The sequence below is a fragment of the Vicia villosa genome, linkage group LG3, assembly GCF_029867415.1.
Source record: "Vicia villosa cultivar HV-30 ecotype Madison, WI linkage group LG3, Vvil1.0, whole genome shotgun sequence".
Lineage (NCBI taxonomy): Eukaryota > Viridiplantae > Streptophyta > Magnoliopsida > Fabales > Fabaceae > Vicia > Vicia villosa.
Window position 1 is genome coordinate 206,047,165 of NC_081182.1, and position 71,699 is coordinate 206,118,863.

The 71,699-nt window shown below is 35.7% G+C and overlaps 4 protein-coding genes, 1 long non-coding RNA gene and 1 pseudogene across 15 annotated transcripts; 3 read left to right on the top strand and 3 right to left on the bottom strand.

Annotated features, from left to right (window-relative positions):
* Positions 1-19,607: 19,607 nt before the first annotated feature.
* LOC131593376 (uncharacterized) lies at positions 19,608-26,848 on the bottom strand. Of its 11 annotated transcripts, none has more exons than XR_009280943.1 (10): positions 23,565-26,848; positions 22,344-22,476; positions 22,222-22,249; positions 22,004-22,084; positions 21,737-21,913; positions 21,509-21,591; positions 21,373-21,424; positions 21,217-21,285; positions 20,859-21,096; positions 19,608-20,747 (listed from the first exon to the last, which is right to left on the bottom strand). It is a non-coding gene; the product is annotated as an uncharacterized LOC131593376 (long non-coding RNA). The 11 variants fall into 11 exon arrangements; XR_009280939.1 differs by having other exon boundaries at positions 22,004-22,118; XR_009280938.1 differs by having other exon boundaries at positions 22,004-22,135.
* Positions 26,849-28,769: 1,921 nt separating this feature from the next.
* LOC131659795 (uncharacterized) lies at positions 28,770-30,607 on the top strand. Its single transcript, XM_058928930.1, has 9 exons — positions 28,770-28,923; positions 29,007-29,274; positions 29,354-29,444; positions 29,522-29,649; positions 29,736-29,826; positions 29,902-30,058; positions 30,149-30,306; positions 30,406-30,526; positions 30,596-30,607. The coding sequence occupies exons 1-9, from the start codon at positions 28,786-28,788 to the stop codon at positions 30,605-30,607; spliced, it is 1,164 nt and encodes a 387-aa protein (XP_058784913.1). The 5' UTR covers positions 28,770-28,785.
* A 4-nt stretch (positions 30,608-30,611) lies between these two features.
* On the top strand, positions 30,612-31,438 carry LOC131593375 (uncharacterized). The gene is made up of 4 exons (XM_058865852.1): positions 30,612-30,778; positions 30,875-30,916; positions 30,999-31,058; positions 31,174-31,438. The coding sequence occupies exons 1-4, from the start codon at positions 30,668-30,670 to the stop codon at positions 31,318-31,320; spliced, it is 360 nt and encodes a 119-aa protein (XP_058721835.1). The 5' UTR covers positions 30,612-30,667; the 3' UTR covers positions 31,321-31,438.
* Positions 31,439-33,709: 2,271 nt separating this feature from the next.
* LOC131659796 (uncharacterized) lies at positions 33,710-38,968 on the top strand (annotated as a pseudogene).
* Positions 38,969-38,982: 14 nt separating this feature from the next.
* LOC131659797 (uncharacterized) lies at positions 38,983-39,904 on the bottom strand. Its single transcript, XM_058928931.1, has 4 exons — positions 39,779-39,904; positions 39,554-39,671; positions 39,245-39,469; positions 38,983-39,009 (listed from the first exon to the last, which is right to left on the bottom strand). Exons 1-4 carry the CDS (start codon positions 39,814-39,816, stop codon positions 38,983-38,985), a joined length of 408 nt encoding a protein of 135 aa, XP_058784914.1. The 5' UTR covers positions 39,817-39,904.
* Positions 39,905-40,308: 404 nt separating this feature from the next.
* On the bottom strand, positions 40,309-41,863 carry LOC131659798 (uncharacterized). Its single transcript, XM_058928933.1, has 6 exons — positions 41,692-41,863; positions 41,419-41,601; positions 41,241-41,291; positions 41,055-41,142; positions 40,812-40,966; positions 40,309-40,435 (listed from the first exon to the last, which is right to left on the bottom strand). The coding sequence occupies exons 1-6, from the start codon at positions 41,706-41,708 to the stop codon at positions 40,309-40,311; spliced, it is 621 nt and encodes a 206-aa protein (XP_058784916.1). The 5' UTR covers positions 41,709-41,863.
* Positions 41,864-71,699: the final 29,836 nt, after the last annotated feature.

The following is a 71,699-nucleotide window of genomic DNA, read 5'->3' on the forward strand; positions in this document are numbered from 1 at the left end:
TTAGGAAATGCAAATCGGCATGAATGGTGTAAGTATGGATGTATGAATGTCATGCATATGCTGACAAACGAACAAAACTGATAAACTGGAGATCTTCAAAACATCATAGTATAATGGGATACTCGACTAATCTCAATTGGATGGCGACTTCTACATAGAGCCTGTCTTTTATAACATCTTCTAGAAGAAATAAATTTATGATGGAGATGAGAAAAATTCGATGGGAATAATATCCATTGGGGAAATAAACCCTAGAGGGAAACCACATTTGTCGGAGAAACTTACTAGCAGCAGAACCATGCCTACTGGGGTAACCCAAAGCAAAACTGCAAACATCAGTTGTTGGAGAACCTTCAGAACTGCTTGGGGAATCAGGACCATCACTTAGGAAAAGACAGAATCAGCTTACTCTATTGGGGAAATTAAAGATCAACTGGAAAACCCCCAAAACTCTTAAGGTTTCAAACAATCTCATTACTGCAACAAATAAACCAGTCGGAGGAGAACCACCATCAACTAAACAAATCATGATTCACAAATAATTGAGGAATCTTATGCACTATTGTAAATAAGGATCTTAGATCTTATGCCCCTATGCTTGGCACTTGGAAGAAGATTTCCCCTGAATGTTGAGCCCTTTAAGTGAGTGGCTTCACTATTTCCGTAATGTAACATGCCCCAGTGTGAGCCTTTGAGAGACTTTGTCTCGAGGTAACTGCCCCAGATCAACTGGATCTTGAATTAATTTTCCCCAAGCTGATTGTTCTTGGGAAGAATGTGCCCCTGATTGAATTACTTGCCAATAACTAATTTCACACAAATGCAATTCCTTTAACGCTAAGTGCTGACTTGCAAATAAAACAGTTAATTCAAAATGGTAATTTTAATGCAACGCATATGCAAAATTTTGAAAACAAACCATTTATTGGAATGTTACAAGATATTGAAAAAAAGGTGAATCCTTATGAGCATTTTTTTTGAAATTCAATCTGCGAAAGATGAATGTGACAGCATGATGTCAGCACAAATGATTAAGCAAACAAATTAGGAGTCAAGTTAACGCAACCTTGCAATAGTATGCTTTCAAAAGAAATCTTGCTTCAATTAGGTCTTTTTAGGGTTGTAACGTGGCCAGGTTCACGGTTTATGAAACAAAAGATATAGGCTCGAATTTTGATTTTGACCCACCCCATTCTTCGTGATATTCTCCAGTCCTATGTTCAGTTATTTGACACATAAATTCAACTTCCAAGAGGATTTGCAAATGCTGGTTTGAGAACCAATTTCCTTTGAGGCGACAATTATCTATTCTTATTTGGAAGTCACACAATCGTGTTGTTGCTTTTATTTTGACAATGATCTTTTATGATCTTTCAATCCAGCGGGATGCCCTAATTTTTGCCTAAGTCTCCTTTTTAGGTTTTGACTTAGCTGACCTTTCTATTTTTTCTTCTTTTTTAGTTCTATTTTTTTTGAACAACTTGTGTGACGTTTGTCCATTTGATTAGAGAGTTTATAGATTGTGTCTACCACATTGATGGTTCAAGAGAGTACAACCATTGTAAGCTTTGGATTTTCATTATTCTTCGACATTGTGTACGAAGAGAGGACACAGTTGAACCTCTTTTGGGATGGTTCTTTCATAAATGAATGATTCTCTTGGAGATTAAATTAATTAGTCATTGTAACTGAATAACTACCCTGCCCCAGGTTTATCATTAAGGTTTTTAATTTCTTGTAGAAATAAACTCCAACTCCTAGGCTCAAAGGGGTTAACGAGGGATTATCTTCCTTATAACTCCAGTGTTTGGGGATTTGAAACAATGCCTGTACATCATCAGCAAAGTTTTATTTAAAAGCATACTATTTCAATTCGGGTATTTTGTTTTCATCATTCTCCCTCCAATGCTTGCCTAAACAGAAGTACGATAAAGAAAATGAAATGGAAGAAACAAAGACATTTTTTGTTTTTTTTTGTAAAGAAGAAAGAGAAAAAAAAAGTGAAACGAATGGATTAATTCAAAACTTGCATTTATTTCATTAATATTACCATTAAGATTGACAATGTTCAAAAGCAAATAAACACTTAATAAACAAAAGAAAAACACAAATGCAAATGATAAAAAGTGGCCCAATGATCTGCTTTGATCCATTGGCTTTAGGGATGTTATTGGTGTCTCAGCACTGCTTATGGCATATGACCAATATCCTTGAAAGAGAGTATCTTTTTGTCAATCAGATCTTGAACTTTTTCCTTCAGGACATTGCAATCTTCAATTGAGTGACCTGATATCCCACTATGAAAAACACACTTGACGTTTGGATCGTATTCCTTGGGAAATGGAAACTTTGTAGGTTGGGTTGGTCTGGGAGCTACCAATGAGTTCTGAATCAACACAGGATACAACTCGTTATAAAGTATAGGAATAGTATCAAAGCGGCGAGGCCTCTTTTGTTGTTTCCTCAATGTTTTATTCAGCTTCTTGCCTTGCCACTGATTTCCTTGGCTTTGTTGAGGGATAGACAAAGATTGTTGATCGTGAAGTTTTGAGAAGGAAGGTTGAGGAAGATCCATAGGAGACGGGCCATAGGCTTCCACTTGAGCAACCACTGGATAATACTGCCCTTGGGCTATAGGAGCATGCACTTCTGGTGCAATGATCGGTGGAGAGATTTTTCCACCTTTCAGTAAGATTTCAAGAATTCCTATGATATGATTCATCTGCTCCCTCAACTGGCCAACTTCCACTCCCAAAAATCCTTTGGTCTTGTTGAAGTTCTTCCATAGTCTTCGAATACATTCTTCTAGTCTAATGTGTCGAGGAATCAGCTTGACGATTGATAGTGACTAAATGAAAGAGACAATTGGAATGAGGTACTTGCATGATGCAAATGATATGCAATGTCATACAATGTTGGATGCAAAGCATGATAATGAAATAACCTATTGAAGAAGTTTCCTTAAGTTAGGACAGTTCTAAGTTATTTACCCAAGAATCCTCTCACAAGGTTAGCTCTAGAGTTTTTAGATATAATGGTTCCTAGAGGCATCCGAGCATGATCAGAATTTCATCATGCGACAGGTGAACCATCTTATAACGAATTTCATGAATATGCAACCTCTAGGCGAGGTTATTGTACCAATCAGACAAGGAGTGCACCTTGGGGATCGATACATAACTTCTTTAGATGGAACGGGTTCTAAAGGTCCTTGGAGTTAGCGACGAAATCAGATTTCTGCCATGCGATGGGCGAACCATCTTATGACAAATTTCATGACTAAGTCTCCTCCAAGTGGGGTTCTCGTATTAGCCATTCAAGGTGTTCACCTTGGGGACTAGCACTACACAACCACCTCCTAACTTATGTTTTTCTCTTGTTTTTCAAAAGCTCGGGTTGAGAGCTTCACTCAAATATCATTCCCATACCCACAATTGAGTTTATACAGAATTAAAATAAAAGCGATAAAGCAAGAGTAAAGAAACATAAATAGCACAAGAGTAAACATAAAGAACATAAGCATAAAGAAAACAAGAAGGAACAAACAAAAACAAACACTCAAATATAAAACAAACTAAACTAGGGTTGACTCTCTTAGGATGTAATTCAGTCCCCAGCAGAGTCGCCATTTCTGTAGCGCTAAAAAATACTCTACACACTCGAAAAAGAACAGAGTCGCCACCGACCTTTATTTATTCCAAAGAGGAAAGGGAAAATGTCGAATAAAACCCATGAATAAAAACATATGGATAAGATGGTCGTCGCAACCAAATTAGGGTTCGGGAGTCGGTTAAGCAAGGGGAAGGTATTAGCACCCCTCACCTCCATCGTACTCGATGGGACCCATTTAGTTAGTTTTAAGAATGAGCGTTTGCGTGATGCTTGCGTTCTTTAGTTTATTAATCGATAAAAGAGAAAAGAGAAAGGATTTTTATTTTTTATTATTGTGAAAGGGACAGGGAAGATTTTTTATTATTATGCTCGCCAAGACATTTGTATCTTGTGCCTACGTATTCCCTCGTGCAATGGGAAAGTCAGAGCGACCGTAGTTCGGATAAAAAAAACTACGATTTTGTTGGTTAATTTTATGAAGGATGCTTATTGTTTTGGTTCAAAGGATCAAAGGTATTCAAGAGGTGTACACCCCTTGTCACTCGATCACTTCGATTTAATTAAGAAAGAATTTTTAAGTTTGATTCAAAGGATCAAAGGTATTCAAGAGGTGTGCACCCCTTGTCACTCGATCACTTCGATTTTATTAAGAAAGAATTTTTAAGTTTGATTCAAAGGATCAAAGGTATTCAAGAGGTGTGCACCCCTTGTCACTCGATCACTTTGATTTAATTAAAAAAAGAAGGTTAACAACTTGACGTTGGATCAAGCGTTTTAGGGTTTATGAAATGGGTCTAATCGCACTTGGGCGGAAAAGACAGTTTTTGAAATGAGATTCACACTTGGGTGAAATTTGCACTTGGGCAAAGAAAAGCTCTGTGCTTTGACGAAGAAAGAAATTGAGAATTTGAATTGATTTTGGATTTTTGTGAGAAGTTTTGAAATGAACTCGACATTGGATCGAGTGTTTATTAAAAGGAAATCATTTTGAATAGATTTGAAATTAGAAACAAACTCGACATTGAACCAAGGTTTGTTTATTGTTGAATTGAAATATTGATTAATTAATTAAAAGCATTCAACATAATTAATCAAAATAATTAAAAATTAACTTAATAAAATTAATTAATTAAATAAATTTAACTAATCAATTGAAATAGTTAATATTCAATTAATAGAATTAATTAACTAAATGGATTTTAACTAATTAACCATAAAAGATAAGAATTTTTGTTTTATTTTTCAATGGCACAGCGATTGGGCCTGATGAGAGTCCAAGGCACAGGGGGGTGAGGCCCAAAAATGAGGTCAAACAAAAAACAAAGGCCAAAAAAACACTGATGGTTCTGGGCCGGATTAAGATTAAACCCGATTGCCCACCCAATCAACACAAACGGGTTATGAAACCCTATGATCCAAGACATACGCTTCTGTAACAAACCAAAGGCACTCTTTGTCTCTCGCACGCGAATCACACTCACTCTACTCTGTTCATCTCTCTCGTTTTCGCACAGACAACAACAATAAACATCTCTTTGTCTCTCTCGTTTCGCTCTCGTCTCTATCGGTTTCTCTCTCGATCGCTACTGCTTCAGCTCTGCAAACGTGAATGAAAAAAGAGCAACAACCATAATCACGCCTCTCGGTTCTATCTCGCTTACGCTGATTCTCTCACCGATCGAAACAACAACAAAAACACTTTCGGACTCTTTCGGTAACTCTCTCAGCTCGTGATTCTACTCATCAATAATACTCAGCTCAACAACAGAAGATAATCATAAACCCTAAGACCCAAACATCCCAATATTCCCCAGTTCACTATGATTTTGAGAGATTAGAAGTTACATGAAGGAATTTAAACGCAGAAATTTAAACAACCAGATGAAAAGAAACGAAGATCCAGGTAAATCTGCGTTGCTTATCTTTCTTTGCCCTCGGATCCGTCTTTGTCTTCTGTGATTTGATTCTTGCGATCTAGGTTGCTGTAGGTTCTGCGCGCGTTTTGTGAGGTTGAGTGAAGATGGGTTGAGTTATTGATGAAGCAGATTGATGAACAAATCGGTGATGGTCTGGTGATTTTTGCAGTGAGTATTTTTTGTGGTTTAATGAGTATTTTGAGAGGAATGAGGCTAGGTTGTGGTATCCATGAAGGTGAGTTGATGTGGGTTAAGGTTTTGAGTTTTTTCTTGTGGCTGCCGATTCCCCCCTGTTGCTGAAGAATGAGGCCATTTATATAGGGAGGCGATTAGGGTTTTTGATGAGACTTTGAGGGGGAAAACTTGGTGAATTTGAACACTTTTTATGTACTCTGTTTGTTGCTTTTTGGATGCAGGGCTTGTATAGCTATTTTGGTGCAATGCTTTGGAATCCTATGTGCAGGTTTTGGACCATTGCTGCAGGTTAGGCAGCAGCATTTTTGGACTGTTTTGTAGGCTGGGCAGCAGCATTTTGGACTGCCTGTTTTGTACTCGAGACATCAACAAGTGTGGATGAAGACAAGGCATTAGCTAGGCAACAAGACATGCTTTTGGGCAATTCTTTGTAACAAGCATTTGGATTATTTTTAATCAAGCTATGAATAGGTCTTAGGCAACTTTGAATCAAATTTTATGGACATTTGCAATGGATGTAACTTTGTATGAAATTGGACTTTTGAATCTTGAAATAATGAATTTGAATTTGAAACTTAGAACTTGTATTTTGATATATGTTTTGAATACCCTTGAATACATGAACACACTGCCTTTGGTAATTTGGACTCGGAATAATCCATATGAATCCTTTCTTCAACTTGCACCTTTGAATTAATTATTGAGAATTTCGAATTTTTGCTTTGTATTTCTTGAATTGACCATAAAATATGCCTTGCTTCGAGGTAATTCACATGAATTTGGTCTTGAAAATAACCTTAAAATAGTTTCATCTTAGCAAAAGTGAACCTTGAAGTTTTGGATTTGCGTTGATGAATAAAGTTGAACTCTTGGCAATTCTTGAATGAAATTTGAAATCTCGAGGAAGGTCATGAACTCCAAGTAACTTTATTCCAAGACAATCATGTAAATGAATCTTCCTATTTTAACTTGAATCACACTCTTTAAATCTTCAATTCAATTCCAAAATGACTTGCAAACAAACAAGTAATTGAATAGACAACAAGATCTCGTCAAAGAAATCATAATCTTATCCTTTTTGTGCAATTTCATGATCAAAGAACCCTAAACTTTAATTGAATTGCAAAATTTAGTAGACAAACAAATCTCAAATCCATAGCTCAAGTAACAAGAAACACTTTGATTAAATGAAACTTCAAAATAAAACTCAACCAGCTAACAAGTATCATCACAAGATGAAAGTCTTGATTCAACGATCCTCAGTTGTCTTGGTGTAACCTTAAACACTCTAATTCAAAAATCTTGCACCCTGATGCTGAGAAGAAAAGAATAGCTTGTAGCTTGATGAGGAAGAAATCTATAATAACCATAACTCAAAACCCTAATTCACGTGGACCATTGCTCAAGAGAAGAACCAGATGAATCTGTCTTATTTGGTGAGAAAGTTTCAAAACCAGCGTGAAACCCTAAATTTCACAAATGTCGTTCATTTGAAATCATGCATTAGTGAATGACTAGATGAATGATATGTAAATGATCTAATGGGACAAAATGTATGGGTCAAAAATTGGGGTATGACAGATGCCTCTAGGGCAGCCTTGACCCCTTCTATCTCTTCGATGGATAGAGGAACAGGATCGGGAGAATCAGGCTTGTATGCGGGATCCACAACAAAAGGTAGCAAAATCTTTCCAACTCTTTCTTGAACCCATGTGGTGTAAGGTGCTTTTGCAATTGCATTCTTTGGCCCAAAATATTTTCTTTGAACCTGACTCCAAGTTTGAATTACTCTTTTCAATGTTCTTGGTGCACCTTTCCCATTATCATGCAAGATCAATTCTTCTATTTGTTGTTCGGAAGGTTCACTATCCATAGAATGTCCTAATTGACGCAATGCTAAAACGGGGTTATAATTAATACAACCAAGAGTCCCCATTAATGGCACATTGTCGAAATCTCCACATTTGTAAATGATCCTATCAGATTTTAATTTCTTTGCATACCATAGGATAGAATCTGCTTTAAGAGCCCTTAGCTTTTGAGACCACTCGTTCCTAGCAAGCTCTTTGATGAAGCAACTAGATTTGTAGAGATGAGAAGTCAACCAAGAATATAGCCAGTGGACACAACAAAATAGCATTCCTTTCTTCTTTTCGTACTTCATATGAATAGCATAGTAAATATTAGCGAGGATAGTTGGCGTAGGATCTTTTCCATAAACCTTAAAGGAGGAGAAAGCATGAATAGCGGCGGGATCAACATAATCAACATTTTTTGGCAATATAACAACTCCAAAAATCAAAAGAGCTAGTAAATGTCCACAAATGTCCCATTGTTTCTTTTGAGCATACATTAAAGCTTGATTTTCTAATTAAGATCTTTTGATCCCATGCACATCCCCATCAGTTTTGTAATTAGTCTTCAATTCCGTAGCAGATAACCCCAAAGCTTTTGCCAAATCTGAAAAGTCAACTTCTTTACCCACACCAGTATAGAATTCTTTTTTAATTTTTGAGAACCCCAACGTAGCATCTATCTCTTCCAAAGTTGGAGCCAACTGAAAGTCTTGAAAAGTGAAGCACCTAAGCGGAGGGTCATAAAATTGAACCAAAGCAGTAATTGCTTCTTCTTGTACTCTCACCCTTAGCAAGTCCAAAATGTTCCCATAGCGGATTACAAACCTATCCAAAGCACTTGATGGTAATTTTTCCTTGATTATTTTCAGCTTCTTGATATCCGGAGTGGAAACGGAAAAGTGAACAATGGTCTTCTTGGTACTCATCCTTCCTACACATTCACCAAATAGAATATATTTTTACATTTATATCATATTTTTTATTTACTATTTTTTTTTGTGGATAAAACATGATGAGAATGCAAATGAGAGATGATGCATGCAAACACACAACAAAGAAAAAAAAATCATAGCAACAAAAAAATATATAAAACAAACCAAACATATATAACACAATATTTCAAGAAACCCAGGTTCATAGGTTCGACGTAGGGGGCTCTAGGGAGCCAACCTTTTATGGGGGTTCTAGAAGGTCTCATGGGGTCATTCGTAGCCTCCGAGACTCTTTGTCTCTTCGGATTTTAAAACGACTCATTTTATCCATGAGGTTCGAATTTTTGGGGTAGGTTCTCGGAGAGATCAGCCAAGTATCCAGTCCAGCCCTCAACAAAGTCAAGCCTCGTTTTGGACATTTCCGAACACTCAACCCACTCCGAGTGGAGTTATCAGTGAGATTCGTAGGAGATTCGTACTCCCCTATTGATCTCAAAGTTAACTCCCACACTTAGGGTTTAACACAACATAAATTCAGCAATGCATATAATAATTAAACATTTTAAGGCAGATAAATAAACATTTAAAAAAACAAAAACAAATAAAAAAATAAATTAATTTTTATTAAAAGATGAACCTCTCACAAACCCTAAAAATGGCAAGTTTGCCAAACCCTAAAATGCGCCACAAACCCTAAACCATAAACCACGAGCCATAAACCTAAACCCACTCAAGCCTTAGGAGCATAATAATTCACTAAAAGTGTTGTCCCCAGCAGAGTCGCCAGCTGTAGCAACCTGCCTAAAAAATTTCAGCTTTCGAGTCGCCACCTATTCTGAAGGGCGAATAGGAAACCCTACGCAGATAAGAGATTGAGGGTAAGTTATTATAATCAGGCTGAGGGAAGGTGTTAGGCACCCTCAGCCCTTTCCTGAAGGCTAATGTTCAAAGATTAGGGTTGCATGGCAGGAATTAGGGAGAAATGTGGCAAATAGAATTTTAATGACATGATTGAGATTTTGAAGAGGGGGACTCGCCTTGTTGCCAAGTGCCTACGTACCTCCTTAGGGAGGATCAGAGTCTACGTAGTTCGGGAAGGGTTGTACGCCATTTAGAGTTTGAATTTGATTTGATATGGTTTTTTTAGAGGCTTTTTGGTTAGCCTATCGCAGTTTGTTTTGTCTTGCAATTTGAATGGATTTTAGAATTATTAGGGTTTGGGCGTACAACCCTGATTTGGCACAATTAACCGCAATGATCAATAGGTTTGATCATCATAGTTAAAATATTTGAAATTTGCATCATTACCAATTTTAATCGATTGATTCGACTATCACTAATAATGAATTAAGGTATATTTTAATAATTTTATGGAGTTTTATATGCATTGTTACCCCTCGTAATCGATTAGCACGACTACAAATAATAACAAATTAAAATTAAATAATAAGGCGAGACTAATCATCACAATCAATAAGATGATTGCAACCATTTAATCGAATTTAGTTTGATTCTTATTTTTTAATTAAATGGCATTTTAATTAAAATTATTGTTAACCACAGCGATTAATCGATTTAATCGGCGCAAATAACAAATTAAAAATTTTAATATAATTATCATGTATTTATTTTATTAAGAAAATAATTATAACATAATATATATATATATATATATATATTAAAATAATTATTTTAATTAAAAGAAAACAAAAAAAAATTAAAAGAAAATAAGTTTTATTGAGATAATGATTCAATGTGATATTCATGAAGGCTCATGTTATAGTGGTTCGATCTGGGGCGTTAGATTTCAAGTTAGTGGAGATCCAGTGGTGAGGATCTGAGGGTGTATGAAGGTACGCAGGGCTGTGGATGCATGGGATCTTATAGAAACAAATCCAGAAAAATATACGACGGAGGAGAGGCTCGAACCTGCGACCTCTCCCCTCACGAACGCACATTCCACCAACCCAACCAAACACGCTCTTTGTTTATTATACGCGCCCAGTAAATTAAATAAAACGAAATGCCCACCTGACCAAGAAACGCGCGCGAATTTCAAAATAACCACACAGGTAGGGACACGTTATCATCTCCTTCCCCAAAACATCAAACCTCTGCAGGTTTTGCTACCATTTAGCTACGAATTTTCCGTAGCCAACACAAGAACACAAAAACAGCGAATAGAGCATACGTTCATATAAATCAGGCGCGATCCCCTAACTCCACTCGTTTTCACCATACGAATCTAACCACGCTATTATCTTACCTTAATTTTACCTCTACAACGAATCCCCAATTTAAACCCTAAACCTTCATTCGGATACCAATGGTGAATCACGATATAATGCATGAAAACTCAATTAACCGGCCCAGAAACAATCACAGGAATGAAACATAGCCAAACATACAAACAAAACATCATGAATATGCAGGTATCATGTCAATCGATCCGTTTTTGAAAACTACATACCTCGGTCAATTGGAGGATTATCTGGGGGTACTGATGAAGCGTGATGATCCTAACAGCTTCAGAATCCTTCAGAGAACCTTGTGCGGCCTTTAAAACTCTCTGAGACGCCTTAAATCTCTCAAACCGATTTTGAGTTCTTGGAGAAATTTCTTGCTCGTGAATGTGCTCCTCTTGCAGATTTTTCCCCCCTAGTCTGTTGGCTGATGTCGTCTACTTATAGGAGAGTAGAATTAGGTTAAAACCTTGTCCAAAACTTCACTTGAATCCAATCTTACTACTTTGAGAAATTGGATTTTATTTCTTGAATTTTAACCTACCATATTTGGCCCAATTTGTATGAATCTTTTCCATTTAACTTATGCACGAAAATCAAATGTATTTGGTCATAAATATTGATTGAAAAATAATCCAAACAAATTTTCTACCAAATATTTGATTTTTCATTTAATTAAATCATTAAAAATTAATTTTAAATGAAATAAAATCATGTAAAATCAAATAATATTGATATAATTCATTGGCATATGTTTTGGATAGCTTGTGGGCCAAGTTTGGGTCATAAAATGTATGGGCCTTTTGTAAAAAATCCAATTTGAGCCTCCTTTTTTTCACATTTGGTCCTCCAAAATCACCCAACTTTGATTGATCATATCTCACTCAATATTTAAGCTATGAGGGATTTCTAAGACTTTTTGGAAACCTCAAGAGGTCCTCTACAAGCCACTTTGGAATATGTTTTTCATTTGGAGCTTTTATCTTGATCATATCCTCTTTGGGAAAAAACTGCTTTTGAAGGATGCCTGAAAATGACCTGTAATCTTTTGCCTTGTATCTCTTAAATGAAGCATTTTTGGCCTTGGCTTGTGAGACACAAAGTTGTAGAGAATCCAAGTTCCTTCAAAATAGGCTTTGAGTGGGGAATTTCTGATGTTCCATGTGAAAGTTATGCCCAGTCAAAGTTGGGTTGACTTTCTCCTAAGAAACCCTAATTTGAACCTTTTTATATTTGTTCATCTCTGAGTTTCTATTAATGGAATCATGATCAATTCTTGATCAAATGATGGTTATGCACCCCATACTTGATGTTTGCCCAATGATTATGGTTTGAATCATGCCTTGATTGTGATCGACCTTTAAGTTTGCATCAGCTGACTGGATCATTTGGGTGAGCAAGGTTTTGGAGTTTGTTCTTAAACCTTGTTATAAGAGAAGTGTGGAAGGTAAATTTTGGGGTATGACACCCGACCCTCGAGTCATGAATATTTGGCATGTTACTTTCTCCGACCCTCGAGTCGTGAGTCTCCAAACAGGTGAATCTCTTTCATGCAGCTACGCTTGTCAGAACCATGGCAGGCAATTCCTTTGACACAGGTAAATCTGCTAGAACTATAGCAAATGATCTCTTCTTATACATGTACGCTTGTCAGAACCATGGCAGGTAATTCGTTTCATGCAGGTAAGTTTGCTAGAACTATAGCAAATAATTCCTATTGGTGCAGGTAAGCTTGTCCGAAGCAGGGCAAGTGACTCCTATTGGTACAGGTAAGTTTGCTAGAACTATAGCAAATAATTCATATTATACAGGTACGCTTGTCAGAACCATGGCAAATAATTCCAAATGGTGCAGGAGAAATTTGTCCGAACCAGGGCAAATGATCCAAATGGTGTAGGTGAAATTTGTCCGAACCAGGGCAAATGATCGAAATGGTGCAGGTGAAATTTGTCCAAACCAGGCCAAATGATCCTATTGGTGCAGGTGAGTTTGCGATAACCCTCGCAAATGACCCTAATGGTGCAGGTGAGTTTGCGATAACCCTCGCAAATTATCCTAATGGTGCAGGTGAGTTTGCTATAACCCTAGCAAAGGATCCTATTGGTGCAGGTGAGTTTGCTATAACCCTAGCAGATAATCCTAATGGCGCAGGTAAGTTTGCTATAACCATAGCAAATAACTCTATTGGTGCAGGTGAGTTTGCTATAGCCAGGGCAAATGATCCTATCGGTGCAGGGATTTATTTTCCCATATCAGGATCTTCTATACGGAGTTATCAATACACTTCAATAACATAGTGGTCATTCTACAATCAAATGAATATTATCAATCCTTTCCAGGAGCCTTTCCAGGCAGTCTTCTTTAAGACATATTCCATCCTCTTCAGGAACCTTTCCAGGAGGTCTTCTTTAAGACGTATTCCATCCTTTCTAGGAGCTTTTCCAGGCACATAGGGTTTTACAAAGGGGTTCACAAAGGGTTTTACGGAAAGTTCTTGAATGGGGTTTATCACGTTAGTCCCTCGGCAGTGATATTCTTCAAGACTACAAAGGGGTTCACAAAGGGTTTTTCAACATGGTTTTACAAAGGGTTCTCAATTGGATTTATCACGTTAGTCCCTCGGCAGTGATCTTCTCCAAAACATCATCAACAACAATCAAAGGTGTTATCTTTCTTTTCCGAGTTACTAACATACTTTAACTGACAATTATACATCATTCAACTAACATACCTCATTCATACATTATGCATATACATACATGACTCTCATTTACTTTGAGAAGCTCACTGCATCATACATTGCATGCATCATAACATTGCATAAAATTCAGGTTGTCTTTTTAGGCCATGCTACAATCAAAATCACCTGGTTCCTTCCAAAAGGCATTTGCTCCACATTCTGGGATAAGGTATTCACCTTAGATGGCATCTGTAAGCCCAATCTCCCACGGAACTTTTCCTGACAAATGCAAATTTTGGGGCATTTCAGTGTTCAATCGTCTTCTACCTTTAGATCACTATAGGAAGACGTGCCTATCTGACTCTTCAGGTTTAATAAGATTGAACAGGGGCAGCTGTCATACCCCAAAATTTGCCCTCATCTGCTTATCTTCAATGGCTCAAGGTCTAATGTTTTATTCAAGCAACATGCTCCTAATCAAAGATCTCCAAAACTAGGGTTTTCATTTTATCAAAGGATTGTGAACATTTAAGGCTTCAAATGGATCTCAAGGTATCTCAAATGTCTAAAGGTATCTCTATGTTAAAATTCGAGCTTTTGTTCCAAAGATTGCTCACTTAATGGCTCAGACGACTAATAATCGACTGTGTTGACCTAAAAGTCAAAATACAGTCAAACTTCAAGATTTTCGGTCAACATCAAGTATGTGAGGTTATATCCATCATTTGATCAAAGGTTGATCATGATCCATCAATAAAAACTCATAAATAAACAAATGCAAAGGTTCAAATTAGGGTTTTTATAGGAGGGAGTCAACTCAACTTTGACTGGTCATAACTTTCACATGGAGTATCAAAAATTGTCCACTCAAAGCCTATTTGAAATGAAATTGGAACCTCTACAACTTTCCCTCTCACAAGCCAAGGCCGGAAATGCACCATTTGAGAGATATGGTACAAAAGATTACAGGTCCTTTTCAAAAGTCAATCGAAAGCAGTTTTTTGTCAAAGGTCATATCATCAAGATAAAATCTCCAAATGAAAAATTTGTTCCAAAGTGTCTTATAAAGGACATCTTGAGGTTTCCAAAAAGTCCTAGAACTCTTCCATATCATAAAAATTGAGGGAGATATGCCTTGTCCAAGTTGGTCGATTTTGAATGGAAAATATGAAACAAAAGTGGTTCAAAATGAATATTTTTGCAAATGGGCCTATCTTGTAATGACTCAAACTTGTTCCTCAAGTATTCAAGAAGCCCCAAGACCAATCCCACCATTTAGTTGATTTTATTATATTTTTGTGAATTTTTATTCATTTAAAACATAATAAAAATCAAATAAATCAAGGGAAAATAAAATATATGATTTAAAATATAAATTCCAATCATAATCAATTGCCATTTATACCTCATATATAGTACAAATTCGTGCAAAGGGGATTTGTAGTGAAAAAAGACTGGAATTGCCTTATTTTGGAAAGTTTCATAATCATGATTCAATCAAATTATAATCTCCAAAAATATGAAGATTTGATTGAATTTGTTTGACCTAATGTTGCTACTACATATATATAGGAATCCTAATGATCAAGGGGAGGAGGATAGTTGCCTCAAATGAAGAAACCCGAGCCAACTCTTAAAGAAAGAAATCAAGAAAAAACATGGAAATCGGTTTCACTATTACCGGGCGATTCACTTGGCTTTGAGGATTCAAACGCGTTCCAAGAGTATCCTTGAATCGATTCCAATGGCTAGCAAGGTTTGAGATACTCAGAATCGTCTCCTCTGAATCACATTTTATCACTTTTTATTTCAACCTCGTTTTCTCGCATTCGTCCATTGTTAATACGTTTTGATTGCGCATATATGCTTTTGATGATGTTCACATCGATTCTGGGTGTTTAATTTGAGGATTACTCACGTATATAACCATTCTCCATGTTAGGGTTTGCAAGTTCTTGAAAGGAGATTTTCTGGTTTAGTTCGAATTAGGCTTTATTTAAGGTGCTATCAGGTTCGTATGATCAAGACAAATCTGATTATGGTTTTAATTTTAAGTTTCGCGCATGTATGAGTGGTTTAGCGAAAGGCAGGTGTAATAGGTATGCATCTTTTATGGCTGGTATGAAATAAGAGCTGTAAAAGCATTTTTACAGGTTTTATTGGAGAAGATGATGTGTTGGCGAGACGCTATTGGAGGGTTTAAATGATGGCGCGCGTTTTCCCAGTAAAGGCTAGGGATCCTCAATATTATCAAGTGAGCGCATTTATATATCACCATGTATGCTTGGTTGAGTTGGCAAGGTTGGAGCGCGAGGTGAAGGTCCTTGAATCGATCCCTGGTGGCCACCATAATTTTTACCAAATAGTCTACTCACGAATCCGGTACACGTGCTTCATGATAACCCATCGTGCGCCCCAGATCTCTTCCGTTGGATCATCATCTCATGTGGATCTAAAGGCCCTGAGCATAGAACTCCATGGTACTCCTCTATGGAGTAGCATTACATGATTGAAGCCCAAGTTTCTCCTATTTTTATTATTATTATTATTATTATTATTATTATTATTATTTTATATATATATATATATATATATATATATATATATATATATATACATGTATATTATTTACCTATCATTTATATAATTTCTTCTTTAATTCTCTCAACATATTAATGTGAGTATAATTTAAATTATAAATTACGATTAGGAAAATAAAATTAGGATTGGGTTTAGTTTATATTACTTTCCCCGATTATTCGATCTAATTTATTCTAATTTTAATTATAAAAATCACAACAAAAAAAAAAACCTAGGAAGGTTCATGACTATTAGGGTTTGCCCAATCCCATTGCCATTTGGCGAAACATTAATCCTCAATTAATTCTCTCCTCAACCCGACTAAAGCTATTAGTCGCATTAGACGAGAGATAAAAATAACAAAACATTAACATTAATTCTCTTCTCGACCCGACTAAATCTATTAGTCGCATTAGGCAAGAGATAAAAATACAAATTAAAATACATTTAATTTGCTGCCCGCGACGATCGAATCTATCAATCTGAGTAACCAGCAATGCCCTATTAATCCGTTAGCTATACTAATCAAATCTATTGATCATCGCATCTAACGGTGACATATCAAATCAGGATTGTACGCCCAAATCTAAAACACACTAAACCACGATACTACGGATTTTCATCCTTTCCAATCAAGCAATTCAAAATGCCTTTCAAATTGCAAACTACGATAGGCCATTCAAAAAGCCTTCAAACTATTCAAACTCTAATTCTACGGCGTACAACCCTGTGCCTGAACTACGTTGACTCTGATTATCCATAAGGAGATACATAGGCACTTGGATAACCAAGGCGAGTCCCCCTCCCCAAAATCCCAATTCACTTAAAATCTCAATTTTTCCCCTATTCAATTCCTTAGCTATTAACCTTAACTTTTAGCCATAAAACTTGACCCTTAGATTCAAAGCCAATAGGAAATGATTGAGGGTGCCTAACACCTTCCCTCAACCTGATTATAATAACTTACCCCGAATCTCTTAACTGCGTAGGGTTTCCTATTTGCCCTTCAGAATAGGTGGCGACTCTAAAACTTTAAATTTTAGGGCAGGTTGCTACACACCTTTCATCAGATTCAGAACTTGGTTGTTTAATACTCAAAATAACAAACATTAGAGTACCAAAATTGTTCATACAAACATACTCATTGTCATCGTCTAACAAATTGTTATCTAACATCTATCTCGACAACAATCGTTTTAGTATCATCGGTCACCTCATCCGGCTTACCATTATCATTCATCTTGGCCAAAACAGCTTTGGAAAACATGTCGGGGTGCGCCGTATTTAAAACTGACAAAAATATAAAATCTGTTAAGAATTCTGTTTCTGTAGCATGCAGTTTAGGAAATGCACTTCAGCAATAATTTGGGTGACTTTTGAAAATGCATTTTCGAAGCGACAAGATATTTTGATCTAAAAAACTACTGCAATGCAAGGAAATGAGAGATGAAATGATGAAATTTTACCTAAAATTGTAGTTTTTTATGCTCTTTTTGACATGATAAAACACTTGAAACTTGGTTTGAAGACGAAAAATGGATTAAGAATGACTTATTTTATGGATCCTTCAAAAAATGTTGCATATGTCCAATGCTCATGTACCATTGTCTTCTTTCTCACATTTGAAAAATGCAAATCCAACCGAAAATGTCTTCTTCGTAGAAGTGACACCAACAATTTCTAGAAGCGAAAGCCTATACTTGTTGGTCTTGTACGTTGAATCAATTATAAGGACAGTTAGAAATATGTTGAACAACTTGCAATTTTCTGTATGAGTCTAATAAATGTCACCGACACTGACTTTATCATCACACACTATGTACCTTAAAACATAATGGTTATCCTCCAAAATTTTCAAAAGTTGTTGTATTTCAAATCTCAGACCTCTGCTCGCAATGTTCTGTTTATAACGGCCATTGTATAACTGCTTGATATTTGAAACATTTTGTGGTATTTTCTGTTTCAAATCTGAAGTATGTTTCTCGGCGCAACTTTGATTATCGACATTTTCGAAACAACTTCTTTCTCTTCCGGCTTAAGTCGGTCTACAACTGGATGACCTTGTATCTTGGTGTCCAACGCATAATTATGTTTTCCGCAAATAACACTAAACCGCCACGTATCATCCATCTTATATTATCCACGCAATTTAAACTAACACTCACATTTTCTCGATCTGGTGTCATCATATTATAACTTCTGGATTTTTGAAATATATCTTCCACCTATCTCGCATCTCATCGTTACAAATGCTTGCTTTCTACTAGTGTCATTGTCGTACCTTCCAATCACAATGTCAAACCTGAGTTTGCTAGCTTCCATTCAGACCCAATCAAGCATATGTTGACGAGCATTGAAAACTTAATCATTAGTAAATTGTTGCCTAACATCTATCTTTACAACAATCGTTTTAGATCATCAGTCACCTCGTTCGGCTTAGCATTATCATTCACCTTGGCCGAAAAAGCTTTGAAAAACATGTTGGGGGCACCATATCAAAACTGGCAAAAACAGAAAATTTGTTAAGAATCCTATTTTTTTTAAAAACAGTTTTGGAAATGCACTTCAGAAATAATTTGTGAGTTTTGGAAATGCATTTCCGAAACGACGAGATATTTTGTTCCAAAAAAAACTACTTCAATGCAAGAAAATGAGGGATGAAACGATGAAAGTTTACATGAAATTGCAGTTTTTTATGTTCTTTTTGACATGTTAAAACACTTGAAACTTGGTTTGAAGACGAAAAATGGATTGAGAATGGATGAAGTTTTTTGAAGGATTTTGGTTATGGGGTGAAATGAGGAGAATGAAATAGTTCATGTAGTAAGGTGGTATATACTGAATATTTTTTTAGAAATATATCTCCAAAAATATTCCTGAATGTTTAAATTTAACGCTCAAACGTAAACAAAGTGTTTTCTAAGATGCATTTCTGAAATATCTTAAAATTTGATATGAATGTTTTAGCTTTTCTTTTATATATTAAATTATATAAAAATATGATAAACTATTAATATTACGTTAACGATAATAATAACAATTAAAAACTTAGATTAATTTTTAAATATTTTTCAACTATACAGTTATAAATTTTTTATTTTATTTTAATAATTAACAATTCATTCATATAAATATAAAAACTATTTTAACTTAACATATAATTTATTAAAATTTAAAAATATATAAACGCTCTTTTACAAAATAAGGCTTACATATATGTATTAATTAATTAATTCAAAAATAATATTCAACCTTAGTTATAATTTTAATTCTTTTATGTTAGCGGATTCACGAAATTCGTTATTATATTTCAAATACAAATAATATTTTTTGTTTTTTCTTTATAGATTTTTTACCTAAAATTAATGATATATATATATTATATATATATATATATATATATATATATATATATATATATATATATATATATATATTATATATATATATAATTCGTTATTATATTTCAAATACAAATAATATTTTTTGTTTTTTCTTTATAGATTTTTTACCTAAAATTAATGATATATATATATATATATATATATATATATATATATATATATATATATATATATATATGACATGTGACTTCGTATATAAAAGGGGATGAATTATGATAGTTTGAAAATTATTGATTTAAAACAATAATTTTCAAAATTAATATTTGAAAATATTTTATTAATAAGAAATTCAAAGTAAAGAAGTTAAGTGAAAAATTAAAATATAAGGAAAAAATAAATGACACCGAAGAATTATAGAGATTCTGTCTAATGAATGACCTACTCTCTACGAAAATTGATCTTGAGAATATTCACTATTCTTGAGAGCTTTTAGAAGGTTATGCTGACAGACCTTATACAGGAAAATAAAGTTTCAGACTAACTTTTAATCAAACAACAAACAGGACTTGAGGTCGATTAGTCTTCAAACCAAACAACAAACATGACATGAAGCAATTAGTCTTCGCACCAAAGAGAAATTTTACACAGGTTGATCTAGAAGCAAAATGGAGTTTTGAATTGGCTACCCTCCAACCAAATCAACAGGTTGATCACAAAACGAATCAAACCAAAATTTTTGCCGGATTGATCTAGAACCTACTGAATTTTTATATTGAGCTGAATTAAAAACACCTAGAGAGATTTTAAATTAAGCTGAACTCAAATCAATAGAGCTTTTAATCGGACTGTGCTCAATAAATTACACGAAAAATGTTTTTATTAATTATAATAAAGATTTTTTATTTAATAATAGTAACATATTTTACAGTGAGTTGATTTTTGTATTTCCATTCTAGTTTGATTTTGAAGTTAAAAATGCTAAAAGAGTATATTGAAAAGTCATGTTTTGTTTGATTCTCTTATATAACTAAATAGACCTTGAAGAAACTCTTGTAAAAAAAACAATCATTCAATATCAAATTAATCAAACAGTCCAAATATTGACAATACTTGGCATAATATAAGAATAAAAATACAAGATTATTATTATTTTATTAAAATTCAGCTAATTAACAGTAACGGTACCAGAAAATAAAACATGATGTGTACAAATTGAAGTGTATTGGTCTTAGGCCAACATGGTGTAGTTAGAATGCAACTATCCATAAGAACTATCAAACGCTTTATAATTGCATGGAGTTTGACATCATATGTAAATTACCTTATGTTTATCAAGTATAAGTCAATTAGGCCATATCACTCATTTCAATTCAGCATTGGAGGAGAAAACTAAAACATAGAAATAACCAAGAAAGGATAACTTGTTAGTATAAAAATGAAAATGAACTGTTAGGAAGTGAAAACTTAGGCAATATATAGATGTTTGGATAAAATTCTTACATAAAATGAGTCGGTATTCAACAAAATCATAGTGGCAGACTACTTGGGGTGATGAAATCAGCTGCAGTGATTTCCTCTACACCAGTTTCAGAAGACATCCTCTTTGTGACTCATAATTAGTAGGAATTATTCAGTGGAGGTTCCTGTCAGATTTCTCATGGTAAGCGAAGATGTGAATTAAGACAGACCACATGTCTGATGTTAGAAGAGACAGATTTAGCATGGTAGAACCATTGATCTGCGACAAAAAATAACATAGCACATTTAAAAATACTAGTTGGATATTTATACAACACTTAGATTTTTTGTACGCTAAACTAAGCTATAACATTAGAATTGTTATAGTTCGAATCCGTACCTTAAGGAGAACGGGGATTAGAGAGTAAAACAAAAAGATAGCCACTGAAAATCCAAAAAACGGAAGTGCCTGTAATCAACATCAGAAGGCATCTTAGTTAAAGAGAAATTCTGTATATTACATAATTATGGTGAGAGAGTGATGAAGAGAACTTACTGCCCCAGCCTACCAACGAATAGATTCAAGTTTGTTGCGCTCAAGTACAGTTCTGTAAAAATCATTAAGGCAACAATATGAAAAAGAAAGAAAAAATGGCAATAGTCCTGATTATATAATCAACTTTCAAGGATACGTTTGAATGGCGCTGATGATGCCGCCAAAGAGACCTAACATTGCCATGACCTCTTCTGTATCAACAATTTTTACTAAAAATTCCTGCAATGGAAAATAACATGAGGGAGACTATACACAATGAAACATAATAATGAGTGAGTATTTATGTATTTATTGTGTTGTGCTGCATTCTTGATTGCAAGGGTGTTGCATAAAAAGCATTACAGCATAAGTGCAATAAGCTTACCTCACTGACAGTAATGAATAAGGTAGCACCAGCGATAACAAGAATGTCCCATTACGAGGCTTACTTGCCAAAGTTCACAAGATAATTTTCCATGTCAGTCTTCTTCATTCTCTCTTTCTTTACCTCCCAAAGTTCACCAGACAAGGCATAGCTGGCTTTAGGAGTAATTCTGTTTGCCTGTTTGGAGGAATCGTGTCATGCATTATGTATAGCAACTCCACATTTCTAAGGTTGTTGGATAAAACTTAACCTACAGCTATGCCTTACTCTTGGTTGCGCATCTGAAGAATCTTGACCAACCCCTTTCAATGGGAGACCAAAAGGTGCTTCCCCTTTTGCTTCAGCGGCCTACCATATTTGAAATTTGAAATGCTAGCAAAAACTAAATAGTAAAATGAGCTGGGGATATGCAAAACATAAGCATAAGTGAAAACATTATCTGATATAATCTTAATTCATACTTATCATATGTTTATATGCCATACCATCGTGTCAATGTTTGAAAGACAATATCTGTCAATGAACATGGTGACTGGTTTAAGAGCTAGTTGTAGTTATACATATTCAACTACATTAAATAAGAATAAAGGAACTGTTGTTTGAATACCTGGGCATTTCACATCTCAAGACCTCAGCAGTGATCAGGTAAGGTGCATTCTACCTAGAGTTCAAAAGAACAGCTTCCTCTGCAGATATATAAAGTGCACGGTACATGCCATTTCTCAACGGAAAACAAACGCCTAGAAAAATAGGCAAAGCAATATTCATGTACATGTAACAGGATATACGAAAACCGCAAGCAACAAGAATGCAGTAAAATAACTGAAACTAAAAATGATATACTTTTCAAATAAAGAAATACAACAGATAACAATTCTGTTACAATATAGAAAAACTTCTCAACAGATATGTACTCCCTCCGTTGAATATGACAACAAATTGTTGTAATGTTATGAAATCTATAACATACATATCTGAAACATACATATTAAAATCTAAAACGAAGTTCTGTTTTGACAGTCTTGAACTGAATTTCCCACTTCCCAAGTTTATACCAACAATTAGCTCTATTATAAAACATAGCTGGAATTATCATACAATAGTCCTTCTCTATATATAAGATTTACAAGCTTCATAAAATTTGCTTCAGATGCGGTTCCAATAATAACAGAAATTGAATCCCACAACAACAAAACACCAAAATCTATACAAAGAAAATCAAATTGCAATCTCATTAAAGGGTTGAGAATAATATGCAAGCTAAGTGGATGGCCATAATGAGGAAATAAGAGTCCTTTTTCCAACCCAAGAATGATGATTAAGTCACTGCAACATTAAAGCACAAAAATCTTATTAAAATTCAAACATGAAATCAATTACACTAAAAAGTGGTAGTAGTGGTAATATGTGAAAATTATTCAGTGAATTACAAACATGAAACCAGTTCTGAAAATCATTCAGTGAATAACAAACATGAAACCAGTTCTGAAAATCATTCAGTGAATTACAAACATGAAACCATTTCTTCTACTTAAGAGTGATTAGCAAAAATCTATAAAAGGTATCTTCAATAATTTATCAATTCACTTCATGGAAAAGATCTTTATTTACAGGTATTTATACAAAAGCATTGTGTTCCCAAAATCCACAATTTCAGAATTGGGCCCTAAGAGAACATGCAGGTCAACCTCGGTAACTTCAGCAAACCCAAATTTCTCTGCCCACATGTTCATCACAATGGGTTCGGTTAGGGAGGGAAGGAGGATTACTTCCACATTAATTTTTTTCAAACACCGTTCAAGATTATCCATATACAGTCTCAAAATACCTTGATGGCGAAAAACTTGCAGAGTTACGACATAGGATATTTCGGTAAAACTAACTTTGCCCTCTCCATGTATGCGGAAAGTCGCAACTGATGCTATCATGTCTTCTTTCAGAACCACACACGTAAAGAAACCAGACACGGGTTTAGAGTTGAACACCAGAATTGGCAGAATGAAGGGAATAAGCAACGACACTGAGGATACTCGCGATACTGAAGACACTGAGGATACTCGCGGTACTGACGATTCTTTCATAACCTCAGCAACTCTTACAAGATTTTCATCTTGTTGAGATTTAAGATTTTCATCTTGTTGAGATTTGAGAGCATTCTTACGACCTCTCAATAATTCTCATGTCAAATTATTACACAGATTCTTAGACCTCCCACATGATCTCATTAAAAGTTTAAGAATTTTTTTGCAATTTATGTTACAGCAATTAGTCTCCTTAGAGAAGGAGAACATGGGTGAGTTACATAAATCACACTACACATCACTGTCTATCTCAGAGAATTGGGTGTCGACAGTGTCGCAAACTACAAATCACTGTCTATCTCAGAGAATTGGGTGTCGACAGTGTCGCAAGTATCCTCATTAGGTGAGTTACATAGTGTGATTTATGTAACTCACCTGAGGACATTTGCGACACTGTCGACACCCAATCCTCTAAGATAGACAACTACAAATATCACTGTCTATCTCAGAGAATTAGGTGTCGACAGTGTCGCAAGTATCCTCAGTAGGTGAGTTACATAGTGTGATTTATGTAACTCACCTGAGGACACTTGCGACACCCAATCCTCTAAGATAGACAGTGAAGTAACTCACATATGTTCTGTTTCTCCAACGAGACTAATTGTTGTAACATAAATTGCAAAAAGATTTTTAAACTTTTAATGAGATCAAGTGGGAGGTCTAAGAATCTGTGTAATAATTTGACATGAGAATTATTGAGAGGTCGTAAGAATGCCCTCAAATCTCAACATCTCAAATCTCAACCAGATGAAAATCTTGTAAGAGCTGCTGAGGTTATGAAAGAATCCTCAGTGACGCGAGTATCCTCAGTATCGCGAGTATCCTCAGTATCGTCGCTTATTCCCTTCATATTGCCAATTCTTTCCCGCTCACCTTCAAAAAATTTCATGGGTTTGCCCTTGCCCACGCCGCATTTTTTCGTAGTGATTCCTCCCATAATCCTACCCTTTTGTTCAAGTACCATCACGTTTGCACCGGTTTGCCTATTCCCAGTCCCTTCCTCTCTTGTTCCCTCTGCCTCATGTTTCCTTCATCAATTTGCAAGGGTTGGCCAAGGGGCAGTCGCTTCCCCTTTGGTACCACTTCCCTTCCTTCCCTGCATAGTTCATAGAGACAAGCATCAACCAGAGACCTGATTCTCTGACCATCAACAGAGTCAGAGGAGGTGTGTAGAGAACTCCGAGATCATCATATGAAATAGACCATCCCATGAACTGTAAGTAGAGGTGTCAAATTTAGGGGCCAAAAAATTTGAGCTCTAGCCCACTTAATGAGGGGTCTAAAAATATCTAAGAATAATGAGCCCCTAAACATATAGGCCCCATAAGTATAAGGCCCTAAAATTTAGAAGGGGGCCTTGGGCCCCAAATAACAAAACTTGTTTGATAATATAATTTCTAAAACCAATTTTTTAAATAACAAAATTATTTTTGATAATCTGTTTTTAGAATACATTTTATGATATTAGATTGAAAAAAGCAAAAAAAGGAAAACTACTATGATATATTTTTTAGAAATATTTTTTTATATATAAATAAAATATATTTTTATGTGTTAACGATATGTATAAAATTCATTTTTTTATATTATCTAAAACATATATGTCATGTCATTATTTATGTATTAAAGATAATTTTTGTCTCTTATTTATTTTATTAATTGATGAGAAATTATTTGTATCATATTCTTTATATATTAATCAATAACAAATAATTGACCCATGTTTTTTATATACCAATGACAAATATATGACACATTTTTAAAAAGACAAACAAATAATAATTTGTTAAGTGTCTTTTTAATACTACTCATTGTAAATATTTGTTTATTTTTTTAATAATATAATTTTGTTTCTTTAGATTCATGGTATCATGTCATGTGAATGTATATAGGTGTATCTTGTTGTATTGTCTTTCAAAGAATGCAAATATTATTAAGTGTATCTTGTTATTACATGTTCTCTGTGTTTTTCAAGTTTTGAAATAGAAAAGCAAATTAGCTGAAACCACTTTCGGTTTTCTAGTTCTCAAAGCTAGTTTTCTAAAAACTGTTTCCAAAATTATATTTTTAAAACTGATTAATCAAGTCTTTGATTTTCAAATTTTTAAAAACTAAAAAAAAAGTTTTCAAGAACTAAATCAAACAGACTCTTAGTGTAAAGTAAGAGCAAAGATGAAAATTTTGAAACAAAATATGGCCCCTTCAATAGGGCTCAAAAATAACATATTAACTAAGAGCCTAAAATTATAGGGCCTGAAAAATTTCTCATTTCTCATTCAGAGGAGGCTTAATAAAGTGGGGTTTTAGTGGGGCCAAAAAATTGGGGTTTTGAAAAATTGGACTTATTTGACACCTCTAACTGTAAGTGTCTTGTGGCTAATATAGAGACAGCATTTTTTCGCTGGGTAGTTGAAACTTCCACGTACATTCAATCTAACAGGGGACATGTGAATTAGTTCTACTTCTGTGTGAAGAATGAGAAGAAAAACCTGGTTGCAGGTTTCGGAACCTAAATGCATTGCCGCTGCGGGAGAAGATCTTCGCATCGCCACCAGGTCGCGAGCGCAATTCAGTTGAACTCAAGAAGCCATGTTCGCCGGCGATAGAAGCATGTCATTAGACCCCAAGACCGACGCATCGCCGCCAGGACGCGAGCGCTATTCAGTTGAACTCAAGAAGCCATGTTCGCCGGCGATAGAAGCCATGTCAGTGGATCCCAAGACCGACGCATCGCCGCCAGGATGCGAGCGCAATTCAGTTGAACTCAAGAAGCCATGTTCGGCGATAGAACGCACATCATTGGAACCCAAGCCGGACGCACTGTCTCCGCCGGAACTGTGGTCGTTGGAGCGGGAACCCAAGCCGGACGCACTGTCTCCGCCGGAACGGTGGTTGTTCGAGCGGAAGAAGCTTGGAGCATAGCTTCCATGACTCCGGAACTGGGACCTCGAAGCGCCGGGAGAGAGAACGTTGCATTTTTTTAGGGTTTGTTCAAAGAATCGCAGGGTTTGAGAAATGGTAGGATTTAGAATAAAACTAGACGTTCTACCCGTGCAATGCACGGGTTACTTTTATTGAATTTTTATATTATATATATTAATATATTAATATATTAATATTAATGTTTTAAAAAAGAATAGGTTGATATAATTTTGTTGTATATTGATTGCATTATTTTATAAAAAAATAGCAATGATCTAATAATCTGTATTTTTAATATAATTTGAAAAAGGGGAAATTAAAGTATTTTAATATAATTTGAAGACGGGAAAATTAAAGAATAAAAAAATATTAAAATTTGAAGAAAGTAAAAAAAAACTAATTCACATATTAATCCATGCTTTACAAATAAACTAATAAACTAATTCACATTTGACATGTGATGTTTTTAGTTTATCTTTAGAGAAAACGGGTGATGCGTAAAAAAAATAAACCATATTTTTATTTTAAAAAGAAATAAATCATATTTTTATTTTAAAAAGAAATAAACCATATGTTTAAAAAGAAATAAACCATATGTTTATACTGTCAATCAATCACCACTCATGTAACCAATTAAATCATATTTTTATTTTTAAAAAAATTAATGATATGCACATTTATGATTTTCTATTGTATCTAATATTAAATTCATTCATATATATTGAAAAAGTGTTAAATATAAAAAGAAATAAAAATTAAATAAATCATTACAATTTGAATAAAAATTAAAACTATAAAATTTAAAAACGATTTGTTATTCTCGATTACCTAAAAAAAATAAGACTCGAAAAGATTGCATGGAATAAACCAACTATTTCTAATAAAATATTAAATAAAACAATTAAAGAGTTAAATACAAATTAAAATTTTAAAAAATTGAACAAAAATATTAGCAAAGTAATACATAATTTAAGACAACAAAATAAGAAATATTTATTATACTATTGAATGATACAAACAAATTTAAATATATTGTAAAAACATTCATCTTCTAACCCTCCATATTCTCACAATTCAATTTATTCACCATATATATGAGAGATAAAATGGAAGAATGGTCATGATTAAATTCTTGAAATGAAATAATATGTGATTAATTTTGGAAAAAGTACAAATAAACTATATTTACTGCATTGAAAGAAAAGTACATAGAGAAAGAGATAACAAATGGATTGAAAAATGAGATGAGAAAGAGATAGTTGTGTTTACTTTGAAGATGATTTTATATTTGTTTCAGGGATGAAATAGTGGAAAATGGGTAATGGGTAATGACTAATGATGGATAGTGGGTAATATGGGTAACGTAGTAAGCCAATGAGAGATAGGAAGTTAAAACAATAGTAATTATTTTTATTATTATAATATACTTTTGTATATTATGTAAAAAAATAAGTGTAGAAAGAATGTGGAGAGAGAATTTGTAATTAATTAAAGTTAATTTAATTAATTATTATTAATTATTTATTTATTATTATTATTTACTATGAATTTTGGCGTGGTGGAGTTTTATTAATGTTAGTGAGTAAAATATAAAGGATATATATTGATTCTCACAATTTTTAATTAATAATTAATTATTTAATTATTTATGTTTTTAAAATAAATTTAGAAAATTTGGATTTTGAAACTTGGTTAATCTATCATATAAGAAAAGTCTACCATTTGGGACTTTCTTAGGCTGTCCACATCAGCAACTCTTCTCTCAATGATCCACATCAGCTTTGGTGGTTACTACAGAATTTTTGATCCTTCAACTGCATGGTGGGCTGCGGCAGTTATGGCTGTGGAAGTTTCACCCTCACAGCTTCTCATGTTGCTGCAGTTATGTAAGGACCATTACTCTGTGCCTCTCCACGTTCCAAACTGCACAATTGCAGTAATTATGTGTTTAAATGGCTTGCCTATTTATCAGTGATTTCATTCTTCTCTTTCCATGCTTGCTAACTTCTGCGGTAATCATTCAGTGCAGTGTGAATTTGCATTATCATGTCAAGGCCTGTTGAGAGAATAGCAGAGATCAATGATGGAAAAGAGCTTTGGAAGATTGTTGTTAGGATTCACCACCGATGGAAAGTTGTCTCCAACAGCAAGGAACATTTTGAAATGATCTTTGTTGACAAATTGGTGATTACCCTGTTTATGTTTCAGTATGTTTATCATTTACCTATGTTTGTATAGTTTGAATCATTTGTTGGTTTCTGCTGCAGGGAGATGATATTCATGCTGTTGTTCCAGCACCGCATGTGTCGGTTTTCACCGAAAAATGCTTATTAGGCCATACTTATACTGTATCTAATTTTAAGGTGGTGCCTTATGTTCTGGCCTTCAGGGCATCGGGACACAGATATATGATAAAGTTTACTGCTGGAACGTCTGTTCTTGATGAAGACAAACATGAGATACCCGCGAAATCGATTTTATTTACAAGTTTTTCAGACATCATAACAGGGAGGTTTGACAAACATGTTCTGATTCGTGAGTATGGTTTTTGGTTTTTTTATTGTCTCATGTTTTGATGCATTATAGCCGTGTGAAATTAATAAATTTATTTCAGATGTCATTGGAATGGTGGATAGTATTGGTTATGCGCAGACTGAGTCAGGTGCAAAGAAGCAGCAAATTAGCATGATGTTGCGTGATCACAGGTTTGTTTTTTTATACATTAAACTGCCTCATATATGAATCATGTTATATATCTTAATGTGTTGTGATCATGGTTTAGCAACAACATGTTGAACTGTACTCTGTGGGAATCATACGCGGATCAGTTCATCAAGTTTAACAAAGTTAGGGTTGCTGCATCACTACCTACAGTTGTGTTGCTTCAGTATGCCAAAGTGAAGGAAGAAGGTTATTCCATGACTTATTTTATAAATTAATACTAAATCAAAAAAATCTGTGATAAATATATTGACAAGGTTATGTTGTATTTGCAGGAAAGTATCCTCTGTCTGTGACAAACACCTACAATGTGAGCCTTTTATGTGTTGATGCTGATTTTCCGATCATGAAAGACTTTATTGATAGGTATGTTGATAGTGTCATCCATTTTATGCAATTATTTTTTCATGTATGAATTTGAAAATGATCCATGCTCTGCAGAATGCCTGAGGAGAGCAAGGTAACCCTGTCTGACCAACTTGGAGGGAATTCCCAATATTCCTCCCAAAGTTCTGAAAATCAACAGCTCACTCCTGTCCAAAAATTGTTCTCAAAGGCTGTTGTTTTGCCTATTGCTGAGATTATTCAACTTACGGATGTATGTCTTTCTATTTTCCTATATTATCGTAATTATAACCTCATTGTTTAGTGTGTCACATGTTTCTGATTTTGGCGGCTATTTGTCCAGGTTACATTTTGCGCTACTGTCGCTACAACAAAATTATTAGTAGCATCTCCGTTTGGATGGTTCTATCGTGCCTGCCATATGTGTCAATCTATAGCGCGCGGGGACAGCCCCCCCTTTGAGTGTGAATCTGGTCATGAAACCATGGCCGAAGTCCTTAGGTTTTAGTTGTTCTCACCTAATAGATGTTGTTTCTGTCATGTTTTTGATGTTTCTATGTTGTCGGCTTTTTTAACGGAACGACTTCTTATGATGTTCAGGTATAAGATTGAAATTGAGGTTACTCACGGGGGCCAAAGCTGCAATTTTGTCTTCTGGAACAGAGAATGTGAAATGCTATTGGGTTTATCTGCATCGCAACTTCGTAACACTATGATTCAGGTTATATTTTTATTGTGCATACGAATTAGAATGTACTTTTCAATACTCTGTGTACACTAATATGGCCAGTTGTTTAAATAGGCTGGAATTACTGATCCATTGGACTTTCCGTTAGCACTTGATCAGTTGTTGAAGTTGGAAATGGCTATGAAGGTTAAGTGGCATCCACGCTGGAAGAACTGTTCCGTCGTTATGATTATAAAAAATGATCCTATTATCCAGCAACTTAAGGAAAAATGGGGAACAGATGAGGTCAGCTCTAATAAACTGACATTTGTTTTATAAAAGAGAACTTCATATTATAACAATTTTTGGCCTGATTTTGTTTTTCTTTGGTAAATTCTCAAGGAACCTATTCCAATCCAAACTGTCGTACCTGATACTCTGGAGGTAGAAATTTTAAACTGTGTATGCATTTTTTTGCTTTTCCTGTGATTATGTTATATTGAAAATTGTGTTTAACAATATATAGATTAAAGAGAGTGTTGATGAAGCTAAAACAGATGCCAATGAAGACTGTGAATTGGTTACAGTAAGTCTCACTGCAACACACTTACCTACTTACATTTAGATCAATATTACTAACACTTATCGACTTACATTTATATCACTATTCCTAACTAATAGTCTTCATCGTGGCATTGTAGGACCTGGAAATTACATCTGAACACAAGCCGGATGCTGTTACACCTGGTGGTAAGAGACATCTTCCTGCTGCATCAAGTGAATCTATTGATGGGGAACTGTCATCAAACAAGCTGAAGAAGATAATTAAAATGGAGAAGATTGATTAGGAATATTTTTATTTTGTGTGTGTTTTGCTTAGGTGTTTGTTACAAAAACTGAATGTTAGTTTCCTTTGCTTTTAATCATGTGTGTGATTTCATTTTCTGTAATAATTAGTGCATGAATACTGGCTATGTGCTTCTGTTATGTTCAATTTGATTTAAGAATTATCAATGGTTTCTTTGTCTTATTATATTCAAATGATTCAAATTGAACTACATATTATATATACTATTATTAATTATTTTGATTCTTTTTGATCATATATCAAACATTCCATTTTAACTATACCTCTTATAACGCGGTGCTCCTTTTTTATTATTTTTAATGTTAGTTACAATAATGATGTTGCAAAGAACAGTTTGTTTGGTTTAGCAGAATTTAAGTTTTCTGTCATTGCATTGTAAACTAAAACATGGATTGTGTCTCACAAACAAACACCAGGACTTTTAACATTTGACTATGTTAACTATCAATAAATAATTTTATGTCTGATCTTACTATAATGTTGATACAATATTATGGGACAGATTTCATTTTAACTAACAGCATATCAGAGTGGATTAATAGAATATAATAGGAGAACTTAAAAAATTTGTCCTGAAAACGATTATAGATTAGATCTTCCAGTGGTCACAATATTACTGTGTTCACATTTTGGATAAAGTGCTTACAAAATAACATGTAGCAGAATATATATAACACAATGTACCAAAATAACATTCCCAACATATAATGTAACCATTAAAATTCGGGTATAGTACGCGGTTTGCAAATAGCAGCAGTTTCTTCATTGTCTTTCAACCTTCACATAGATATACGGAGAGAATCGCAGCATACTCCATGCTATTGTATCCCCATTACGCAGGTTAAGAGATTTGGCGAATTCGTACCATCCCAGGGCCATGTACTTTTCATATGGCTGGGGTATTCCTTTTCTGTTAGCTTTGTGAACCTGACAGGTAACAATGTTCTTCGTCCTCACATCCAGCAGGTTGATTTCATCTTGAAAGCGACGGAGGCATCTTTTGGCGATTTCCTTAGGGAAATGCTGCATACAAGAAATAAGGTAACTATTAACGATATATACTATTTACATTTTCAATAACATGCTGCAAATATTCAAATATCTCCTTACCATTACATTCTGCTGTGTAGATTTAGCATTTGTAACATGGGTGTTCCAGATAAATTTTTGAGCCCCTGTAGAACTGTCTACAGTAATGTCTGTACCGACCTTTGCTTTTTTCACCACTTTACCCTTTTGTTTCTTACCCTGTTTTGATCCACTTGGTTCACCAACTTCAGAAACTTTGATTTCATTTGTGTCAATGTCTGTTGATTCCTCTTTTATCTTTACAGGTCCTGCATTGGGATTGCTGTTAACCATTGCGCTATTTTGTGCGACAACATTAACATTCGTCACAACACGATCAGCAGTGACATTGCGCTGTTTATTCCTGCGTTTTCTTTCCACCTTAGGATCGTACCCTGTTTCCTTTACCAAATCTTCTATGATTTCCATTGCCTGATCATTGCTGTTCCAACATCAAATATGGATTAAAAACAAACCGCATATGAAGCATTCTTTACTAAGCAATAGTCATATGCCGAGCAACGACGGGATATGAAATCCAACAATAAAAACCAACAATAGTCATTCAGTCACATTTGATTTCTTGACAATACCACACATAATACAACATTGTGCTATATTGATACTACACCCATCACTAAATGTTGTTAAGTGTTATTACCACACTACCATATTTTGTATACCGGTATACCCTATTTTCTACCGCAAAGCAATGGTGAAATAAAATTATCTACTCATACCTGAAATCATTTTCATCATCAGAGGGAATACGCACAGAAGGACCACCGTGTGAAGATGCCATTGTCGGAACCCTAACCGCAGGCAGTTGCAATGCTAAACTTCTATTCAGTGCAATAGGAAACAAGTACTAGGTACATGCAGAAAGTGGGTTAACTGTTCAGTTTCTATTTACTTATAATATTAGTTTTGACTTAAAGTCTTTTTAAAAGAGTAACACATCCATCAAATAAAATATTATAAATAACCTGTATAGATTAAATTAAATACATTTAACACACACAACAGTTATAAGGGAGGGATAAGTAGTAATTTAAATCTATAACCATCATTCTATTCATATTCAGTTCCAATTTCATATATATTCAAGTATCAAAGAAAAATTAAAATCAATACTGCATTCATGACATTTGAACCCACCAATTCCCCTTCAATTAGAAACTGTAAACTTTTAGTATTCAAAATCATGAAGTAGCATGCTATACATCTCATATTGTGTGCATAAATCTATACAAATCAATCTTATTTGTAGTATTATTATTCATCCTACTTTTGTGTTTGTGATGGAAACAGATGTTGTTAAAAACACTGCTCCTCAAACATCCATTGCAAGAAAGAGGAGAAAGCTTATTCTTAAAGCAAAGAGGGATTATCGAAACCGTGTCAGATCAAGCAACCTCACTTCCCATTTAAATCATAATTTTACATCTTCTGTAACATATGAAACCACTATTGAAACGGCTATGGCTAGAAAGAGAAGGAAAATAATCTTGGATAACAGAAAAAGATTGAGAAATTTGTTCAATACTGAAGTTAGTAGGGTTCAAAATACGAACAACATTGTTAGTCAAAGTCAGAACATGGATCATGCATCTACTTCAAATTATAATATGTCAAGTCAGTCCATGGATCATCCATCTACCTCAAATCATAATGTGTCTGTTGAATCTCATTATGAAGACAATGATGACTCCAACTCTGACAATAATTTAAATTCTTCTAATAGTTCCAGTTCTGACGAAGATTCAGACCCGGCACAATTACAGGAGGCCCATCTTCAAGGTATTTCCATATCATACACTGATAACCAAATGATGTACACTTCTTCTGTTGATAGACATATTCAGTATTGTGGTTTCTTTTTTCAGAATATTACGATATTGGCGACCAAAGTTATGAATGCGCACACTGCCAAGCATGTATGTGGTACCAAGAAAAAGTGAATAGACACAAAATTACAGCAACTCCTCGCTTTTATCGTTGTTGCCGTGGAGGGAAAATTGTTCTTCCGTTCCTTGAGCAACCTCCACAGGTGTTGCAAGATCTTCTATTTAATAACACATATTCAGATAGTAAAAACTACCAGGCTAACATACGAACATACAACGCAATGTTCTCATTCACTTCCCCTGGAATGAAGTTCGACACAACATATTCTAAAAGAGGTGGACCCCCTACTTTGAGACTGCAGGGTCAGACCTGTCATCGAATTGGTACACTGCTGCCAGAAACAGGGCAACCTCCGCAATATGCTCAATTATACATCTATGACACGGACAATGAAGTTGAACACAGAATAAAATGTTTCAAGTAAGCATGCTCAGACATAATTACACAATTGTTTTATACAAAAATTATGTTAAACTATTTATTCATGGCTGCGAAAAATAAACAGGGACAACAAAGGCATCGAGCGACTGGTTGTCAAAAAGCTCAAGATGATGTTAGATCAGCACAATGTTCATGCCAAAGCTTTTAGAATGGCAAGGGATGTTTTAAGGACAAATTCTTTCACAGATTTAAAACTCAGGCTTATTTCTGATAGATCCGAAGATGGCCGTGTTTACAACAAACCTACTGTCTCAGAAGTGGCTGCACTCATTGTGGGAGACATTGATTCTGCTGATAAAAGGGACATCTTAATTCAGCGCCGCAATGGTGGTTTGCAACGAATAGATGAGTTTCACCCAGCATATTTGGCTTATCAGTATCCTCTTATATTTCCTTATGGGGAAGATGGTTACAGGAAAAATATAATGCACAGATATCGCCATGAAACTGAGGTCACTAAGAGAAACCGTCAAAGCATTAAGGATTGGTTTTCTTATCGGTTACAACAACGTCGCAAAGAGGCAAAAACACTACTTTACTCAAGACGCCTATTTCAACAATTCTTAGTCGACGGCTATGCTATGATGGAATCCGAACGACTGAATTGGTTGAGAGATAATCAGTCGAAATTAAGAGTGGGCAAATATAATAATTTGGCCGCTCAAACTGATTGCGATACAAGAAATGAACACCAAAAGCGAGGAAAACGAGTTGTTCTGCCATCAACATTTGTTGGTAGCAAGAGATATATGGATCAATTATATTTTGACGGTATGGCCATTTCAAGTCAATTGGGATTCCCTGATTTATTTGTTACTTTTACCTGCAACCCAAATTGGCCTGAAATTAAAAGAGCATTGTCAGGCACGGGTCTACAACCCCATGATAGGCCAGATATCATTTCAAAAGTTTTCAAAATAAAGTTTGATACCCTCATGGATGATATTACAAAACACCATGTCGTGGGAAAAGTGATTGCATGTAAGTTGTTTCATTTAATTATACTACTTTTCAATCATGTGTCTGTGTAGTACCAAAATATTACATCGAACTAACTTTCAATTTAATAGATATGTACACCATCGAATTCCAAAAGCGCGGATTGCCACATGCTCACATCTTGATATTCCTACACCCTAAGAGCAAATACCCAACACCATCCGACATAGACAAGATCATTTCTGCTGAAATTCCCGACCCGACTGTTCATCCCAATTTATACAAATTGGTTAGGGCACATATGATGCATGGACCCTGTGGGCTTGCTCGCGTGACCTCACAATGTATGAAGAATGGACGATGTTCTAAATACTACCCCAAAAAGTTTATTGAAGACACTATTGTTGATGCAGAGGGATATCCGCTGTATAGGAGAAGATCAAAAACCTTCACTATTGAAAAAAATGGTATCACCTTGGACAACAGACATGTGGTTCCATATAATACCAGATTTCTTATGAAATACCAGGCACATATAAACATGGAATGGTGTAATCAGAGTACTTCAATAAAATATCTTTTCAAATATATCAATAAAGGCTATGACAGAATAACAGCAGCAGTTTCAACAAATAGCAATCAACCTGTTGATGAGATCCAACAATATCTCGACTGCAGGTATGTCTCACCCAGTGAAGCATGCTGGCGCATTTACTCTTACAATATTCATGGCAGAAAACCAGCTGTGGAACGTATGTTCTATCATTTGGTTGGGGAGAAACCTATATACTATACAGATTATGCACGCATGGAAAATGTGCTGGAAACTGCAAGTGTGACTGAATCAATGTTTACTGCATGGCTGGTAGCAAATGCTAAATATGAAGAGGCACAAACATTAACTTATGGTCAGTTTGTCTCAAAGTTTGTTTACCACAAAAAAAGAGAGAATGGAAACCGCGGAAAAAAGGCTTCACCATTGGACGTCTCATATGGGTTCCGCCAACAACTGGTGAACTGTTTTACCTGCGCATGATGTTGACGGTGGCAAAAGGACCAACAACATATGAGGAAATCAGGACCGTGGATAACATTCAGTATGATACATTCAGAGATGCATGCTTTGCAATGGGATTTCTTGAAGACGACAAAGAATACATAGCTGCTATAAAGGAGGCAAGTCATTGGGGGACTGGTCATTTTCTTCGAAAACTGTTTGTTATCATGCTTTTGTCTGGTGCTGTTAATCGCCCTGCACATGTTTGGGAACAAACTTGGCTCCTATTATCTGATGGTGTCTTACATACACAAAGAGCATTGGCTGCTAATCCAGGTTTGTTAGACATAATAAAATAGCAAACAAAACAATTTGTTAATAACAAGCTACAGATGACTTACCAACAGCATTATAACTCAATTTCTCATATCAATGCAGAATTGGACCTCACACAAGAAGAGTTGCAAAATTTGACTTTAATAGAAATTGAGAAACTGCTTCAGTCAAATAGAAGGACACTAAAGGATTTTAGTCCTATTCCATATCCGGATGCTTATGTTCTTGAACAGTTGGGAAACAGGCTCATATATGATGAGCGTAATTATGATACAGCATCAATGAACTCAGAATTTGAAAATCTGTTTGCTGCTCTTACAGGTAACTATTGCGTCAATTAAATTCATTTTATTTTACGCTTTGAAATTCTATGAATCAATTATTCTAACACCGTTCTACAATCAATATTATGTTCCTAAGATGAGCAAAGAAGTATTTATGAAAAAATCATCCACGCTGTGGAGTCTCAAAAACCTGCGGTTTTCTTCCTTCATGGTTATGGTGGTACCGGAAAAACATATATGTGGAGAACACTCGCAGCTGCATTAAGATCAAAACACGATATATGTTTAACTGTTGCAACTAGCGGTATAGCATCATTGTTACTTCCAGGAGGTAGAACTGCACATTCAAAGTTCAGGATACCGGTACCAACTATGGACAATTCTACTTGCAAGGTTGAATTCAACGATGATGTCGCAGACATGTTACGACAGACAAAGCTTATAATATGGGATGAGGCACCAATGGCGCATAAGTATGCAATAGAATCGCTTGACAGAACTTTGAAAGATGTTATGAGTGCAGACAAAAATTCAACTGATGTATTCGGTGGAAAGGTTGTTGTTTTCGGGGGTGATTTCAGACAGATTTTACCTGTCGTCCCCAGAGGCAGTCGTTCCGATATTGTACACTGTGCCATAAATGCATCTTACATATGGCATTCAGTTGAGGTATTAACATTGACAAGAAACATGCGGCTACGAACAGGATCGACACAGACTGACAAAAATGAGATAGCACAGTTTTCAGATTGGCTTTTAAGAATAGGAGAGGGCCGAATATCTGAGCCTAATGACGGCACCGCCGAAATCAACATACCACCTGATATTCTGATAACAGAATTTGATAATCCAATCGTGGCCATTGTCAATAGCACATACCCTGATTTCATAAATAATTTCCAATGTGTAGATTACCTTAAAAGTCGAGCGATACTTGCCTCTACACTGCAGATTGTTGATCAGATCAATGACCATATACTTAGCTTGATGCCAGGTTAAGCAACAAAAATATATAATTTAATGGATTATATTAATCTAATTTTTGCTTTTACTAATTCTGTTTGGTCAACAATGTAGGAGAGATTCGTGACTACTACAGCGCAAATTCAGTTGACAAGTCTGAGATTCATGACCCAGCAGTAGTTGATATCCTCACACCAGAATTTCTAAGTTCCCTCCGAACATCAGGATTGCCAAACCATCACTTAAAACTAAAGGTTGGGACACCTATAATGCTCATGAGAAATATAGATCAGGCTGAAGGTTTATGTAACGGCACAAGGCTGTGTATAACAAAGATGGCAGCCCATGTACTGGAGGCTTCAATAATGGGTGGTAAAGGTATGGGAAATTTGGTTTACATACCTCGAATGGACATGTCACCATCCCAATCACCATGGCCATTCAAACTGAATAGGAGACAGTTCCCTATTATAGTTTCCTATTCTATGACAATTAACAAATCACAGGGACAGTCCTTGGATAACGTTGGTTTGTACTTACCGAAAGATGTATTCACACATGGCCAGATTTATGTCGCATTGTCAAGAGTAACAACAAAAAAGGGAATCAAAATACTGATACATGATGAAGAAAAGAAATTCAGGGAGAAAACTACAAATGTTGTCTATAAAGAAGTTTTTAACAATGTCTAAGTTTTTAGAATTGATCAGAGTAAATCTGTAACAGCAGTAATCTATATTAATAACAGCATATTAGTATTGCAAGTAACTGCTGTAATATATATTACTAATAGCATATTAGCAATGTAAGTAACAGAAATAATATATATATAGCATAACATCTAAAAACCAAAATCTTATATATTAATATAAAGGTGGACCTAAGTCCACCAGAAAATTACAAAAAGTTTAACACTTAGATATTTATAACAAACTTTGACATCATTGTCAATATTTCAACATTGTTACAAGTATCTCCTTGCTGATGGGATCCTTAACGCTGAAGCCCATAGAGTCTCCATCAAGCAGGCACCTTTCCTTGGCAAATTTGTACCAACCACGCCCTAAGAACATCTGACCCTTTTCGGTATGATGAACTTCACATTCATACCTGACTTCCCTTTCCCAGTCAACCAAATCTACAAACCTTGCTCCATGGAGCCAGCGACTTGCCACAACATGCTCAGGAATTTCCTGCAATATTGATATAAAACAACATTAGATAATCCCATTAACTGTTAGGGAAAGACAATAAGCTTAAAACGAATAATAACTTACAAGAAGACATGACTGAGCCATCTTCCCGTTGGACACATCTTGCTTCCAGATACAATATTGTAACTTAGCAGGCTGTTCTACATGGCAACTAAAATCGTCAACAACAGGTTCATGGCATCTGGAACATTATACAAACAGACAACATGGTCAATAAATAAATGTGTTATCAAACATTCTAAATTAAAACATAAAATGTATACTCAACATAAGCTAATTCAAACATACACAGAGTTATCAGAGGTGACAGCTTTCCCCACAGCCATTTGGTTGACCGAGTTTTCTTCACCTGCATGCAACCATATATAACTTTTAAATACAATATGTAACAGAGCAAACTTTCAAATGATGTGTTAACCTTTACCTCTCACTGCTTGATCAACTCTTCCTTCCATCTTTTCAGAAATTCGCAGCTTACACTGTTGATTGCAGAGTAATGATGAATGCTTTAGTGTTTAGTGCTATCAAACTATCTGCACATTACTTATATAACACTCTAAATGGACTCTTCACATACCTGCTACTTTTCCACCGCCCAATAGAAATCAATGCAATTGTTCAATTAGTCTTCTTTGCATTTACATCACTTCAAAACAGTTTTCGTTTTATTTATATGCCTCACGAAAAACAATAACTGCCCATAACCCAATTGATCTTTCACATCCCAATATAATATAACACATTACAACTATTTTATAACCATTTAATATTATCGTACTACTCTTTAACATATACTATTAAATTGAATTTTCAACTATTCATATGTCCATTGTTGTGTGTTTACCTATTAGATTTAATAGCCTACCATTTACAGGAGCCATACCCAAACTTATACCAACAATAATGAAATTAGGTTCCCTATTCTGATCAAGTTTGATAGATATCCTGTTCAATACTTATAATAAACAATACTTAATTTTAAAACAGAGTGGTAATCAATTTTGCATAAAAACCATGGCAGATTCGGCTCAGTCCATGAAACTTACAGCCAAAATTGATAATATTTAATTTAAAACCATACATAGTGCCATAATTGTTAATCTTGGTTCACATCCACCATTACAAAAAAAAACAAAACCATAAATCCCATACAAACCAAACTGCTAAAAAACGGCCCTATACATCCACCACAAACATTGCCTAACCAACAGCTCTATCAACGATCACCACTGCGCTCCACTGTTACCATAATATCTAACACCGGCGGGTAATAAATCACAAAGTGCACTTTATCACCTACTTTCAGTTCCGCTGCCCTTACATAGTCAAACCATTCTCCATACAAATATGTTTCTTTTTTTTTTTTGGCCTCTTCTTCACATTGCACTCATATGGGTACCCGTTGTCCACATCATTGAGGGTAATCTCTGACATTCCAGCAAGCCCACATTTCTCTACTATTTCTGCAGGAATATACTGCACTCATTGACATACAATATCAGTTACATTACATCTCTGTATAACACCAGTGTGCCAACAACTATAGACTTTGAACACTGCTTACCATAACATTTGAGCAAAACTTCTTTACATCATGAACTTCACGTGTCCAGTACGCTTCTTCGAACTCTTCCTGTACAGGACTCATTTCCCTGCAATTAAGACCACATTTACAACACAATGCAAACACAACAGCATCAATATACCTATAACGATAATATATTCCCTATCTCTTATAAATAAACTTTACCTCTCACTATCAGAAGATATCATTATGTATTCAATTCCATCTCCATCATCCCTTCAACACAATAACATACAAACTATTTATTAAACTAAGTTGTAACTCATTATTCCGGAAACACATTCAATTTTGTAGAGGTTAAATGGAATTCAATACAAGAAACAAAATTAAACTATAAGATTACCCTTTATTTTCAACAATCCTGGCAGCCTCTACAGAAACTTTACCGGCATCGTCGACACGATTCAATCTTTGATGTTGTTTCTTCCATTCCTCCATAACATCATCATTCTCCTGTGACCCACTCAGTATCCTCTCAACTGTGAGCCGCTTCCATGGAGTTTGCAACTCCAACCTATCGGGTGAACTGGAATCAAAACAACATTGCGACCTCTAAATGGATGAATATCTTATGATAAACTCTGCAAACAACATAAACAGTAACACATGCACATACCTTCTTGGCTGCGACATTTTGTTCTTCACACTTATCACCCAACCCTGCGTTTCTTACACCAACAATGCCAAAGACAGACTCTTTGATTGCTTATGAATCCAACGTTACTTTCATTTTAAATTCCAGCGTTATGTAACAATACCAATAATAGGATTCTTTTTTGGGCCTATTAACAAATTAGGTCTAACAATAAAAATAGGTTTTCTGCACCAAGGCTAGAATTCTAAGGCCCAATAAACTTTATTGTCCTATTAACTTAGATAAATTAACCAACTATAAGGTCCAACAGGTATTTTTAACCTATTTAAAATATTTTACCTTATAATATGAACTTACATATATATATATATATATATATATATATATATATATATATATATATATATATATATATATATATATATATATATATATATATATATATATTTTCCCTATTTTATTAAAGTGCCCTAAAACCCAATGCGCGAGACAGACGGGTACCCGTGCGAACGCACGGGTAAGACACTAGTAGTTAATGGATAAATGAATTTTATTATTCTTAATTTTAATATAATATCTTTTTTATTATTATTATTATTATTATTATTATTATTATTAATTTATTAATAAATTTAGGAAATTTTAAAATTAGAAAGTGGGAAGTGGGTTATTATGGTTAATAGTTAGTGGGTAAATAAATTTTATTATTATTAACATTAATTTAAAATAATAATTATTATTATTAATTTTATTTTAATTATTAATTAATTAATTAATAAATTAATTTTGGGGGAGTTTTGGAGGAAAGAAGTTATAGGATTATAAGTTAGTACGATGATTATAAGTTAGTACAATGATTACTTATTTTGGGAATTTAGAGGGTTTAATCCGTTTATGTAACCGAGCGTTTTTGAAAACGTAAACACTAGGAATCAAACGAGGTCTCTTCAATGTGCTTGCTCTTTTTTTTCTTTTTCTTTTTTTAAAAGTTATGTGGTGTGTAATTATAACACTCTTTTATTTATTTATTTATTTATTTATTTAAGTTATATGGTGTTTAATGTGTATTAATTATCACTCTCTTGAAAAGGTATAGTATGATTCTTTGGCTTTTGTACCTTCTCGAAACAAAAAAGTTATAGGTTGTTTTGACGAGGCATTATAGCAAGCAGTTAGAGACGGTAGAAGAAGATTATTATTCATTGATTCATTGGGAAAACTTTGGGATGCAATTACAAAGTTTAGTGTTGTACCTACTAGGGAGCAGGGCCCAATTCTATTTTAAGAATAGGGTTTATAATAAAATAACATATTTTCAAATATATAACATACTAGTATTTCTTTAAAGAAGAAAAAATTGACAAACCATAATATATAAAATATTAATCACATAATTATGTGTGAAATGTATCATAAATTACTATTATTATTTTCAGTCAATTTAAAATATTATAATATTTAGTTGTCATATATTAATGATATAGATTTTTTGAAATAATAAAAATGTAAATTATCATAACTATTCAAATTCATCTGTTTAACAAACAGCATTTAATTTTTGCTACTCAATAAATACAATAAATATGAAAGGTCACGCGGAAAGAGGGAACCCATGGAAAACCCCAATTTTTGAAATTTTTTAGTGTGCATGCCATAATAATTTTTTTATTAATTTCTTAATGAGTAATAATTAATTGGAAATTAAATAAATTTTAAAAATAATTTAAAAAATAATTTTCATATATTTTTAAATAAATTTCATTTAAAAAATCATTCAAAGTCTTTTAATGCAGATACGGTAACACTTTTAATGCAAATACGAGAATATATGGGGATCCCAATTTTTTGAGCTTTCAATTCAAATTTTTTATTTTTCATTTAAATGATAATTCTTATAATTATATTAAAAATCATATAAATTACACATGATTTATGATTTATTTCGATCTCATAAAAATAAACTTATTTTAAAATAAATATTTCAAAATGAATAATGATTAACTTGAGATTAAATAAATAAAGTGAACGATTTAATCGATAAAATTTTGTATATTTTAAAATAAATTTCATTTAAAAAATAAATTTATTATTCTAAATATTAAATAAATTATATTTTCCTAAGAAATATTAATAAGAATAATATTATTTTATTTTATTGCTAAAATTGTGATACATTTAAATTTGAAAATATTGTTATATTTAGAAGTTATTTAAATTTTTATAGAAAGGGTAATCAAACAAAATAAAATAAATTGAGATTTAGTAATTATTTTAGACTTATGAAATAACTAAAACATGTGAATATTTTCAAATTAACTTTATAATTGTTATCATGATAAAAAATGTTAAATAGTATTCATAAAAATTTAATGATAAATGTTAATCATAAAAAATTAATGATAATAGGTAAAAAATTATGAGACACATATTTATCGAATAAATAAATTTAAGATGATACGAAAAATATTTATTTTCAAAATTATTTTAAAAAACATAAATAACTTACAAATATTGTTGTAAACGATAAAAATGCAACTATTTATTCAATTAATTTTAACAGGAATAAGTTAAAACTATATTTATAAATAGTCACACGAGTTCAAATCACTTATAAACGAGAAAAATTTTGTATGTGTTGATATAGTTATTTGTAGAAACAAAAATAAGTTAGAATAACTTTTATAAACAAGAATAAGTTACAAATATTTGTATAAGCGAAAAAAATTCAACTATTGATGCATTTGTTTTTAACATGAATAAGTTAAAATATTTTTATAAATTGTCATAGTTTCAAGACACTTATAAACGGAAAAAAATCTATATTGATATAATTACTTTTACAAACGAAGGTAAGTTACAATAATTTTTATAAACAAAAATAAATTAGAAATATTTTTATAAGTGGGAAAAACTCATCATTATTATAACTATATGTATGTTAACCAACGGGTATATGTGACCACATCTATGAGATAGCAGTTGCAGACTGTTTATTTTAATGTCCATCTTTCAAATCTTTCTTTTGCTACTGTTTTATATAATTGAAGTTAGAGAATTAATTGTACGGTTTATTATAAGTACGGATCGATGCTTAAAAGTTGGTGCATGTTATTAACCTATATTTCGGAATTAATGAAGCTCATCTCGACTTTTTTGGTTAATATACTATTTATAGATTTTAATACATTTTAATGGTTTATTATTATATTAGTTTTGACATAACATAAAACTATATACGTGACATTATTAGATCATGTTGTGTAAAACCCATACGAGACCCGTGCGATGGTGGTAGTTAAATTGAACGAGTGTCTTAGTGGCTGTGGAATCGTTTCAGGAACCTAGGCCGCAACACAACAACACTTTCGATTCTTGTAATGGTTTTTATCAATTTCATTGTTTAAGTTTTGCAATACATATACAAACACTATTAAGCGTTGAAATAAGTACAATAGCTCATCATATCATATTGCATGTGTCTGTGGTTGATCCCTTGCTCTATAATAATTTCAGCTTATTTTAAAATTATAAATTAATCTATAACTATGTAGTAATTTAGGATTCCTATAAATTACTTAACCATCTTCTTTGTCTCATATTTAGCTCTTTTTGATCAAAGAGATATTTCAGACTCTTGTGATCACTAAATACTTCAAACCTTGAACCATACAGATAATGCCTCCACAATTTCAACACAAATACAACTGCTGCCAACTCTAAGTCGTGAGTCGGATAATTCATCTCATGCACTTTGAGTTGTCTTGAGGCATAAGCGACTACCTGTTGATTCTGGATTAGCACACCTCCTAATCCCATCAATGAAGCATCACAATACACAACAAAAGATTCCGCCGGATTCGGCAAGATCAAGATCGGCGCACTAGTCAACCTCTTCTTTAACTCTTGGAGTCCTTCTTCACATTTCGAATCCCATATGAACGCTTGACCCTTCCTAGTCAACTTAGTTAATGACAACGCTAACTTTGAAAAACCTTCAATGAACTTCCTGTAGTAACCCGCAAGACCAAGGAAACTACGGATTTCGGAAACTGACTTCGGAGCTTCCCACTGAGACACAACTTCTACTTTCGTTGAGTCAACGACAATACCATCTTTAGAAATTACATGTCCAAGAAAGCTTACTTCACTTAACCCGAATTCACACTTTGACAGTTTCGCATAAAGTTTCTTTTCCTTCAATAGTTCCAATACCACTCTAAGATGATCTGCATGCTCTTCTTCATTCTTAGAATATATTAGAATATCATCGATAAATACCACTACGAACTGATCGAGATAGGGATGAAATATTCTGTTCATATATTCCATAAAAACACCAGGTGCATTAGTAACTCCAAATGGCATCACAATATATTCGTAATGACCATACCTTGTTCTAGATGTAGTCTTCTGAATATCGTCTGTCTTCACCCGAATCTGATGATATCACGACCTCAAGTCAATCTTACTGAACACGCACGCCCCAACCAGTTGATCCATCAAGTTATTAATCCTCGGTAATGGATACCGATTTTTGATAGTAACTTTATTCAGCTGTCTATAATCCATACACAGCCTCATCGAGCCTTCTTTCTTCTTTACTAGTAACACCGGTGCACCCCACGGTGAAACACTAGGACGAATAAATTCCTTCTCAAGTAACTCTTCCAATTGACTCTTCAATTCAGTCAATTCCGATGCTGACATACGATAAGGTTCCATCGACACAGGACTAGTTCCCAGAATTAACTCAATAGTAAATTCCACTTCCCTCTGAGGTGACAACTTTCTAACATCTTCTGGAAAGACTTCGGGGAAGTCGCATACTACCGGTAATTCACCACTCATCACTTTCTCCTTCACTGCCATAGATGCAATCAACATAAACATCGCAACCCCGTCCTTAACTACTTCGTCTACCTTCCTAGCAATCATCGCCAAACTTTCCCCACTTACATCTTCAGGAAAAATAACCGTCTTCGAGAAACAATTGATATGAACCCGATTGAATTGCAACCAATTCATTCCCAGAATAACATCGAGTTGCTCCAACGGAAGGCACACTAAATCCATTCCGAACTCTCTACCAAAAATATCAATTGGACAGTTCAACCAAGCAAACAAAGTAGTCACTGAACCCGACGCAGGAGTGTCAATGATCATACTCCCATTAATATCAGATATTTCTAAATTTAACCTCTTTCCTGCCTCTAACATCCTCAGGAAGGTACCTCCGCAAGAATTCTCTCTTGAACACAGCCTAAGTAATTGCAACACCAGCAGCTTGCAGTTCATCCCTACTAGCCATCCACCAATCATCATCTTCTTCAAACAACATGTGAGTACCATATCTCACCTTCAGATTTTCATCACAATCAATCACTCGGAAGATCCTTTCAGTCTCCTTCAGCCACCTCTGAGCGCCTTTGGGATCATGAGTGCCTTTGAACAATGGAGGGTGGTTCCTCTGAAAACTGTTCAGCTGCCTGTCCGCACCAATTCCAGCCCCATTGGCATTCCCTCCCGGTACACCAGCAATCATACCTAGAGCCTCAGCAATCGCGTCGTCGTTTCTTCCTCCTCTTCCGGCCATTGTTCTGCTAAATATGAAACAATATTTATTAGAATAAGAAGTATCGATAGTGTCAACCTTTCACTAATCGCATACGAGGGATTAACTGACACTAAGACTCTGACTCAAACGACCAACTATGCTCTGATACCACTATTGTAACACCCTTCTAATACCCCACAAAAAATATTAAACAATAATCAGATTAAAACATGAAAAGGACGTTACAACTTCCATTAATCAAACAAATACTCATGTCATGCCATAAAAGAGAACGTTAAACCCAAAATTATTCAGATCATCATGTTAACACAACGGAAATATATTTAACATCTGAATAACGCAACATCCAAAGTCATAGACTTAAAACACCGCCATAATAAAACACCCAAATAAAAGAGTTTAACAAGTAACCCTAAACAACGTCCCCAGTGTTACACGACCAGAGCATGACACGGACCCAACCGACTCTAACGAACTACTTGACGAGCTAATCCTCACCAAGTACAAGAGCTACTCCTCAATCTGAAAAATAACAACAATAAGGGTGAGTCTCATTCACATTTAACTAATGTTATAAGGTATAGATAACAAAATATCAAATCACATGCCATTCACCCAATTACAATTATGATCAGATTCACAACCACACAATCAGTTCAACAAACAAAAAATTAACACACATTATGACATTGGACGATCTTCCATTTATGTTATAATAACACATGTAGCCTAATACAATGCAACTACATGCATGTGGTACCAAAATCTGGGATAACCCAACTCACCGATCCATCATCGTCAAGGGTAGGAAACACCCACTCACTAATTCCTCACAATGGGAATTAGCTACCACTGATCCACCATCGTCAAGGACCAGCCACATAATGATTATGAAATGCATGTATCAACCATAACATGCTCATCAGCCACATAAATTAACCAAATGTCATAATCATCAACCACAATAATCAATAGCTACACAAAATCATGCTATTTCTCAACCATAGTAAAACATATATTTTATACCATCAATACATGTATAACAAACATCGGTTACAACCACAACATCATACAAGTAAAACATTCATTAGTGTACCTGTGAGCAAAAACCACCACGACCAAATAAAATCGAGTATTTTAAAAATAATTTCGAGTCATGTCTCAAAACACCATTTTATTACGTAAATTATTTGCTTAGCTTCACCATGCTCGAAACGGCACCAAAATTCGATTTACGGTTTAAAAGTTACACATTTTTAACTTTTCAAAATGGCCTGTCACCAACAGCACGCGGCGCCAACCTTGGTTCGCGGCGCGAACTGAGCGAGTCAGAAATCCCCAACATTCTGCCAAGCACTTCGTGACAAAAACATGTGTTCGCGGCGCAAAACGAGAAAGGAAGTACGCCTTCATGGCGCGTACTGAACACAACAAAACTTCCTGGCTTTCTGCCAAGCAGTTCACGGCGCCAACCCTGGATGCGGCGCGAACTGGCGATTTTCAGAACTCCGAATTGCAGAGAACAGCCTACGATTTCGCTCTTCTTTCACCGAATCATTACCAAACCAATTCCATTTCAATCAGATTTCGCATACAGTAAAACAACCACATATTATAATACATTTATAATACATTTCAACCATTCAATCAACATCATACATGATCAATACATTATTTTCAATCAATTCTCCCAAAAACCTAACATTTCTACAACCTAAGCATAACTCAATTGACCTGAACAACATGATCAATTCTATCCTACTACCTATAATCCCATAATAGAAGATAAACGAAAGAGTCCCCCTTACCTGAAGGTTGATTCTTCGCTTTTCCTCTGTCGCACTTCTCTGCTCCTGTTCTCTTTTCACGTTCAATCCTTTCTCTTCTCCTTGGTTCTATTCCTCTTTCCCACAATTCCTCAATTTTGTGGAAAATAAAATAAAACTATTTAAATTAGTAATAGGGCCTATCAATGCACCCCCTCCTTTACTAATCACGACTCAAGCCCATCTGATTAATTTCCCAATAATTCTCAATAATTCCAAATAATTCCAAATAATTCAATTAAATAAATTTTAAATTAAATTATGAAAATATGGAGTGTTACACGGCCCAGTCAAGGTAGTCGTTATTCACTTGGTCAGCAAGTCACATATGACTCTTGGAGGGCAAGCAAATCTAGTCAAAATCTAGGTTAAGACTTGGTCTTAGAGGACACGTCAGCCACTCGTAATTAATTAATATTAAATATTAATTTCCAACTATTAAATAATAGTATTTAATTTTCCACTGAATTAATTAATGATAATTAATTTTCCACTAATTTGGGTTCCAACAAATTAATTAGACCGAACCGAACCGGTCGGACAGCGGCGGCACACGCGTGTGTGCCTTCTTGGCATATTAGTGTGTCCTCATTCCTTTACAAAATTGTAAGTGTCCTTGGGCCCAACAACAATTCTCCAAGTTGGAATATAAATACACTACTAATATTTGTATTCCCTCTAATGTGGGACTAAAAATAAATCTTTTCAAATTTATCTCCATATTAGGTCTTACTTGTGCTCATTTATTGTTCATTTAATGTCAATAAATCATTCCAACTCCTCCTCCAAACTATCATCATTCCAAGTATTCCAACAATTTGGCTTGAAATGCTGCTGCACAGTTCAACCAATCAAGTACAGGTCCTATTTATTTCGATAACTCGGCCTCGGTTTTGTGGACGCAGGATTGATGGATCAACTGTAGTTTACCGAATTTAATGAGGACGGGGATGGGCTAGGAACTGTTAAAACCAATTAGTAGTTTTATTCTGTTATGGAAAATTGGAACCCATGGCTTGACAATGAGGATTGTTGCGTCTTATTTGAGCTGAATGAATTTTTGAAACTTTGTATTAACTTGTAATGATGGCTTCCTCTTGTAATCAAATGTAATAACTCTCTTAATTTGAATATTGAGGAGTGAAATTTCCCTCCATCTCTCTAAGTTGAATTTCTAGCCTTTTAACCTCAATATTTCATGATATACTTTGAATGAACCGTGTCCATGTCGCATTTGCAAACTTGAATGAACTTTGTAATGAGACGAAATCCCCAAAATATCATGTCATAGACTTGGGATAAATAGCCTAACTTTTCAATTTTTACGTCTTTTCCCAACTTCTCCTTTGACTTTGCAATATGAATTTCTCGAAGAATCTACATGCCACTGTCATACCCCAATTTTTGACCTAAGATACCACCTCATATCATCTGCATATGCATCATTTGCATCTCTAACAAATTGCATAGCTTGTGTTTGCTACTTGTGACTCAGCAGGGTTTAATCAAGAAACCACTCATCAGTACAAGTAACAATCAACTAGGGTTTTGTTCTCCCTTCATCTCAAATGAATCATCTTCATCAACAATCAACATTTGGTCCTCAGAGATTCATTTCAACAAGCTCAGCAGCTTTGAATCAATCAGATTAGGGTTTTGACTGAAGACAGTATACTCCTGACTTTTGCTCAGGATTTGACCTAATGACTTGGGACATGACCTCAAGACCCCAAGTGCATCATTTTGGCCTAATCCATTGGCTCATAACATCTCCTACACAAAGATTGATCAGACAAATCCTCAGATCAGAGTTTTGAACTATCAGGGACTGAAATCAGGGATCACATTTGGGAAACCCTAAAAACCCCCAGGAAGTCAATCAAAGGTTTCAATAATCCTCAAATAATCCCTATGACAATATCCAATGGAGATTACATCTCAATTCAAGATCCACAGTCATCAATTTCATCTGGTCGACAATTAGGGTTTTTGACCTAATTCACTGAATAATTGACTTTTTAATCAGGACATGGTGTCACAACTCAAACCATGGCTCAATATCCTCTAATGCTTCAATGTGATCCATTCATACCATTCATTTGATGAGGATAGCCTGTTTCATTGAAAACTCCAGAAACGCGATTCGTCTGAAAAAGTCAACTGTACAAGATCACCATTGACTTTTGGGGAATTTTGGTCAACCATGACTTTTGAAGTTTTTAATCATCAATATATGATATGAGAAGTCATTTGATCAAGAAAAATCAAGAAAATCAATCAAGAATCAAAAAGTCAAAAGTTTGACTTTCCATGCTTAGAAAAATTTCTAAGTGTTTTTCATGGTTTTTTCCAAACTTTGAAAGGGAATAACTCAAAATTTCACCTACAAACTGAAAAAAACTTCCAACATGAAAGTTGTAGATTTTGATCCAATGAACAACTTTGTCACATATAATTTTTTTTCATAAGATCAACCATTTAAGAGATATGGAGCATCAAAGTTGGTATCTTATGAAAATTTCACTTAAAACTTCATTTTTCTCAAAGTTCATGGATCTTTTTCACCCACTTCCTTAAGGATCTTGAAGAAACTTTCAACTAGGGTTTTGAAGTGTGTAATATGAGCTTTCCAAAATGTCCAAGAGCATGAAAAAATATGGAGTGTAGCCATGGTTTTGAATTTTGACATTAGTGAACTTTTCACTTGAAATTACATGCCATTTTCACTAAGTTATGAACCAATTTGCCAAATGATCCAAGTAATGATGCATAGAAGCAATAATTGGTAGATATTTTCTGATTTGAGATCAGAATGGAAGAGGATAAGAAGCTTGAGAAATAACCATGGTTAAGTCACTTTTAACCATTTGCATTTAATGTGAAAGATTCCATTTTATCTCTTAAGCCAAATCATCATTCTTGATCAACTTGCAAGAGCTTTGTATTCAGAAACTTTGGCCTATAAATAGAGGTGCAAATCACTCTTCAATTCACACCAAAACCTCACAATTATAGGTTTTCTCTCTTCTTTCTTGAATTACAAGTTTCATAGTTTTCAAAGAGGTAGAAAACTCAACCTCCAAATCATTGAAGTTATGGCCAAAGTGATGGTTCTAACAACTCATAAACATCATATGGGATGTGTTTGAACCACTCACACACCCCAAATCACCCCAAAACTCAGATTCACTTTTCAACCTCCATATGAACATCAAATGAGCCTTATCATGCCAAAATCCACACAAGCTCATTTCTGTCCAAACTAATGCTTCAAACACATTCCATATATCATATATGAGCTATACCAATCATCATCCATGACCTGAAACACCTCCATCATCAGATTCGATCCTCACTCCAAGCAACTGCAGATCGGGTCCCATGACTATGCTCAGATGAATTCAATTTGTTCCAGACATCCAGACACCTTCCATAATCATCATAGAAGCTATTCAGATTGATACAAAGCATCTGTAACACCTCCAGATCAAAATCCAATTCTCAGTTTGGCCGTTTTTGAGGTAAGTGCACTTGAACTTCAAACTCTACTCTCCACGCATCATAAATGAAATATGAACATACCATCTCATTTCTGCACACATGAGGATCATTAACCCTCAATCAATTGCATCATAACTTGCACATACACGATTTCACGATCAAATTCAGTTTTAGGGTTCTTCATGTTCATGCGAAAATTGACCCTCTTAGAGTGAAAATAAATGAAATTAAAGGCCATCATCATGTTCCTCGTGAAAAACCGAGTGAGATAGACCCTTTGATTAATCAAAACAACACAGTTTTGAAGATTTTTGAAAATCAGTTGAAGGTGTGTTCTTGGCGCCAGTTTTGGTTTGGAAATTTCAAATGCTAAGTTTAAAATATAATTCAATAGAAGCATGTATATTACAAGCTGCGCGCGCAGCTCAGTTGGCAAGTGTTTTGAGTTGTGAGAGAGAGGGCGTGGGTTCAAACCCTAGTGGAGACAAAACCAATTTTTTACCACTTGTTTTCTCTCATTTTTTAACAAACTTCATCAATTAATTTAACCAATCAAAATTCCTTATTTTTTTCTTCATTTTTTACACACTTCTTATTTAATATACCTATTTTGACAATATCAAAAAAAATCATCAAAAAATATTTATTTAATATGTTTTTATTTAGGTTTAAAATGACTTATTTTTAAGTATTTTTAATACTTTAAATATTGTTTTTTTCATTTAATTTTTTAACCTAATCACTTGTAAATATTTTTTGTGATCAAACCATAATCATTTAGGTCTTAATTAAGCATTAAAACTTGTTTTAACTTAATTAAGTTGACTTTTGTCAAAATCAAATCGTTTTAAAACAAGCGATCGCGATTCTTTTCAAAAAAAACGATAAACCATTTCTTTTTGATTCTCAAAGAAAACTTTTGATTAAATCTTTTTAATTGATCAATTGATTTTCAAAACGAAGTGGGGCCTCTCGAATATTAGAGAGTATAAGTCCCTTTCGTTTTTCTTTGTACAGTTTTTAACAGAAAACTTTTTCCAAATTGCTTCCAAACAGTTCTTTCAAAAAACATTCAAATCATTTTCAAAAACCATCCACCCTGTTTTATGAAAATAAAACAGGGGCCTCTCGAATATTAGAGAGTATAAGACCCACTCTTTTTTCTTTTATACAGTTTTTCTTTGTACAGAAAACTCAAACAAAAACTTTCAAACGGTTTTTCAAACCTCGCGTCTGTAAATAAAACGATCAATCATGTTTTATAAATATACCATGGGCCTCCATGTAGGTATAAGTCCCGAGCCCTTTCGTACATACCCATTCCAGTACATGAAATTAGGTATTTCATTGTACGTCTTTTTGTACATACACCTTTTTTGTACATACCTCGATCAGTTTGTTTTTAAACTTTGAATAACAAACCAAAAATGAAGGTTTCTTTAAATCTTCCCAAAAATACCATGGGCCTCCATGTAGGTATAAGTCCCAAGCCCCTTTGTAAATACCTGTTTACATAGCTGTTGAATAAACTCAAGTGGACCTCTCCCCGAGTGTGAGTCCCGAGCCCTGTGTATACAAATGGATCATGCTTACAGGTATATTTCCTTCATAAACTCCATTATACACACACCCTTTGTCATATATGTACTTGTTCATACTTGTTCATATCTGTTCATATAACTGTTCATATTTGTTCATGTACTTGTGCATATTTGTTCGTACTTGTTCATACTTGTGATTGTGTTATATATGCTTGTTCAACTTAGTACAACACTAGGTTCCCCATAGCCTCCTATTGGGCTTCGTGCAAAGAATCTCCACTAGTTTAGGTTAGGACATAGAGTATGGTTTCCCGGTGAAATCGCTCTAAGAGCTCAGACCAACTATACCATGCCTCCCCTTGGGCTTTGTACAAACGAGTGTCCCTCCCATAGCCTCCTCTTGGGCTTACAATGCAAGGACCCTGGATTGTCCCTCCCATAGCCTCCTCTTGGGCTTACAATGCAAGGACCCTCGGATAGCCTCCTCTTGGGCTTCGTACAAGGACCCACGGGCTTCTTATAAGCATCCCCCAATATCCAAACACAAATACCCTAGGAGATTAGACATTTTTCATCTCTATGCTAGGAGTATCTCTTATATATCATCACAAACAATCAATCAATCAAAATCAAACTTTTTTTGCCACAAGGCTGGCTAATCAATCAAACTGTTTTACCACCGTACTGGATGATTAATCAAAGTTTTTGTCACAAGGCTGACTTCATTGAAACTTTTGCCACGAGGCTGGCTGATTAATCAAAGTTTTTGTCACAAGGCTGACTTCATTGAAACTTTTGCCACAAGGCTGGTTAAACAAACAAACAAAAATCAAACAGATGTATGTGATGATATAGATTAGATACATCTAGCATTTAGGCGACATTTGTCTATTTTTCTTTGCTTCCACTAGCATAAGTGGGAACTACGATTGCTCTGACTTTCTCAACATCCCTTTGAGAATACGTAGGCACAAGGTCGATCCTTGGCGAGCAAAACAAAACACAAAAAAAACCATTCAAACCTTAGCACCCGTAGACCCCGAGCTACAGATGCTCTGATTCCCTCTAAGGGATATGTATGCAGAGGATCGCGATGATCTTTGCGAGCATAATCAAACAAACCCCTTAGGTCCCACCTATTTCACAACAGAACCTTCACCATAGCATGGAATAAAAAACAATAAAGAACCCTGTAGAGTACTACAGATACGTTGGGTGCTAATACCTTCCCTTCGTATAACCAACCCTCTTACCCAAGATCTCCCCCCATTTTTAGGTTATTGCAGCTTTTTTCCTTTTCCTCCTTTGGAAATAATAAAAAGTTTGGTCGAAACAAAGAAAAATCATTTTTTTATGAGCACTCGAGCCCAAAGAAGGCATCAGGTGTCTCATCCCACAAAAAAGAGGAACTAAACGATTTTTCGCCCGCGACAGAAAAATGGCGACTTCACTGGGGACCATCTTTTTATTGTTTCCAAAGGAAGGGTTATTTCTAATTATTGTTTTTATTTTAATTTTTGTTACATGTGTGATTCTTTGGTTCTGTTACTTGTGTGGTTCTGTTACAAGTGATACATTATGGACAAATCCTAACCCGGATTAAGTACACATAAGAAATTAGGTGGAGGGTATAGTCATGTGCAGGCGCACTTGAGAATCCTTCCGCTCAGTGGAGGTTCCTTGTTGGTAATATATGTTTAGCATGCTTTCGTAGCGAAGACATTATTGCCGCATTGAACTGTAGAAGCTGAGAGACCGTAGAACCCCAACCCATCCTGGCCTTATTAGGACGTGGTGCAGAAACGATCCAGGTGAAGACTTGGATAGTTGTCATGCGGAGAACCACACTCAGACGAGTTTTTCTTGAGAATATTTCTGGCTCATCAGTTTAGTTGTGAAAGCCGGTAATATCCGAAAGAAAAATGTAGACTCTGACGTATCAGTAGAACATGTTGTACAGGTGATTAACTAGATCTATCCCTATTTGGTTCTCTGACCTCATGCTCGTGACGCTGGACCTTTGAACCTGTGTGTACTATGTTTGAATTACCATGTTTGTGTACCATGTTTGCGTTACCATTACCATGTCTGTTTTACCATGTTTGAATATGTGGCATTCATGCATCCACGCATTCATACATTCAAAAAAAAAAAACCCATTTTTTCCATAAAAACATGATTTTTCCAAAGATTTAGAGAAATTTTCTTTGCAAACATTTTAGGATTTAGTCATGGAAGAAGTAAAAAGGCATACCAAGAAATACGGTTTCAAAGCGCCTGATGTGGGAAAACTGATAGAGTTAGCATCTTCTGTACAAAATCCTTCTAATTTTAGGAAAAGTTATGGAAAGCTTTTGCCTATCCTGAACACTCATGTTGATGAAGGACTTCTCAAAACTCTGGTTCAGTTCTATGATCCCGTTTACCGTTGTTTTACCTTTCCAGACTACCAGTTGGTACCGACCTTGGAAGAATATGCCAATCTTTTGGGTATCCCTGTGTCTGACAAAATACCCTTCAATGGTTTGGAAGCCATTCCTAAGTCACATGTCATTGCAGCAAGTACCCATTTGAAAAAGTCTGAAGTAGAGAGTAATTGGACTACCAAAGGAAACCTTCCGGGTTTAACTTCACACTTCCTGGTAAAGAAAGCCTTTGATTTCATCGAAACTGGTAGCATGATAGCTTTTGAAGCTGTACTAGCCTTGCTCATCTATGGGTTGGTTCTGTTTCCCAATGTCGACAACTTTGTTGATATCAATGCCATAAAGATCTTTCTGATTGGAAATCCTGTTCCGACTTTACTTGGTGACATGTATTTCTCTGTCCATCATAGGAATCGCCAAGGCGGTGGAATCATTGTATGTTGTGCACCTTTGTTGTTCAAATGGATTGTTTCACACTTACCTGAGTCTCCTATTTTCACAGAAAACCGAGAAGGTTTGCGTTGGCCTCGAAGACTTATGTCTCTTACTAATAATGATATCCGTTGGTATACCTTGGCTCGCTGTGGTACAGAAACCATTGATAGTTGCGGAGAATTCGCCAACGTACCTCTCATTGGTACACAAGGAGGAATTAACTACAATCCGATCTTAGCCCGACGACAACTCGGGTATGCAAATTCAGTTAAACCTGTTGGTCTCGCAGTAGAAAGCTACTTCTATCAAGAAAGGGAAGATCCTCAAAGGTTGAAGACAAGAATGATGAGAGCTTGGTACGACGTCCGATGGAAAGAAAAAGGTGAGGAAAGGAATTGCATTGCTACGGACGCCTACACCTGCTGGGTAAAGAAAAGAGCAAAGGAGTTTCAAATGCCTTATGATTATGAAAAACCCATGTCTCTTGTGGTACCTCAACTACCCAATATTCCCATTCCCACTATGAAGGAATACCAAGACACTTTAGCCAAGATGAGGTTAGAGAAAAATGCTTGGGAGCACAAGTTTCGTAGGACCGATATGGAAAACAGAAGGTTGAAGAAACAAGTGAAAGATCACGAAGAAACTCTCTACTGTCAAGATGGATGGCTCATGAGTAAAGATGAGAAGATTCGTCAGAAAGACGCTGCAATCAAGAGGTACATCAAAGAAAGCAAGAAAAAACCTGAAGGTTCAACAAGCAACGCTCCAACTCCTGACGATTGGAAGAATATTGTTGACAAGCTAAAGACCGAAAAGGCCGAATTGAAAGCTTACTATGGGAAAGAAATCATGAAGCTCAAGCTGCACAATGCATTTGGTTCTTCGTCTGATGAAGATGCTTAGGATTGTTTAGCTTTTTATTTATCATTTGCTTTTGTAAGGAGCTACGCTCCAATGTTGTAACATTTCCCATTATTGTAATAAAAAAAATGAATGAATAAAAGATTTGTTTGTGTTCAAATGTTTGCAAGAAAATAATCTTTAAAATATTTGGAAAAATCATAAATTTCTTTTTGCATACATCATTCTGCATATCGAGTCTGTTGTATAGAGTCTTATCTTTTGGATCTTTCTCCATTAGATCGTCAAGCTGTCGCGTCTCAAAGTTTCTCGACCGCGCTCGCAATCAGATCACAGATACAATACTCGTTCAAGCAGAAGAAGAGTAATGGAACACTCTGAACAAGAGAATATTGAGCTTCGTGGTACAGTGACCACTCTTCAGGAAAAATTGGAAAGTCTCACTACTCTGGTTGACTCCTTAATGGCCGCACAGAATCAGCCGCCGCCACCCAACAGTCAAGCAACAGTAACATCTGAGGTCACTACTCCAGTTTCTACGGTTGCATTCGGCATTCCATCTTTCTCCATGCCAGAAGGTTGGGGCACGCCTTTCAGCTTTGGTACAGGTTTCCGCCATAATGTTTCTGGGGTTCAAACATCCACAACTGAAGCGCCTGCTGCTCAGAGTTCACAGTTCACTCCAAATCAGGGGGTAACTTTTTCTCAAGTCACTATGGCACTTTCTCAACCCACTATGACGGTTCCGACTCCTATGGTTCACACTGTTCCTTACGGAGACAATGAGATTTATCATGATCAGGGTGATAGCACAAATCAGCGAATCTTGTAGGAGATCTCCAAGAACAGTTCAACAAGATTCAGCTGGAAGTCAAAGCTATTCGTGGAAAAGATTTGTTTGGAAAGAATGCCCAGGAGCTATGTTTGGTTCCCAGTGTACAAATACCTGCTAAATTCAAGGTCCCAGACTTTGAGAAGTACAAAGGTAGTTCTTGTCCACAAAGCCATCTTGTGATGTATGCCAGAAAGATGTCTACTTATGCAGATAATCATCAGTTGCTTATCCATTACTTTCAAGACAGTTTGACTGGTGCCGCACTGAAGTGGTACACAGGTTTGGATAGCACTAATATTCGAACATTCAATGACCTAGGTGAGGCCTTTGTCCGACAATACAAGTATAACTCGGATATGGCTCCAGACAGAGATCAGCTTCGATCCATGGCTCAGAAAGACCATGAAGCTTTCAAAGAGTATGCCCAACGATGGAGAGAAACTGCTGCTCAGATTAATCCACCGTTAAAAGAGAAAGAGATGACAAAGATCTTCTTGAATACTCTCAGTCCGTTTTATTATGAACGCATGATTGCTAGTGCTCCAAGTGATTTCACCGAAATGGTAAACATGGGGATGCGTCTAGAAGAAGGAGTCCGAACCGGACGTCTGACTAAAGAAGGTGGATCTTCAAGTGGAACCAAAAAGTTCGGAAGTGGTTTCCCAAAGAAGAAAGAACAAAGTGTTGACATGGTATCCCAAGGGAGGCCAAGAGGAAATGTCAATCGTCAGCGACAGGTTGCTTCTATCACACCAGTCGTTAACACAACACCGAATCCGGGATTCACTCCTCAGTTTCAACAACAACAGCCTCGACAACAGGCTCAGCAGTTAAACAATAATCAGAATCGAGTACAAAGAGCTCCACAGTTCGATCCGATTCCGATGACCTACACAGAATTGTACCCTGCATTGATTGAAAGAGGCCTTATTCAAACTAAAGCACCACCACCAGTACCTGAGAGACTCCCATGGTGGTACAAAGCTGAGGTTTCATGCCCTTATCATCAAGGGGCACCTGGCCATGATCTTGAGCATTGCATAGCTTTGAAATATGAAGTTCAGAGGTTGGTTAGATCTAATCTCCTCTCTTTCAGAAATTTGAATCCTAATGTGCAAGCAAATCCGCTGCCCAATCATGGAGGGCATGTTGTAAACATGGTATATGGATGTCCTGGCCAATACCGAGTCTATAATATCAACTTCTCAAGAGCAGATTTGGTACAAATGCACGCCACTCTTTGTCGGGGGCAGAATTTTCGCCAACATCAATACGGTTCCTGTAGAATATGTTGTGTGGATCCTCACGGGTGTTCGATTGTGAGAAGAGATCTCCAAGTTTTGCTAGATAATGGTACTATTGAGATCTACAGAAATAGGGATGAAAATGAAGTTAACATGATAGGATGTTATCCGCATGAGCTTTTAGTCTCAGATATCAACTCGGAAATGCCTACAGTTAACGTCATCGTTCCTCATTTCAACATGCCTGAGCGCATGGAAGTTACTTACAACAAGCCGAAGGTTCCTGTTGCTCCTTTGATCATTTGTCTACCTGGACCTGTTCCTTATAACTCTGACAAGGCAGTTCCATACAACTACAATGCAACAATGATAAAGGATGGACAAGAAGTTCCTTTACCAACTCTCTCATCTGTCGTAAACATCGCTGATGTGAGTCGAGTAACAAGAAGTGGACGTGTGTATACTCCGCTACCTCCAAAGCAGCCTGTTGCTCCTGCAACCGGGCAAAATCCTGTCAATACACCAGTGGGAAATCCTGTGGAAACTCCTGTCAGTAATCCAAACACTGATGTTGGTCAATCCAGTGGAACCAATGTCAATCCTGATTTTGATGAAATTTTGAAGCTTATCAAAAGAAGTGAATACAAGATTGTGGATCAGCTTATGCAGACTCCTTCAAAAATCTCAATACTTTCATTGCTGTTGAATTCAGAAGCCCACAGGGAAGCCCTGATGAAGGTCTTGGATCAAGCTTTTGTAGATCATGATGTGACTGTTGATCACTTTGATGGGATAATAGCCAACATAACAGCTTGTAACAATTTAAGCTTCTGTGATGAAGAACTCCCCGAGGAGGGTAAAAATCACAATCTTGCTTTGCACATTTCTATGAACTGTCAGTCAGACTCTTTGTCCAATGTGTTGGTAGACACCGGATCTTCCTTGAATGTGATGCCAAAGACGACTCTTGCTCGCTTGTCTTACCAAGGAATGCCTATGAAGTTCAGTGGTGTAGTTGTCAAAGCATTTGATGGATCGCGAAAATCTGTTATCGGCGAAGTCAACCTTCCCATGACAATTGGTCCACATACATTTCAAATCACCTTCCAGGTCATGGACATACAAGCTGCTTATAGCTGTCTGTTAGGACGACCATGGATCCATGAAGCAGGGGCAGTAACTTCTACGCTCCATCAAAAGTTAAAATTTGTAACAAATGGAAAATTGGTAACAATAAGTGGAGAACAAGCCTTGATGGTGAGCCATTTATCCAATTTCTCTTTCATAAGTGCTGATGATGTGGAAGGAACTCAGTTCCAAGGTCTCTCTTTAGAAGACGAATCTTCCAAGAAGAAAGCATCAATCTCTTCTTACAAAGAGGCAGTGAAAGTAGTGAAAGATGGAACTACCACTGGCTGGGGGCAAGTTGTGATCCCGACCAAGAATGAAACTAGAGCAGGACTCGGATGTTCACCAACATTCTCAAACTGCACCAAGAAGGATGAAACCCTTCGTCCGATCAAAGAAACATTCATTAGTGGAGGATTCCTTAACCCAATTCCTCAAGAGGTTAATGTCCTTATCGAAGAATGCATCGAAGAAGGTCTCTCCGATGATGAAGAAGAATGGAAATGTTATCTCAATGACTCGGGATACATATCTCAGGAAGAACCATATCCTCCGTCAGAGAAATCCAAAGGCAAAGAAACTGAGCCTGTTCCTGCAGAAATCTGGGACACCTTGGGACAACCAAGTGGAAAATTTGATTATATGGTGAAATATACTGCACCTGAAAGTTACAAGATTGCGATTGAGGATATCCAACCAACTGGATGGGGAGATTCCTTTGAATATAATAGTCAACCAGAAGAGGTTTATCAGCCCTGTCAATTTTCTCAGCAACCTGAAATTACTGAAGATTTCAATTCAATGCATCTGCCAAGGTTAATAATCCTGAAGATGGTTATTATCACATAAATGCCATTTTTGAAGATGAAGGGGAAGATGGTCCCGCAGTTGACTCAGAAAGTGTCGCTGACAATGAGTCTCTTCATCCTGAAGACTGGGAAATACATCCTGAAAATTCTGAAGATTGTGACTCATCTTATGCTCTTCAAGAAGTAGAAGAAGACCGTTTCAACTCTACAAAGAACAAGGTTGACAAACCAGGACCTTCAAATCCTGCTCGACCAGCGGTCAATGTCAATACTGAAGATAATTCTGAGGAGAATTTTCCTGAATACATAATACACAGAGGAGTTCGTTGCTACTGGAAAGCTGTCGACGTTCCGAATGTTGTTCGCCGCTCAAAGTAATCACCTCGCTGTTATTTTGACCTCCTGCCTTGCCCAAAGCAGAGAGATGTTTTATAGGGCTTTGCTTTTAAATGTTCCGCCCAAATAACTTTGTGTATAGGGCTTTGTTTTAAAAGTTTCCCTCTTTGTCCTGCCCAAGACAAATGAGTTTGTGTTTAGGGCTTTGTTTCAAAAATGAATCATAAATAAAGTGTCATTTTGAATTCCCTACATTATGTGTTTTATTTTTGCTTTTTTTCTGGAAATGGTAATCCTAAAAAACCAAAATAAAAAAAATAAAAAAAAAAAAAAAACTTTTTCAAAAAAAAATCTGCATACACTCCTGCATTCATAAATTTTCTGAAATAAATATAAATCACATGTGCAGATTTACTATTGATAAACCCATTGAATGCAATAACCCTATGCCCTCTCCCAACTTTGAGTTTCCTGTGTTCGAAGCCGAAGAAGAGGAAGAAGAGGAGATCCCGGACGAGATCTCTCGATTACTTAAGCACGAGGAAAGAGCCATTCTGCCTCACAAAGAGCCTTTAGAAAAGATCAACTTGGGTTCTGAAGAAGACAAAAAAGAAGTGACCATTGGATCGCTGCTTGATGCTGATATCAAGAGTAAGTTGACAGACCTTCTCAAAGAATATGTTGACGTGTTTGCCTGGTCCTACCAAGACATGCCTGGGTTGGATACCAATATTGTTCAGCATTACTTGCCATTGAAGCCAGAATGTCCGCCAGTTAAGCAGAAATTGCGAAGGACTCACCCTGATATGGCTAACAAGATCAAAGTGGAAGTTCAAAAGCAACTCGACGCAGGTTTTCTTGTCACCTCAGAATATCCTCAATGGTTGGCTAACATAGTGCCAGTTCCGAAGAAAGATGGCAAAGTCAGAATGTGTGTTGACTACCGTGACTTGAACAAGGCCAGTCCAAAAGATGACTTTCCATTACCACATATCGACATGCTGGTTGATAACACCGCTAAGTTCAACGTCTTTTCCTTCATGGACGGGTTCTCCGGTTATAATCAGATCAAGATGGCTCCTGAAGACATGGAGAAGACATCTTTCATCACCCCATGGGGTACCTTTTGCTACAAAGTAATGCCGTTTGGATTGAAGAATGCAGGCGCAACTTACCAAAGGGCAATGACTACTCTCTTTCATGACATGATGCATAAAGAAATTGAAGTCTATGTGGACGACATGATAGCCAAGTCCAGCACAGAAGAAGAACATATTGAATACCTTTTGAAGTTGTTTCAACGACTAAGGAAATATCAGCTTCGCTTGAATCCTAACAAATGTACTTTTGGGGTTAGATCTGGAAAACTCTTGGGTTTCATTGTCAGCCAAAGAGGTATTGAAGTAGATCCCGACAAAGTCAGAGCTATTCAAGAGATGCCTGCACCAAAGACTGAAAAGCAAGTAAGAGGATTTCTCGGACGATTGAACTATATCTCCAGATTTATCTCTCAAATGACTGCTACTTGTGGGCCAATTTTCAAGCTTCTCCGCAAAGATCAAGGGGTTGTATGGACTGAAGATTGCCAGAAAGCGTTCGACAGTATCAAAGAGTACCTGTTAGAACCACCAATATTGATTCCTCCAGTTGAAGGAAGACCATTAATCATGTACCTTACTGTGTTAGAAGAATCCATGGGTTGTATGCTTGGACAACAAGATGAAACCGGTAAGAAGGAGCATGCCATCTATTACTTGAGTAAGAAATTCACAGACTGTGAGTCTCGTTACTCCATGCTCGAAAAAACATGTTGTGCTTTGGCTTGGGCTTCAAAACGTCTCCGCCAATACATGATCAACAATACTACTTGGTTAATCTCCAAAATGGATCCGATCAAGTATGTCTTTGAAAAGCCTGCCTTAACAGGAAGGATTGCCCGATGGCAAATGCTGTTATCCGAATATGACATTGAATACCGTGCTCAAAAAGCGGTCAAAGGAAGCATTCTCGCCGATCATTTGGCGCATCAACCAATTAATGAATATCAATCTCTCAAGTTTGACTTTCCTGATGAAGATGTCTTGTACTTGAAGATGAAAGATTGTGACGAACCATTACCTGAAGAAGGTCCTGAGCCTGGATCAAGATGGGGCCTAATTTTTGATGGAGCAGTAAACGCTTTTGGCAATGGAATTGGGGCAATCATCATCACTCCCAAGGGTACTCATATCCCGTTCTCCGCCAGATTGCTATTTGATTGCACCAACAACATCGCAGAATATGAAGCTTGTATCATGGGTCTCGAAGAAGCCATTGACTTAAGGATCAAGATCCTAGACATATATGGAGATTCAGCCCTCGTGATCAACCAAATCAAAGACAAATGGGAAACTTACCACCCTGGCTTGATTCCTTACAGAGATTATGCAAGACGTCTGTTGACTTTCTTCAACAAAGTTGAATTGCATCATATACCTCGAGATCAGAATCGAATGGCAGACGCTTTGGCTACTCTATCTTCCATGTTCAAAGTCAATCATTGGAATGATATGCCTACAGTCAGAATCACGCGCCTTGAAAGGCCCGCCTATGTGTTTGCAACTGAAGCAGTCATCGATGATAAACCGTGGTTCCACGACATCAAGCGCTTCCTTCAAACTCAAGAGTACCCGCTTGGGGCATCAAACAAAGATAAGAAAACTCTAAGGAGGCTTTCTGGCAGTTTCTTCCTGAACGGAGATGTGCTATACAAAAGAAATTTCGACATGGTTTTGCTCAGATGCGTGGATAGACACGAAGCAGACATGTTAATGCATGAAGTGCATGAAGGGTCCTTTGGAACTCATTCAAACGGGCATGCAATGTCCAAGAAGATCTTAAGAGCAGGATACTATTGGTTGACAATGGAATCTGATTGTTACAAACACGTGAAGAGATGTCACAAGTGCCAGATCTACGCAGATAAGATCCATGTGCCACCGACTCTACTCAACGTTCTCTCATCTCCATGGCCTTTTTCCATGTGGGGTATCGACATGATTGGAATGATCGAACCAAAAGCTTCAAACGGTCATCGTTTCATCTTGGTAGCAATTGATTACTTCACCAAATGGGTCGAAGCAGCATCTTACGCCAATGTTACAAGACAAGTGGTTGTGAGGTTTATCAAGAATAACATCATTTGCCGATATGGTATTCCCAGCAAGATCATTACTGACAATGGTTCAAACTTGAACAACAAGATGATGAAAGAATTATGTGAGGAATTCAAGATTGAGCATCATAACTCTTCTCCTTACAGACCAAAAATGAACGGCGCCGTTGAAGCTGCTAACAAGAACATTAAGAAGATCGTCCAGAAAATGGTCGTCACTTACAAAGACTGGCATGAAATGCTGCCATTTGCTTTACATGGGTACCGTACTTCAGTGCGTACTTCAACAGGGGCAACTCCCTTTTCTCTAGTATACGGCATGGAAGCTGTGCTCCCCGTAGAAGTTGAAATCCCATCAATGAGAGTCCTCATGGAAACTAAGTTATCAGAGGCTGAATGGTGTCAAAACAGATACGATCAGTTGAACTTAATCGAAGAAAAACGTATGACTGCTCTATGCCATGGACAGTTATACCAAGCAAGGATGAAACAAGCTTTCAACAAAAAGGTTCGACCTCGTGAATTTCGAGAAGGTGACCTCGTGCTTAAAAAGATCTTGTCTTTTCAACCAGATTCTAGGGGCAAATGGTCTCCTAATTACGAAGGCCCGTATGTTGTCAAAAGAACATTTTCTGGCGGCGCCATGACTCTTGCAACCATGGATGGTGATGAACTCCCATATCCTGTGAATGCTGATGCAGTCAAGAAATACTTTGTCTAAAAAATACAAAAGAACAGCTCGGTAAGTCGAAAACCCGCAAAGGGCGACTTAGGCAAAAATGAGCGTCTCGGTGGACTGAAAACCCGAAAGGGCGGTCCAGGCAAAAATTAGAGACAATAAACAGAAAAAAATTCATCCTGGTAGATTGAAAACCTGAAAGGGCAATCTAGGCAAAAATTAAGGAATTATGACAAAGTAACTGCATCAGTCCATACTTCGTCACCTGAAGAGTCTGTACTTCATCAAAGGATCTTCAATCAAATCATCGCCAATCTGAAGCGACAAGCACAGTTGGAACTCAAAGTTGTTGGGGGGAGTAGTGGTTATTGCTTTCAATGTAGCCTTTTCCGCATAATTACCATTTCCAACTTTTGTAAATACTCCATGGAATCACGCCTTTAGCTGATTACCATCCTATTAAATAAATTTGAGCCTTGTGCCCATTTGTTTGCAATCTTTAATTTCTTTCAGCTTGCAAAATGACGCTTTAATTGTGTTATTCACTTTTGAAAAAAAAAAAAAAATAAGTTTTAAATGAATTTACTTCACTTTTTCAAAATAAAAGCGAAACTTTCCTTTGAGTTGTGAACAACAGAAGGAACATCAACAGTTATCCCTCGAGGTAAAGAAGCTCTTCTATTCCCAGTGAAGAAGTTCTTTTATCCCCAGTGATGAAGATTTTCCATCTCCAGTGAAAAGGTTCTTCCATCTCAATGAGAAAAGATGCTTATCTTCCCCAGAGAAGTTTAAAGCACGCAACACCATTCATCACCTGTGTTATCTACACCGTGTTGAAAAACATTTGCCAAGTATCTGGTTGTATTGCGACGTCGGTCCTTCTCCAGTATATACTTCATTGTCTGTCAGTATCGTCAGTATGCATGCTACATTCATGACATTCATCATTCATACATATTTGCATCGTTTATGCATTCTTGCATTTTTCAATAATCACTTGTTTAGGATGTATCTATCCCAAAAAAAGAAAAAGGAAAAGAAGGAAAAAAAAGAAGAAAAAAAGAGAAAAAAGAAACAGGTATGGGCATGTCATCTCTCCAGTAGGTTGTCACCCATAAGCAGAAATAACATCCTTTCTTTCTCCAGTTCCCCACTGAGATCATTCCTCGTGGAAGAAGGTTGCTTTAGTTTCTCCTCTCAAAACAAAGGAGAAAATCCCCATTCGAGTTCATTCCTCATGGGTACAAAGTCTTGTTTGACTGTCTCTTTCCAATTCATTCTTGGTTAGAACCTTGTCTTTACCATAAAATTCAAATTCCGATTCCTCAAACAGAGTCGTGAAAAATAGAACCATAAACAATAGCCTCATCATCTGAGCAGTTTATGTTTCTTTCAAAAAATTTCCTCTCAAGGAAATCAATCATGAAGATCATTTGACGATCAGGGCCTTATTACTGTTCACAAGGCTGAATAACCAGTAATTTCCCTAGCAAAGTCTCCAAGATCATTTTATCACTCGGCTGATAATTGATCATGTCTTCAAAACCACTATCACGAGGCTGGTAGTCGGTAACCTTTTGTTCTGGTTATATTATTAAACAAGTCTATCACCATGCTGGTAGTCGGTAATACAGTTTCATACCTTTCACCTTCGCATTATTAAACAAGTCTATCCCCATGCTGATAGTCGATAATGTCGATAGGTAAGCTTTTCTTACAAAGCTATCATTCCCAGGTGAAGCATACACTTGCTTTCCCGATAAAACGGATTCTCTTCCTAAAACGGATTGGGACATCCTTCCCGATCTCTTTTCCCCAGCGGAGTCAGTTCTTGATATTCCCTCGGTAAATATATCCTTGCATCATTCGCAATTTTGGTATCTTAGGTCCAAAATTCGCGTCTTCTGATATTTAAGTCTCTTCCACCCTATCAAAACGAAGATTTTCAATCTTCATGTCTCAGGTTGAAGAAACTTAAATAGGGGCATCTGTCATACCCCAATTTTTGACCTAAGATACCACCTCATATCATCTGCATATGCATCATTTGCATCTCTAACAAATTGCATAGCTTGTGTTTGCTACTTGTGACTCAGCAGGGTTTAATCAAGAAACCACTCATCAGTACAAGTAACAATCAACTAGGGTTTTGTTCTCCCTTCATCTCAAATGAATCATCTTCATCAACAATCAACATTTGGTCCTCAGAGATTCATTTCAACAAGCTCAGCAGCTTTGAATCAATCAGATTAGGGTTTTGACTGAAGACAGTATACTCCTGACTTTTGCTCAGGATTTGACCTAATGACTTGGGACATGACCTCAAGACCCCAAGTGCATCATTTTGGCCTAATCCATTGGCTCATAACATCTCCTACACAAAGATTGATCAGACAAATCCTCAGATCAGAGTTTTGAACTATCAGGGACTGAAATCAGGGATCACATTTGGGAAACCCTAAAAACCCCCAGGAAGTCAATCAAAGGTTTCAATAATCCTCAAATAATCCCTATGACAATATCCAATGGAGATTACATCTCAATTCAAGATCCACAGTCATCAATTTCATCTGGTCGACAATTAGGGTTTTTGACCTAATTCACTGAATAATTGACTTTTTAATCAGGACATGGTGTCACAACTCAAACCATGGCTCAATATCCTCTAATGCTTCAATGTGATCCATTCATACCATTCATTTGATGAGGATAGCCTGTTTCATTGAAAACTCCAGAAACGCGATTCGTCTGAAAAAGTCAACTGTACAAGATCACCATTGACTTTTGGGGAATTTTGGTCAACCATGACTTTTGAAGTTTTTAATCATCAATATATGATATGAGAAGTCATTTGATCAAGAAAAATCAAGAAAATCAATCAAGAATCAAAAAGTCAAAAGTTTGACTTTCCATGCTTAGAAAAATTTCTAAGTGTTTTTCATGGTTTTTTCCAAACTTTGAAAGGGAATAACTCAAAATTTCACCTACAAACTGAAAAAAACTTCCAACATGAAAGTTGTAGATTTTGATCCAATGAACAACTTTGTCACATATAATTTTTTTTCATAAGATCAACCATTTAAGAGATATGGAGCATCAAAGTTGGTATCTTATGAAAATTTCACTTAAAACTTCATTTTTCTCAAAGTTCATGGATCTTTTTCACCCACTTCCTTAAGGATCTTGAAGAAACTTTCAACTAGGGTTTTGAAGTGTGTAATATGAGCTTTCCAAAATGTCCAAGAGCATGAAAAAATATGGAGTGTAGCCATGGTTTTGAATTTTGACATTAGTGAACTTTTCACTTGAAATTACATGCCATTTTCACTAAGTTATGAACCAATTTGCCAAATGATCCAAGTAATGATGCATAGAAGCAATAATTGGTAGATATTTTCTGATTTGAGATCAGAATGGAAGAGGATAAGAAGCTTGAGAAATAACCATGGTTAAGTCACTTTTAACCATTTGCATTTAATGTGAAAGATTCCATTTTATCTCTTAAGCCAAATCATCATTCTTGATCAACTTGCAAGAGCTTTGTATTCAGAAACTTTGGCCTATAAATAGAGGTGCAAATCACTCTTCAATTCACACCAAAACCTCACAATTATAGGTTTTCTCTCTTCTTTCTTGAATTACAAGTTTCATAGTTTTCAAAGAGGTAGAAAACTCAACCTCCAAATCATTGAAGTTATGGCCAAAGTGATGGTTCTAACAACTCATAAACATCATATGGGATGTGTTTGAACCACTCACACACCCCAAATCACCCCAAAACTCAGATTCACTTTTCAACCTCCATATGAACATCAAATGAGCCTTATCATGCCAAAATCCACACAAGCTCATTTCTGTCCAAACTAATGCTTCAAACACATTCCATATATCATATATGAGCTATACCAATCATCATCCATGACCTGAAACACCTCCATCATCAGATTCGATCCTCACTCCAAGCAACTGCAGATCGGGTCCCATGACTATGCTCAGATGAATTCAATTTGTTCCAGACATCCAGACACCTTCCATAATCATCATAGAAGCTATTCAGATTGATACAAAGCATCTGTAACACCTCCAGATCAAAATCCAATTCTCAGTTTGGCCGTTTTTGAGGTAAGTGCACTTGAACTTCAAACTCTACTCTCCACGCATCATAAATGAAATATGAACATACCATCTCATTTCTGCACACATGAGGATCATTAACCCTCAATCAATTGCATCATAACTTGCACATACACGATTTCACGATCAAATTCAGTTTTAGGGTTCTTCATGTTCATGCGAAAATTGACCCCCTTAGAGTGAAAATAAATGAAATTAAAGGCCATCATCATGTTCCTCGTGAAAAACCGAGTGAGATAGACCCTTTGATTAATCAAAACAACACAGTTTTGAAGATTTTTGAAAATCAGTTGAAGGTGTGTTCTTGGCGCCAGTTTTGGTTTGGAAATTTCAAATGCTAAGTTTAAAATATAATTCAATAGAAGCATGTATATTACAAGCTGCGCGCGCAGCTCAGTTGGCAAGTGTTTTGAGTTGTGAGAGAGAGGGCGTGGGTTCAAACCCTAGTGGAGACAAAACCAATTTTTTACCACTTGTTTTCTCTCATTTTTTAACAAACTTCATCAATTAATTTAACCAATCAAAATTCCTTATTTTTTTCTTCATTTTTTACACACTTCTTATTTAATATACCTATTTTGACAATATCAAAAAAAATCATCAAAAAATATTTATTTAATATGTTTTTATTTAGGTTTAAAATGACTTATTTTTAAGTATTTTTAATACTTTAAATATTGTTTTTTTCATTTAATTTTTTAACCTAATCACTTGTAAATATTTTTTGTGATCAAACCATAATCATTTAGGTCTTAATTAAGCATTAAAACTTGTTTTAACTTAATTAAGTTGACTTTTGTCAAAATCAAATCGTTTTAAAACAAGCGATCGCGATTCTTTTCAAAAAAAACGACAAACCATTTCTTTTTGATTCTCAAAGAAAACTTTTGATTAAATCTTTTTAATTGATCAATTGATTTTCAAAACGAAGTGGGGCCTCTCGAATATTAGAGAGTATAAGTCCCTTTCGTTTTTCTTTGTACAGTTTTTAACAGAAAACTTTTTCCAAATTGCTTCCAAACAGTTCTTTCAAAAAACATTCAAATCATTTTCAAAAACCATCCACCCTGTTTTATGAAAATAAAACAGGGGCCTCTCGAATATTAGAGAGTATAAGACCCACTCTTTTTTCTTTTATACAGTTTTTCTTTGTACAGAAAACTCAAACAAAAACTTTCAAACGGTTTTTCAAACCTCGCGTCTGTAAATAAAACGATCAATCATGTTTTATAAATATACCATGGGCCTCCATGTAGGTATAAGTCCCGAGCCCTTTCGTACATACCCATTCCAGTACATGAAATTAGGTATTTCATTGTACGTCTTTTTGTACATACACCTTTTTTGTACATACCTCGATCAGTTTGTTTTTAAACTTTGAATAACAAACCAAAAATGAAGGTTTCTTTAAATCTTCCCAAAAATACCATGGGCCTCCATGTAGGTATAAGTCCCAAGCCCCTTTGTAAATACCTGTTTACATAGCTGTTGAATAAACTCAAGTGGACCTCTCCCCGAGTGTGAGTCCCGAGCCCTGTGTAT

What these genes read in the sequence shown, in the direction of transcription:
- LOC131659795 (XM_058928930.1), top strand. Translation starts at nt 28,786, where the DNA reads ATGTCAAGGCCTGTTGAGAGAATAGCAGAGATCAATGATGGAAAAGAG. An exon ending in TGACAAACATGTTCTGATTC is followed by an intron (nt 29,275 to 29,353) that starts GTGAGTATGGTT and finishes AATTTATTTCAG; the next exon opens with ATGTCATTGGAATGGTGGAT. An exon ending in AGATTATTCAACTTACGGAT is followed by an intron (nt 30,059 to 30,148) that starts GTATGTCTTTCT and finishes CTATTTGTCCAG; the next exon opens with GTTACATTTTGCGCTACTGT.
- LOC131593375 (XM_058865852.1), top strand. Translation starts at nt 30,668, where the DNA reads ATGGCTATGAAGGTTAAGTGGCATCCACGCTGGAAGAACTGTTCCGTC. An exon ending in AAAAATGGGGAACAGATGAG is followed by an intron (nt 30,779 to 30,874) that starts GTCAGCTCTAAT and finishes TAAATTCTCAAG; the next exon opens with GAACCTATTCCAATCCAAAC. An exon ending in TCGTACCTGATACTCTGGAG is followed by an intron (nt 30,917 to 30,998) that starts GTAGAAATTTTA and finishes AACAATATATAG; the next exon opens with ATTAAAGAGAGTGTTGATGA.
- LOC131659797 (XM_058928931.1), bottom strand. Translation starts at nt 39,816, where the DNA reads ATGGCTGTGGGGAAAGCTGTCACCTCTGATAACTCTGT. An exon ending in GTCACCTCTGATAACTCTGT is followed by an intron (nt 39,672 to 39,778) that starts GTATGTTTGAAT and finishes ATAATGTTCCAG; the next exon opens with ATGCCATGAACCTGTTGTTG. An exon ending in CCATCAGCAAGGAGATACTT is followed by an intron (nt 39,010 to 39,244) that starts GTAACAATGTTG and finishes TTATTAATATAG; the next exon opens with ATTACTGCTGTTACAGATTT.
- LOC131659798 (XM_058928933.1), bottom strand. An exon ending in AGGATTGTTGAAAATAAAGG is followed by an intron (nt 41,292 to 41,418) that starts GTAATCTTATAG and finishes ATTGTGTTGAAG; the next exon opens with GGATGATGGAGATGGAATTG. An exon ending in ATGGAGAATGGTTTGACTAT is followed by an intron (nt 40,436 to 40,811) that starts GTAAGGGCAGCG and finishes AGTATTGAACAG; the next exon opens with GATATCTATCAAACTTGATC.